This window comes from Talpa occidentalis, unplaced genomic scaffold (genome assembly GCF_014898055.3).
Source record: "Talpa occidentalis isolate TD23 unplaced genomic scaffold, MPIMG_talOcc4v2.1 talOcc4.16, whole genome shotgun sequence".
In the NCBI taxonomy this organism is placed as follows: Eukaryota; Metazoa; Chordata; class Mammalia; order Eulipotyphla; family Talpidae; genus Talpa; species Talpa occidentalis.
The window spans coordinates 81,094,758-81,166,846 of NW_023601653.1; the positions used below are offsets into that span (position 1 = coordinate 81,094,758).

The 72,089-nt window shown below is 41.1% G+C and overlaps 8 protein-coding genes across 8 annotated transcripts; all 8 read right to left on the reverse strand.

Moving 5' to 3' along the window:
• Nucleotides 1-1,686: 1,686 nt before the first annotated feature.
• Nucleotides 1,687-2,622, reverse strand: LOC119248476 (olfactory receptor 6C2-like). Its single transcript, XM_037515430.1, has one exon. It carries the CDS (start codon nucleotides 2,620-2,622, stop codon nucleotides 1,687-1,689), a length of 936 nt encoding a protein of 311 aa, XP_037371327.1.
• Nucleotides 2,623-9,514: 6,892 nt separating this feature from the next.
• Nucleotides 9,515-10,450, reverse strand: LOC119248477 (olfactory receptor 6C2-like). Its single transcript, XM_037515431.2, has one exon. It carries the CDS (start codon nucleotides 10,448-10,450, stop codon nucleotides 9,515-9,517), a length of 936 nt encoding a protein of 311 aa, XP_037371328.2.
• Nucleotides 10,451-17,627: 7,177 nt separating this feature from the next.
• LOC119247098 (olfactory receptor 6C2-like) lies at nucleotides 17,628-18,539 on the reverse strand. The gene has a single exon (XM_037513314.1). It carries the CDS (start codon nucleotides 18,537-18,539, stop codon nucleotides 17,628-17,630), a length of 912 nt encoding a protein of 303 aa, XP_037369211.1.
• Nucleotides 18,540-27,047: 8,508 nt separating this feature from the next.
• On the reverse strand, nucleotides 27,048-27,983 carry LOC119248478 (olfactory receptor 6C2-like). The gene has a single exon (XM_037515432.1). It carries the CDS (start codon nucleotides 27,981-27,983, stop codon nucleotides 27,048-27,050), a length of 936 nt encoding a protein of 311 aa, XP_037371329.1.
• Nucleotides 27,984-36,370: 8,387 nt separating this feature from the next.
• Nucleotides 36,371-37,306, reverse strand: LOC119248479 (olfactory receptor 6C2-like). The gene has a single exon (XM_037515433.2). It carries the CDS (start codon nucleotides 37,304-37,306, stop codon nucleotides 36,371-36,373), a length of 936 nt encoding a protein of 311 aa, XP_037371330.2.
• A 6,901-nt stretch (nucleotides 37,307-44,207) lies between these two features.
• Nucleotides 44,208-45,143, reverse strand: LOC119248480 (olfactory receptor 6C2-like). The gene has a single exon (XM_037515434.2). It carries the CDS (start codon nucleotides 45,141-45,143, stop codon nucleotides 44,208-44,210), a length of 936 nt encoding a protein of 311 aa, XP_037371331.2.
• A 10,220-nt stretch (nucleotides 45,144-55,363) lies between these two features.
• Nucleotides 55,364-56,299, reverse strand: LOC119248481 (olfactory receptor 6C2-like). The gene has a single exon (XM_037515436.2). The coding sequence runs from the start codon at nucleotides 56,297-56,299 to the stop codon at nucleotides 55,364-55,366; it is 936 nt and encodes a 311-aa protein (XP_037371333.2).
• Nucleotides 56,300-63,491: 7,192 nt separating this feature from the next.
• LOC119248482 (olfactory receptor 6C2-like) lies at nucleotides 63,492-64,427 on the reverse strand. Its single transcript, XM_037515437.2, has one exon. The coding sequence runs from the start codon at nucleotides 64,425-64,427 to the stop codon at nucleotides 63,492-63,494; it is 936 nt and encodes a 311-aa protein (XP_037371334.2).
• Nucleotides 64,428-72,089: the final 7,662 nt, after the last annotated feature.

Genomic DNA, 72,089 nt, shown 5'->3' on the forward strand with positions numbered 1-72,089 from the left:
CCCTTGTGGTGCTGGGTTGAGCGCTGGGCTGTGAAGCTGCCTGCAGCCTCTGCAGTGCCGGTTTGATCCAGGCCACCGGGCACGCAGTGCCAGGTCCCACATGGCACGCAGAATTCTCCCACCACCCGCTGCTCCCCTCAGCAGTGTACTTTGTCAGTCTGCCTGTTCTCTTTCCCTATCTGGCTCTGGTGAATTCTCTCACCCTCCCACGCTTCTGACTGTACCCAGTGCTTGAATAAATAAATAAATAAATAAATAAATAAATAAATAAATAAATAAATAAATAAATCGTCAAAAAAAAAATTGAGTCAGAGAGCCAGCAAAGGTTAAAGGGCAAAGGAAATAAGCTACATTATCTGATTGGGAAAGTAATAAAGATGTGCAGTTGTCTCTAAGCCATCACAACCGCAAATCCAAACACGCCCTCAAGAGTAAATGCAGACATTTACAATCAGTTTAACCTTCCACATTTTCACCCTTTCCAGATCCCAGTCCCTCTGGTCCTCACTGTTTCATCATAATTTGATATCTTGAAATCAATTACTTTGGGTTTACCAGGTTTCGCTAGGTCTATTCAGAAGAATTATTCAGAAATCTGTCGATTACCACAAAAGACTAATTGATTACATTTTTATTTAGCAACAGTTTTTGCATATATGTAACAAATAGAAATTAGAAGAGGTAACAGTATTATTATTATTATTATTCTATGAAAACCATACATTTATGTGAGACATCAATAAGGTAGGGTTGGAGTTGAAGGCAGCTTTAGATTTCCTAAAACTCTTATGCTTATGCCCTTGGAAAGAAAGCCCATTGATAGAGGCTATGTTGCAGGGAGGGGAAAAGCAGCGACATGGAAAGAATAGAAACAACACTACAAATAAAGACCAGTGCATATTTGAGAAAATTAAAAAGCGTTGATTGAATGTAGGTTAGGAAGACATAGAAATTTTTCTTAAGATTTATTTATTCATTCATAAAATAACTGGGGTACAGACCAGGAGTGTGGGACTGGGCGGAAGGAGGTTTCACTAGAGACAGAGTGGGGAACAGAACAGGCAAATCAACTGAACTACACTGCTGAGGAGAGCAGTGGGCAAGTCAGGAGAGTTCTGCTGCACCATATGGGTAGCTCCATGGCTTGGGAACCAATTCATGCTGCAGAAGCTGCAGATCGCTTCATAGGTTGTATCGTACCCCTTGCACCAGCAGGGAGGCCCCAAGACATAGAAATTATTTTTTAAGATTTATTTACTAATTTATACAGGTAATGGGTACAGTCAGAAGCTGGAAGGGTGAGAGAATACACCAGAGCCAGAACAGGGAGCAGAACAGGCAGACTGATGAAGTACACTGCTGAGGGAAGTAGCGGGCGCAGGAGGAGAGGACTACACATATGTGAGACCCTCGCTGGCGACTGGGATTGAACAGGCATTGCAGAGTCTGAGGGCAGCTTCAAGCCCAGTGCTCAACCACTGCACCACCAGGGAGGACCGACATAGAAATTTTAATAGAGAAACATCAGTCTGCATAATACTGGCTCTGGTAGGGGTCTTTCTCAAACTTTCTTCCCAATTCTATTGCTCCTCAGTATTATGAGAATAAACAATCTCCTAGCTAAATATCTATCCAAAAGATGATAACTTATTTTTTCTTTAACTTAAATTCCAATTTGATAATACATTACTTCTTGGAAAGAAATGCAAGTCTTCTGAGGGTGTCATGGAAAGACTGCTTTACTTGATTATTTCTCAGGGAGTAAATGAAGGGATTCATTGAGGGGGCAACAGATACCATCAGCAGAGAAACTGCCTTATTAATGGCCACTTCATCCTTAGCTGAGGGTTTGATATACATAAACATGCAGCTGCCATAGGAGATGGAGACCACGATCATGTGGGAAGAACAGGTAGAAAAGGCTTTTTTCCTTTGCTGCATGGAAGGCAACCTCAGGATCATCCTAATGATGTATACATAGGACAGACCCACACAGAACAGGGTCAATATGAGGGTCAACACAGCACTGACTATAACCAGCTGCTCTATCAGCCATGTATCTGAACAGGAATTCTTCAGTATAGGGGAAGCATCACAGCCAAAATGCTCAATAACATTGTGACAGAATTCCAGATGGAGGGCCAGGCTGAGGGGTGGGAGGACGATCAGGAAGCCACACACCCAGCAGCAGACTATGAGAATCCTGCAGACCCTGCTGTTCATGATGGTCAAGTAATGCAGGGGCTTGCAGATGGCCACGTAGCGGTCGTACGACATCACCGCCAACAGGAAAAACTCTGTGGCTCCAAACAGGACAATAAAAAAGATTTGGGTAAAGCAGGCTTTGATGGTCATAGTCTTGTCCCCACTTGCTATCATGTACAGGTAGACAGGGACACAGGTAGTAGTGAATGAGACTTCCAAGAAAGAGAAATTTTGCAGAAAGAAGTACATAGCAGTTTTTAAATGCGCATCCACGAAGACGAGAACAATGATGGTCAGGTTCCCCATCACGCTCAACACGTATGTGATAAACAGAAAGACAAAAACCAAAATCTCTAGCTGTGGGTCACTGGTCAACCCCAGGATGATGAATGTTGTTATTGCTGAATGGTTTCTCATCACTGCTTTCATACTCTTGCCCAATCTTCACAGAAATGCCACAGAAAATGCATCTGAGGAGCAATGTCAAAATATGACAGAATCAGACAGTCTCTCCCTGCACCAAGCAAATCCAGTCACACACATGTCTTTCCTTAACTAGATGCACTGGGATGTGATGGGGTAATTCCCTCAACACCACTGAGATGTGCTGCAGGGATACTAAGTTTATGGACTGTTTCTCTTGAAAATTACTGCTACTGAAATTGTTACAACATGCCAAGATCTCCAGATTCACAGCACCATTTCCAATTCATTGTTTTCAAATTCATAATTTGGTTGAGAATCCAATTCAGCAGGAGTGATACATTTTGATTTATACTTTACAAGCTATATCTTAATGACAAAAATTCTCAGGTGTTTTTAGTACTTTTCTTTTTTTTTTTTTTTTATAGCTATTTTTTTTTTTTTAATAGAGGCATGCTTTATTTATTTGTTTGCTGGTTTGTTTGTTTGTTTTGTTTATACATGCACTGGGTACAGTCAGAAGTGCGGGAAGGTGAGAGAATTCACCAGAGCCAGAGCGGGGAGCAGAGCAGGCAGAGGGACCGAAGTACACTGCTGAGGGGAGCAGCGGGCGGCAGGAGAGGTCTGCACGCCATGTGGGACCCTCCTCCGGTGGCCGGGGAGCAGCCGGGGATCGAACCGGTGCCGCAGAGGCCGCGGGCAGTTTCGCAACCCAGCGCTCAACCGCTGCGCCACCGGGGAGGCCCCAGTTTTTAGTACTTTTCAAATAGATTTTTTTTCACAGTATAGGATGTCTCTCCTCAGGTCGGTCACCAGATTTTCCCACCACCAAGTGGCCCATAGTCTCCACCACACTCTATCAAACTTCCTACCCACATCTTCTTACTTGCCCCCTCACCTCCCCAGTTACAATACTTCTGTACTCAAAAGCAAACTCCTAAAATTCTTTTTTTCCTACTATGGTATTTCATGGAATGGATATAACTGGAGGATGGTGGTTATGCCTTCCCAGACTCTCCAGATAGCTCACCTAGTAAACAGACATTATTTAGTTCATATATAAAGGCCAAGTTACATTTTTCCCAAAAAGTCATTTGATAGCCATTTTGTCTGACTTTCTGTACATTTCTGTATTATTTCTTGTTTTCTATTTCCATCCTCCGCAGAAAACTTTGATGCACAATTCAGTTAATCTCATTTGTAGACCACGATTGAAAGGTATAAATAGCTGACGGACATGCAGACATAACATGGTTCCTTCTTATGACCACAAAAGTGGAATCTGTGTTTCAGCAAAGCAGAGTTAAGAGTACATGGACCTTGGAAGTGTTTGTCTAGAATCAATGATATCTCTGTCAAGTACAAGGTGAATGACCTGGACCAAGTCCCTTCATCTCTGTGTTCCCAGCTACCTGTTCTGTAAAATGGCATTAATGGGAATAGGACACTGCAGGGCTGCCAGGAGGTTTCAATGAAATAAACCATGTAACATGCTTATGATAACACTTACCACACATTAATATCATGCACATTTTTGTTTATAAATCTTCTTATTTCTGAAGCCAATCTCTTGTCATCTCAAGGAGGCTCTTAAAGCTACAGAAAGTATCTCACTCCCGACACCCCCACTCTGTCTTTCTTGCATAGCCAATGTCTTCCACATTTCCGGATCCATCAGAAAACATTCTCTGGTGTTTCCTTTAATAAAAATAATGGATAAACATACTATTAAGAAATGACACATCTACAAGCATACCCTTTACATAGTCTGACCTTAGAAGGACATGAATCTATGTATTCAAAAATAAAAGGTCATATCCACCAAGCAGATAATTGACCTCTTTGGACACAATTTCTACCTGCTCAGTTTATCTTCACAGTGATGTGAACACTAATACCCAACAACCTGGTAACTCAGAGTCTAAGCAATAGCAACACAGTAGTTGCCCTGAAATAACCTACTGAATGACATTCGTATATTCAACTCTTTGCTGTCTTTATTCAGTGATCCGGCCGCCAGTGCCCACACAGAGCTACTAGCGACATGGATATTGGCCACTTGAGATTGGCTGGTCCATATTGAGATGTGCAATACTCTGAAATAAAGTTCATTTTCAAGACTTGGAAGACAATTACATAATGAAGTTACCACCTACAATTTCATACTGAAAACATGTTCAAGTATATGTTAGTATTTTGTATCCATGGATTTAAATAAAATATTCTATGAAAATTAAGCTCACCTATTTCTTTTTAACATTTCTGTGCAAGATCACAGGTTTTTGAAACTGCAAAAAATTTACACTATATTCTATGGGGCCATACCATACTCTTCTAGTTCTTCAAGATCTTTAGTATAAGCAAATAAAAAGAAGGATCTTCTCACAAGACAAATTAGATTCTTTTCTGACTTTGACTCTGCTTTAATATACCCACAACTGTCTGTGATGTAATTATATGAGCTGTGAGATGAGAAAGTGAAGACCTTTGTCTTTGTGAGGTGAGTAGTAGCAGCTGCCCCAGTGCAGAGGCACTGCAGGACTCCACCAGTTACAGACCATGATAGGAAAATGGACTTTAACCCGGCTCTGTGGACAAAAAGCTTGCAAGTAGGTGATGCTGATACTGAAAGAGGGGGATTTAGAAAATGGAATGTTTCCTATTGGTTATTGAGAGAGATGGGATATTAGTAGACAGATGATAAATAAATGAGAGAGGGGGTAGATAAAGGGAGAGAACAGTAGAGAGACAGATTAGTAAGGTTTTATCTTTATGTCCATCAAACCACTACATGGGATTGTATCAATTCTATAATGACAAAATTAGTTCTGCCACATCAATTAACAAATAAGTTTGTGTGCCTATAAATAATCTGAAAGTGACTGACTCTCAATGAGCTATCAAATACAAACAATATTAAAATTTACAATTCATATGTTTCACTGGAATAAAACATAATCACAAATACCTTCTCTATAAATTACATATTAAAACATGCTTGAATTAAAAACATTCCAGTGCTTACCTTCAATATTGTTTCACCTGGAAACCATGACTCAAATGACCTTAGAGAACCTACAGTGAAAAAAAACATCTAAAAGCAAGATCATCTGAAAGCATTTCCAGCCCCTTATCCCTAGAACATATACTCATCACATACATATACCTACATGGCTTCTGAATTTAGAAGAAACGCCAATCTAATTGAAATTAGGAAATAGATCGATGGACTCTGGGTAGCTGAAAGGAAGACAAAATTTCAGAGGACAAGGAGTGGTTAAGAAGCTTCTCTGACTCTGTGAAAGAGTGTTCTGGTTTTCTCTGGGCAGAACCTCCGTGACTCTGTTTCCCTTATCTGCAAAGGTGTGAAGACAAGTGACTAAAAAAGTCCTTGGAGGCAGTGATTCAAAAGTGTCCAATTAACTTAAAATGTAATTGAGCTTGCAAAAAGAAAAAAATCACCAGGGCAGGCACCCATAGGGGCAATGTCCTGGGAGAGAAAAAGATGCAATGATAGCAAATTTTACAAGCGTAGGAAATAAGATTACAAAAATAAATCAGATATCCATACTTCCTTACTAGTGTTTACACTGGTTGTGCAATTCAACAAGGACAGCCTTTTTATTGATGGTACACACATACTTAAATTTAATATAGAAAAATTAATACACAAAATAGTGTAAACATGGGGGTGAAAATCATAGAAACTGTAACATCCAGAAGTAAACATTATTATTGTTGTTTGGTTTCAGATATCGCTGAGAGTAATAAGTATGTCCTCTACTGACCATGATCAGCTTGCTATGAAGGTGCCCCTGAGGAACAGGCAAAGAGAAGAGGTCACAGGACACGGCGTGGGGTGCAAGAAGCATATTTATGTGTGTACATGACTCTCATTCACATCACACTCTTTGAAAATACAACATATTTTACTGGGGCTCAAACTGTCTTTGATTCACTTTTATATCTAAATTGTGGAAAGGGTTGAATTAGTGGGCACTTTTTGAAATATACTATCCATGCAGACATACAGAAGGAAAATGCAAAATTCCATAGCTTGAAGATTTTTTTTTAGATTTTTTTTAATTATTTATACCACAGCTGGGGTACAGGGCAGAGGGTGAGAGGATTCTCCAGAGACAGAGTGGGGAGCAGAACAGGCAGATGGACCAAAGACACTGGTGAGGGGAGCAGCGGGGGAGAAAGGAGAGGTTTGCTGAGCCATGTGGGTATCTCCCTGGCGGCCAGGAATTGAACCCACGCTGCAGAGGCTGCGGACAGCTTCACAGCTCTGTGCTCAACCCGCTGCACCACTGGGGAGGCCCGGCTGGAAGATTTTTCATTCACCTCATGACACCACTTCAGGCGTCAATTCTCTCAAATGTCCAATAACTGTCCTTAGCCTTCCTGCACCAGCAAGAGTCCTGGTGCCCTTGTCACCCACTGACCAGGCAAAGCACTATGCCTGTACTCTATATTTTTAATATCTGTGTTTGCAGCATATCACAAATTTTAGTGGATTAAATCATTTTCATCACTCGCAGTCCTAGGAAAGGATGGAGGTAAAGGGTTTTTCTCACATACGTCTCCTTAGTTACAACCGTTGGGAACGGGACCTGGAGGCGCATGAAGACCAACTCAACTAAGGTCCAGAATGTTCCCAGTCAGGCATCCCCCAGGGAGAGGCTAGGTGAGCCTCTCCACACAGCCGCTCTGCAAAACTACTTCAGCTTCCTCACTGCAAGGCGATCTCGGGGTGTTTGAGTTCTCATGGGACTCCTGGATTCCTCAGGAACATTGTTCCAAAAGAGAAGGTGGAAGGTACAAAACCCTCATGATCTATCTCTGAATTCATAACTTCAACTGCCACTTTTTTTTTTCATTTTAAGATTTATTTATTTGTTTGTTTGTTTATACAAGCACTGGGTACAGTCAGAAGCACGGGAGGGTGAGACAATTCACCAGAGCCAGAGCGGGGAGCAGAGCAGGCAGAAGGACCAAAGTACACTGCTGAGGGGAGCAGGGGGTGGCAGGAGAGGTCTGCGCGCCATGTGGGACCCTCCTCCCGTGGCCGGGGAGCAGCCGGGGATCGAACTGGCGCTGCAGAGGCCGTGGGCAGCTTCGCAACACAGCACTCAACCGCTGCGCCACCGGGGAGGCCCTCTTAGGCCATTTCTTGACTGGATTGTTATTTTTTTGTTGTTGAGTCCTGTGATTTCTTTGTATATCTTTGTGATCAGTCCCTTATCAGTTGACTGCAGTGCAAAGATTTTTTCCCAATCATTGGGGTGTCTCTCTGTTTAGGTTAATGTCTCTTGGGCTGTGCAGAAGCTTTTCAGTTTGATGTAATCCCAGGTGTTTATCTTTTCCTTGACTTTCTTTGCTTTGGGTGAGAAGTCATCAAAGATGTTATTGCGATGTCTTCTTGTACTGTTTTACCTATATTTTTTTCTATACATGGTTTCAGGTCTTATGTCCAGTTCTTTTATCCATTTTGAGTGGATTTTTGTGCACGGTGAAAGGTAGTGGTCTAGTTTCATTTTTTGGCATGTGGTGGTCCAGATTTCCCAGCACTATTTATTGAACAAACTATCCATGTCCCATTGCATATTCTTTGCTCCCCTGTCAAAGATCAGTTGTCCATATAAGCATGGCTTTACTTCTGTTCTCTCTATTCGGTTCCATTGGTCTGTGTGTCTGTTTTTGTTCCAACGCCAAACTGTTTGAATTATTTTGGCTTTGTAGTATAGCTTGAAGTTTGGAAGTGTGATACCTCCTTTCTCCTTTGTTTTTATCCATAGGGCTTTGGCTATTGGTGGGTTTTTGTGGTTCCATATGAATTTCATCAGTATTTGCTCTATTTCTTTGAAGAATGTCATTGAGATTTTTATTGGAATAGCATTGAATCTGTATATTGCTTTTGGTGGGTGGCCATTTTCATAATGTTAATTCTTCCAATCCATGAGCAGGGGATGTCTTTCCATTTCTTTGTGTCTTCTTCTATTGCTTTTATCAGTGTTTTATAATTTTCTTTGTATATGTCTTTCACCTCTTTTGTTATGTTTATTCCCACGTATTTGATATTTTTTGTTTCCATTATAAAAGGGATGGTTTTCTTGATTTCTTCTTCAGATTGATTGTGTATAGGAAGGCTACTGATTTTTGCGTGTTGATTTTGTATCCTGCTATTTTACTGAACTGGTTGATTATTTTGAATAGTTTTTCTGTGGAGATTTTAGGGTTCTCTATGTATCTAATCATATCCTCTTCAAATAGTGATAGTTTTACTTCTTCTTTCCCTGTCTGGATTTCTTGTATGTCTTTCTCTTGTCTTATTGCCGTGGCTAGGACATCCAGTATTATTTGAAGAGCAGTGGTGAGAGAGGACATCCGTGTCTTCCTCCTGACCATAAAGGAAAGGCCTTCAGCTTTTTGCCATTAAGAACAATATTGGCAGTGGGTTTGCTGTATATGGCTTTTATCATGTTAAGTTATGATCCTTCTATCCTGAGAATTTCAAGGGTCTTCATCATAAATGGCTGTCAGACTTTGTCAAATGCTTTCTCAGCATCTATTGATATGATCATATGGTTTTTATTTTTCTTTTTGGTGATGTGTTGTATTACACTGATCGATTTTCCTATGTTGAACCATCCTTGTGGCCCTGGGATGAATTCCACTTGATCGTGGTGTATTATCCCTTTGATGTATTGTTGGATTCTGTTGGCAAGGATTTTGTTGAGGATGTTTGCATCAGTGTTCCCAACTTTCTTCCCAATACTATTGCTCCTCAATATTATGAGAATAAACAGTCTCCTAGCTAAATATCTATCCAAAAGATGATAACTTATTTTTTCTTTAACTTAAATTCCAATTTGATAATCTATTACTTCTTTGAAAAACATGCAAGTCTTCTGAGGGTATCACGGAAAGACTGCTTTACTTGTTCATTTCTCAGGGAGTAAATGAAGGGATTCATTGAGGGGGCAACAGATACAATCAGCAGAGAAACTGCCTTATTAATGGCCACTTCATCCTTAGCTGAGGGTTTGATATACATAAAAATGCAGCTGCCATAGGAGATGGAGACCACGATCATGTGGGAAGAACAGGTAGAAAAGGCTTTTTTCCTTTGCTGCATGGAAGGCAACCTCAGGATCATCCTAATGATGTATACATAGGACAGACCCACACAGAACAGGGTCATTATGAAGGTCAACACAGCACTGACTATAACCAGCTGCTCTATCAACCATGTATCTGAACAGGAATTCTTCAGTATAGGGGAAGCATCGCAGCCAAAATGGTCAATAACATTGTGACAGAATTCCAGATGGAGGGCCAGGCTAAGGGGTGGGAGGACAATCAGGAAGCCACACACCCAGCAGCAGAATAAGAGATTCCTGCAGACTCTGTTGTTCATGATGGTCACGTAATGCAGAGGTTTGCAGATGGCCACATAGCGGTCGTATGACATTACGGCCAACAGGAAAAACTCTGTGGCTCCAAACAGGACAACAAAAAAGACTTGGGTAAAGCAGGCTTTGATGGTCATGGCCTTGTCCCCACTTGATATCATGTACAGGTAGACAGGGACACAGGTAGTAGTGAATGAGACTTCCAAGAAAGAGAAATTTTGCAGAAAGAAGTACATAGCGGTTTTTAAATGCGCATCCACGAAGACGAGAACAATGATGGTCAGGTTCCCCATCACGCTCAACATGTATGTGATAAACAGAAAGACAAAAACCAAAATCTCTAGCTGTGGGTCACTGGTAAACCCCAGGATGATGAACGTTGTTATTGCTGAATGGTTTCTCATCACTGCTTTCATACTCTTGCCCAATCTTCACAGAAATGCCACAGAAAATGCATCTGAGGACCAATGTCAAAATATGGCAGAATCAGACAGTCTCTCTCTACACCAAGAAATCAAGTCACACACATGTCTTTCCTTAACTAGATGCACTAGGATGTGATGGGGTAATTCCCTCAACATCATTGAGGTGTACTGCAGGGATACTAAGGTCATGGACAGTTTCTCTTGAAAATTACTGCTACTGAAATTGTTATGACACGCCAGGTTCTCCAGATTTACAGCACCATTTCCAGTTTATTGTTTTAATCTCCATAATTTGGTTGAGAATCCAATTCAGTAGGAGTGATACATTTTGATTTATATTTTATGGGCCAGTCTCTGCATTACAAAAATTCTCAGGTGTTTTTAGTATTTTTCAAATAGATTTTTTTTCACGTATAGGATGTCTCTCCTCAGGTTGATCACCAAAGTTTCCCACCACCAAGTTGCCCACAGTCTCCACCACACTCCATCAAACTTCCTCCCCACATCTTCTTACTTGCCCCCTCACCTCCCCAGTTACAATACTTCTGTACTCAAAAGCTCAATACTATAATTCTTTTGCTCCTATTATGGTATTTCATGGAATGCATATAACTGGAGGATGGTGGTTATGCCCTCCCACACTCTCCAGATAGCTCACCTAGTAAACAGATATTGTTTAGTTCATACATAAAGGCCAAGTTACATTTTTCCCAACAAGTCATTTGATAGTCCTTTTGCCTGACTTTCTAAAGTTTCTGTATTACTTCTTGTTTTCTATTTCCATCCTCCGCAGAAAACTTTGATGCACAATTCAGTTAATCTCATTTGTAGACCACGATTGAAAGGTATAAATAGCTGACGGACATGCAGACATAACATGGTTCCTTCTTATGACCACAAAAGTGGAATCTGTGTTTCAGCAAAGCAGAGCTAAGTGTACATGGACCTTGGAAGTGTTTGTCTAGAATCAATGATATCTCTGTCAAGTACAAGGTGAATGACCTGGATCAAGTCCCTCAGTCTCTCTGTGTTCCCAGCTTCCCGTTCTGTAAAATGGCATTAAGGGAATAGGACACTGCAGGGTTGCCAGGAGGTTTCAATGAAATAAACCATGTAACATGCTTTTGATAACACTTACCACACATTAATATCATGCACATTTTTGTTTATAAATCTTCTTATTTCTGAAGCCAATCTCTTGTCATCTCAAGGAGGCCCTTAACTCTACGAAAGTATCTCACCCACGACATCCCCAACTGTCTTTCTTGCATAGCGAATGTCTTCCACATTTCCGGATCCATCAGAAAACATTCTCTGGTGTTTCCTTTAATAAAAATAATGGATAAACATACTATTAAGAAATGACACATCTACAAGCATACCCTTTACATAGTCTGACCTTAGAAGGACATGAATCTATGTATTCAAAAATAAAAGGTCATATCCACCAAGCAGATAATTGACCTCTCTGGACACAATTTCTATCTTCAAAATGAGTGAACACTAATACCCAAGTGCCTGGTAACTCAGAGTCTAAGCAATAGCAACACAACAGTTGCTCTTAAAGTAACCTACTGAATGGCATTCATATATTCAACTCTTTGCTGTCTTTATTCAGTGATCCGGCTGCCAGCGCCCACACAGAGCTACTAGCGACATGGATATTGGCCACTTGAGATTGGCTGGTCCATATTGAGATGCGTAATACTCTGAAATACACTTCATTTTCAAGACTTGGAAAACAATTACATAATGAAGTTACCACCTACATTTTCATACTGAAAACATGTTCAAGTATATGTTAGTATTTCGCATCCATGAATTTAAATAAAATATTCTATGAAAATTAAGCTCACCTATTTCTTTTTACCATTTCTGTGCAAGATCACAGGTTTCTGAAACTGCAAAAAATTTACACTGTATTTCTATGGGCCCTACTATTCTAGGTCTTCAAGCTCTTTAATATAAGGAAATAAAAAGAAGGATCTTCTCACAAGACAAATTAGATTCTTTTCTGACTTTGACTCTGCTTTAATATACCCGTAAATGTCTGTGATGTAATTATATAATCTGTGAGATGAGAAAGTGAAGACCTTTGTCTTTGTGAGGTGAGTAGTAGCAGCTGCCCCAGTGCAAAGGCACTGCAGGACTCTGCCAATTTAGAGACAACATGATAGGAAAAGGGACATTAACCCCCTCTGTGGACAAAAAGTTTGCAAGCAGGTGCTGCTGATACTGAAAGAGGGGGATTTAAAAAATGGAATGTTTCCTACTGGTCATTGAGAGACATGGGATATTACTAGACAGATAATAAATAAATGAGAGAGAGGGTAGATAAAGGGAGAGAACAGTAGAGAGACAGATTAGTAAGGTTTTATCTTTGTGTCCATCAAACCACTCTACATGAGATGGTACCAATTCTATAATGACAAAATAGTTCTGCCAAATAGGTTTGTGTGCCTATAAATAATCTGAAAGTGACTGACTCTCAATGAACTATCAAAAACAAACAATATTAAAATTTACAATTCATGTTTCACTGGAATAAAACATAATCACAAATACCTTCTCTATAAATTACATATTAAAACATACATGGCTTAAAAACATTCCAGTGCTTACCTTCAATATTGTTTCACCTGGAAACCATGACTCAAATGACCTTAGAGAACCTACAGTGAAAAAACACATCTAAAAGCAAGATCATCTGAAAGCATTTCCAGCCCCTTATCCCTAGAACATATAGTCATCACATACATATACCTACATGGCTTCTGAATTTAGAAGAAACGCCAATCTACTTGAAAATTAGGAAATAGATCCATGTACTCTGGGTAGCTGAAAGGAAGATAAAATTTCAGAGGACAAGGAGTGGTTAAGAAGCTTCTCTGACTCTGTGAAAGAGTGTTCTGGTTTTCTCTGGGCAGAACGCCCGTGACTCTGTTTCCCTTATCTGCAAAGGTGTGAAGACAAGTGACTAAAAATTCCTTGGAGGCAGTGATTCAAAAGTGTCTAATTAACTTAAAATGTAATTGAGCTTGCAAAAAAAAAAATCACCAGGGCAGTCACCCATAGGGGCAATGTCCTGGGAGAGAAAAAGATGCAATGATAGCAAATTTTACAAGCATAGGAAATAAGGTTATAAAAATAAATCAGATATCCATTCTTCCTTTCTAGTGTTTACACTGGTTGTGCAATTCAACAAGGACAGCATTCCTGTTTATGGTACACACATACTTACATTTAATATAGAAAAATTAATACACAAAATAGTGTAAATGTGGGGGAGAAAATCATAGAAACTATAACATCCAGAAGTAAACATTATTGTTGTTGTTTGGTTTCGATATCGCTGAGAGTAATAAGTATGTCCTCTACTGACCATGATCAGCTTGCTATGAAGGTGCCCCTGAGGAACAGGCAAAGAGAAAAGGTCACAGGACACGGCGTGGGGTGCAAGAATCGTATTTATGTATGTACACGACTCTCATTCACATCACACTCTTTGAAAATAAAATATATTTTTACTGGGGTTCAAGCTATCTTTGATTCACTTTTATATCTAATTGTGGAAAGGGTTATATTAGTGGGCACTTTTTGAAATATACTATCCATGCAGACATACAGAAGGAAAAATGCAAAATTCCATAGCTTGAAGATTTTTTTTTTTTTAGATTTTTTTATTATTATTTATACCACAGCTGGGGTACAGGCCAGAGGTGCAGGAGGGTGAAAGGATTCTCCAGAGACAGAGTGGGGAACAGAATAGGCAGATGGACCAAAGACATTGCTGAGGGGAGCAGCAGGGGAGACAGGAGAGGTCTGCTGTGCCATGTAGGAATCTCCCTGGCCGGCCGGGAATCGAACCAACACTGCAGAGGCTGCGGACAGCTTCACAGCTCTGAGCACAACCCGCTGCACCACTGGGGAGGCCCAGCTGGAGGATTTTTCATTCACCTCATGGCACCTCTTCAGGCGTCATGTCTCCCAAATGTCCAATAACTGTCCTTAGCCTTCCTACACCAGCAAGAGTTCCTGGTGCCCTTGTCACCCACTGCCCAGGCAAAGCACTATGCCTGTACTCTATATTTTTAATATCTGTTTTTGCAGCATATCACACATTTTAGTGGATTAAATCATTTTCATCACTCGCAGTCCTAGGAAAGGATGGAGGTACAGGGCTTTTCTCACACACGTCTCCTTAGTTACAGCCGTTGGGAATGGACCTGGAGGCGCGTGAAGACTCAACTCAACTAAGGTCCAGAACGTTCCCAGTCAGGCATCCCCCAGGGAGAGTCTAGGTGAGCCGGGGCTGGCCAGGTGTCTCTCTCCACACAGCCGCTCTGCAAAACTACTTCGGCTTCCTCACTGCAGGCGATCTCAGGGTGTTTGAGTTCTCATGTGACTCCTGGATTCCTCCAGAACATTGTTCCAAAAGAGAAGGTGGAAGGTACAAAACCCTCATGATCTGTCTCTGATTCCATAACTTCAACTGCCACTTTTTTTTTTTTTTTTTGCTTTTCAGATTTACAATTGTTTTAGTTCCAGCTTATTTTTTATTATTTTTTACATTGACTTTTTTACTTTTTACATCATTGTTCATTTTTAAGCAATATTTGCTTCCCCCACCCCCTCAGGTGCAGTCCCCACAGAGTTTCCTTCCCCAAGGCCCCTGGGCACCATCACCTCAGTCCCCCGGGCTCCTCCCTCCCTCCCTCTGCTCCCTCTCCTGCTCCTCCCCTGCAGGATGTCTCTGGTTTATAATTGTCCGTTTTTGCTTTGTGTGTGTTTTGTACTGTTATTGTTTTTTCACACTGATGTCTTATTGGGTTTCCCTATATTCCTGCTAGCAGTGAAACCATCCGATATTTTTCTTTTTCCTTCTGACTTGCTTCACTGAGCATAATTCCTTCTAGCTCCATCCACTTGCTGTGAATGGCAAGAGTTTATCTTTTGTGAATAATATTCCACTGTGTATATGTGCCACATCTTCTTGATCCAGTCATTATTTTTGGGCATGTGGGTTGTTTCCAGGTTTTACCTATTGTAAATACTGCTGCAATAAACATAGGGGTACAGGTGTTCTTTTAAATCAACGTTAGTGAGCCTCCCTGGTGGCGCAGCGGTTGAGCGCTGGGTTGCGAAGCTGCCCGCGGCCTCTGCAGCGCCGGTTCGATCCCCGGCTGCTCCCCGGCCACCAGAGGAGGGTCCCACATGGCGCGCAGACCTCTCCTGACTAGCCCGCTGCTCCCCTCAGCAGTGTACTTCGGTCCTTCTGCCTGCTCTGCTCCCCGCTCTGGCTCTGGTGAATTCTCTCACCCTCCCGCGCTTCTGACTGTACCCAGTGCTTGTATAAATAAATAAATCTTTTTTAAAAAGAGAGATTAAATATATATATATATATATTATAAATCAATGTTTGTGCCCTTTGTGTAGGTCCCTAGTAGTGGAATTGCTGGGTCCTATGGTAGCTCCATGTGTAGTAGACTGAGGAACCTCCAGACAGCTTTCCATGGTGGTTGGACCAGTTGCACTCCCCCCAGCAATGTAGGAGATGACCCGGGGCTGACCAGGTGTCGCTGCTCAGCGACACCACAGCCTCGCCAACATTTGTTGTTGCTTGTTTTTTTGGTATGTGCCATTCTTACTGGTGTAAGGTGGTATCTCAGTGTGGTTTTAATTTGCATTTCCCTGATTATCAGGGATGTTGTTTGCTTTTGGTATTTGTATAATGTTGCGTTTCTGCCAAATTTTTTTTTAAGATTTATTTATTTATTTTAAAGCACCGGGGTACAGGACAGATGTACAGGAGGGTGAGAGGATTCACCAGAGACAGAGCGGGGAACAGAACAGGCAGAAGGACCAAAGTACACTGCTCAGGGGAGCAGGGGATGGCAGGAGAGGTCTGCGCGCCATGTGGGACCCTTGCCAGCTGGCCAGGATCAAACTGCACTGCAGAGACTGCGGACACCTTTACAGTGCGGCACTCAACCACCTGCGCCACCAGGGGAGGCCCTCTGCCACATTTTAATAGTGAAGATTGACTCAGAGAGCCAGCAAAGGTTAAAGGGCAACGCAAATAAGCTACATTATCTGATTGGGAAAGTAATAAAGATGTGTAGTTGTCTCTAAGACATCTCAACTGGGAATCTGAACACGCCCTCAAGAGTGAATGCAGATATTTACAATCAGTTTAACCTTCCACATTTTCACCCTTTCCAGATCCCAGTCTCTCTGGTCCTCACTGTTTCATCATAATTTGATATCTTTAAATCAGTTACTTTGGGTTTACCAGGTTTTGCTAGGTCTATTTGGAAGAATTATTCAGAAATGTATCAATTACCACAAAAGACTATTTGATTACATTTTTATTTAACCACACTTTTTACATATATATAATAAATACAGATTACAAGAGGTAAACAGTATTATTATTATTATTATTCTGTGAAAACCATACATTTCCTGTGAGACATCAATGAGGTAGGGTTGGAGTTGAAAGCAGCTTTAGATTTCCCAAAAATCAGTGTGCTTATGCTCTTGGAAAGAAAGCACATTGAAAGAGGCTATGTTGCAGGGAGGCAAAAAGCAGTGACATGGACAGAAGAGAAACAACACTACAAATAATGACCAGTGCTTATTTGCGAAAATTAAAAAGCGTTGATTGACTGTAGGTTAGGAAGACATACAAATTTTTCTTTAAGATTCATTTATTTTTGCATACAAGAATTGGGGTACAGGCCAGAGGTGCAGAGGGGCAGGGGGGCTGAGAGGATTCACCAAAGACAGAGTGGGGAACAGAACAGGCAAATTGACTGAAATATCCTGCTGAGGGGAGCAGAGGGTGAGACAGGAGAGGTCTGCTGCGCCATGTGGGTAGCTCCATGGCTGGGGATCGACTCTTGCTGCAGTGGCTGCGGATCGCTTCATAGGTTGTGTTTTACCTCTTGCGCCACCAGGGAGGCCCCAAGACATAGAAATTTTAACAGAGAAACATCAATCTGCATAATACTGGCTCTGGCAGGGGTCTTTCTCAGACTTTCTTCCCAATTCTATTGTTCCTCAATATTATGAAAAAACAGTCTCCTGGCTAAATAGCTATATGAAAGATGATAATTTATTTTTTCTTTCACTTAAATTCCAATTTCATAATTCATTACTTCTTTGAAAGAAATGCAAGTCTTCTGAGGGTGTCATGGAAAGACTGCTTTACTTGTTTGTTTCTCAGGGAGTAAATGAAGGGATTCATTGAGGGGGCAGCAGATACCATCAGCAGAGAAACTGCCTTATTAATGGCCACTTCATCCTTAGCTGAGGGTTTGATATACATAAAAATACCACTGCCATACATCATGGAGACCACGATCATGTGGGAAGAACAGGTAGAAAAGGCTTTTTTCTTTTGCTGCACTGAAGGCAACCTCAGGATCATCCTAATGATGTATATGTAGGACAGAACCACACACAGCAGGGTTGGCATGAAAGTCAACACAGCACAGACGATAACTAACTGCTCTATCAACCACGTATCTGAACAGGAATTCTTCAGTATAGGGGAAGCATCACAGGCAAAATGGTCAATAACAGAGTGACAGAATTCCAGATGGAGAGCCAGGCTGAGGGGTGGGGTGATAATCAGGAAGCCACACACCCAGCAGCAGAATAAGAGATTCCTGCAGACTCTGCTGTTCATGATGGTCACATAATGCAGGGGCTTGCAGATGGCCACGTAGCGGTCATACGACATGGCTGCCAGGAGAAAAAACTCTGTGGCTCCAAACAGGACATCAAAAAAGATTTGGGTAAAGCAGGCTTTGATGGTCATGGTCTTGTCCCCACTTGATATCATGTACAGGTAGACAGGGACACAGGTAGTAGTGAATGAGACTTCCAAGAAAGAGAAATTTTGCAGAAAGAAGTACATAGCGGTTTTTAAATGCGCATCCACGAAGACGAGAACAATGATGGTCAGGTTCCCCATCACGCTCAACACGTATGTGATAAACAGAAAGACAAAAGCCAAAATCTCTTGCTGTGGGTCACTGGTCAACCCCAGGATGATGAACATTGTTATTGCTGAATGGTTTCTCATCACTGCTTTCATACTCTTGCCCAATCTTCACAGAAATGCCACAGAAAATGCATCTGAGGAGCAATGTCAAAATATGACAGAATCAGACAGTCTCTCCCTGCACCAAGCAAATCCAGTCACACACATGTCTTTCCTTAACTAGATGCACTGGGATGTGATGGGGTAATTCCCTCAACACCATTGAGATGTACTGCAGGGATACTAATGTTATGGACAGTTTTTCTTGAAAATTACTGCTACTGAAATTGTTATAACAGGGCAGGATCTCCAGATTCACAGCACCATTTCCAATTCATTGTTTTCAACTTCCTTAATTTGGTCGAGAATCCAATTCAATAGGAATGATCCCTTTTCATCTATACTTTATGGGTTAGCCTCTTAATTACAAAACATCTCAGGGGTCTTTAGTGTTTTTTAAATAGGTTTTTTTTTCACAGTATAGGATGTCTCTTCTCAGGTTGGTCACCAGAGTTTCCCACCACCAAGTGGCCCACAGTCTCCACCACACTCCATCAAACTTCCTCCCCAACTTTTCTTACTCACCCCCTCACCTCCCCAGTTACAATACTTCTGAATTCAAAAACTCAATCCTAAAATTCCTTTGCTCCTATTATGGTACTTCACAGAATACATATATCGGGAAGATGGTGGTTATGCCCTCCCAGACTCTCCATATACCTCACCTAGTAAACAGACATTATTTAGTTCCTATATAAAGGCCAAGAGAATTTTTCAAAAAAGTCATTTGATAGCCCTTTTGTCTGACTTTCTCTAAGTTTCTATATTAGTTTCTTATTTTCTATTTCCAACCTCAGCAGAAAGCTTTGATGCACAATTAAGTTAATCTCATTTGTAGACCAGGAAGGAAACGTATAAATAGCTGATGGACATGCAGACATGACATGGTTCCCTTTTTATGACCGCAGAAGTGGTATTTGTGTCTCAGGAGAGCAGAGTTAAGTGTACATGGACCTTGGAAATGCTTGTCTAGAATCAATGATATCTCTGTCAAGTACAAGCTGAATGACCTGGAGCAAGTCCCTTCATCTGTCTGTGCTCCCAGCTTCCTGTTCTGTAAAATGGGATTAATGGGAATAGGACACTGCAGGGCTGCCAGGAGGTTTCAATGAAATAAGCTATGTAACATGCTTATGATAACACTTACCACACACTAATATCATACACATATTGGTTATAAATCTTTTTATTTTCTGAAGCCAATCTCTTGTCATCTCAAGAGGCTCTTAACTCTACAGAAAGTACCTCACCCTCCACCCCCCCACTCTGTCTTTCTTGCATAGACAATGTCTTCCACATTTCCAGATCCACCCGAAAACATTCTCTGGTATTTCCCACTAATAAATAAAGGATAAACATACTATTAAGAAATGACACATCTACCTTTACATAGGTCTGACTTTAGAAGGACATGAATCTATGTATTCTGAAATAAAAGGTCATATCCATCAAGCAGATAATTGACCTCTATGGACACAATTTCTACCTGCTCAGATTATCTTCAAAGTGACATGAACACTAATACCCAAGTACCTGGTAACTCAGAGTCTGAGCAATAGCAACACAGGAGTTGCCCTGAAGTAACCTAATGAATGACATTCATATATTCAACTCTTTGTTGTCTTTATTCAATGATCCAGCCGCCAGTGTCCACACAGAGCTACTAGCTACATGGATATTGGCCACTTGAGATTGCCGGGTCCATATTGAGATGTGTAATACTCTAAAATATACATCATTTCAAGACTTGGAAGACAATTACATAAGGAAGTTACCACCTATAATATTATACTGAAAACTTGCTAAAGTATATATTAATATTTTGCATCTATGAAGTTAAATAAAATATTCCATGTAAATTAAGCTCACCTGTTTCTTTTTACCATTTCTGTGCAAGATCACAGGTTTTGAAACTGCAAAAAATTTACACTATATTTCTATGGGGCCACACTTTTCTAGGTCTTCAAGTTCTGTAATATAAGCAAATAAAAAGAAGGATCTTCTCACAAGACAAATTAGCTTCTTTTCTGACTTTGACTCTGCTTTAATATACCCACAAATGTCTGTGATGTAATTATATGAGCCGTGAGATGAGAAAGTGAGGAACTTTGTCTTTGTGAGGTGAGTAGTAGTAGCTGCCCCAGCCTCTGCAGCCCCAGTTCGATCACTGGTTGCTCCCCGGCCTCCAGAGGAGGGTCCCACATGGCGCGCAGACCTCTCCTGCCGCCCGCTGCTCCCCTCAGCAGTGTACTTTGGTCCTTCTGCCTGCTCTGCTCCCTGCTCTGACTCTGGTGAATTCTCTCACCCTCCTGTGCTTCTGACTGTACCCAGTGCTTGTATAAATAAATAAATCTTAAATAAAAAATAAAAATAAATAAATAAATAATAAAGACGCAATAAATCTCTAAAAAAAAAAAAATAATAATCTGAAATTAACTGACTCTCGATGAACTAGGAAAAACAAACAATATTAAAATTTACAATTCATATGTTTCACTGGAATAAAACATAACCAGAAATACCTTCTCTATAAATTACATATTAAAACATACATGACTTAAAAACATTCCAGTGCTTACCTTCAATATTGTTTCACTTGGAAACCATAACGCAAATGACCTTAGAGAACCTCACTGTGAAAAACACATCTAAAAGCAAGATCATCTGAAAGCATTTCCAGCCCCTTATCCCCAGAACATATACTCATCACATACATATACCTACATGGCTTCTGAATTTAGAAGAAACGCCAATCTAATTGAAATTAGGAAATAGATCCATGGCCTCTGGGTAGCTGAAAGGAAGACAAAATTTCAGAGGACAAGGAGTGGTCCAGAAGCTTCTCTGACTCTGTGAAAGAGTGTTCTGGTTTTCTCTGGGCAGAACGCCCGTGACTCTGTTTCCCTTATCTGCAAAGGTGTGAAGACAAGTGACTAAAAAAGTCCCTGGAGGCAGTGATTCAAAAGTGTCCAATTAACTTAAAATGTAATTGAGCTTGCAAAAAAAAAAATCACCAGGGCAGGCACCCGTAGAGACAATGTCCTGGAAGAGAAAAAGATGCAATGATAGCAAATTTAGTCCAAGCTAGGAAGAAAGATTACAAAAATAAATCAGATATCCATTCCTCCTTACTAGTGTTTACACTGGTTGTGCAATTCAAAGAGGACAGCCTTCTTGTTTACGGTACACACATACTTACAGTTAATGTAGAAAAGTTTTAATATACAAAATAGTGTAAACATGGGGGAGAAAATCATAGAAACTGTAACATCCAGAAGTAAACATTATTGCTGTTGTTTGGTTTCAGATATCACTGAGAGTAATAGTATGTCCTCTACTGACCATGATCAGCTTGCTATGAAGGTGCCCCTGAGGAACAGGCAAAGAGAAGAGGTCACAGGACATGGCGTGGGGTGCAAGAAGCGTATTTATGTGTGTACACGTCTCATTCACCTCACACTCTTTGAAAATACAGCATATTTTTACCGGGGCTCAAGCTGTCTTTGATTCACTTTTATATCTAATTGTGGAAAGGGTTAAATTAGTGGGCACTTTTTGAAATATACTATCCATGCAGACATACAGAAGGAAAAATGCAAATTCCATAGCTTGAAGATTTTTTTTAATTTTTTTTATTACTTATACAACAGCTGGGGCACAGGCCAGAGGGTGAGAGGATTCTCCAGAGACAGAGTGGGGAGCAGAACAGGCAGATGGACCAAAGACACTGGTGAGGGGAGCAGCAGGGGAGAAAGGAGAGGTCTGCTGGGCCATGTGGGTATCTCCCTGGCGGCCAGGAATTGAACCCGCACTGCAGAGGCTGCGGACAGCTTCACAGCTCTGCGCTCAACCCGCTGCACCACTGGGGAGGCCCAGCTAGAGGATTTTTCATTCACCTCATGACACCACTTCAGGCGTCAGGTCTCTCAAATGTCCAATAACTGTCCTTAGCCTTCCTCACCAGCAAGAGTCCTGGTGTCCTTGTCACCCACTGCCCAGGCAAAGCACTGTCGCTGTACCCTATATTTTTAATATCTGTGTTTGCAGTATATCACACATTTTAGTGGATTAAATCATTTTCATCACTCACAGTCCTAGGAAAGGATGGAGGTACAGGGCTTTTCTCACACACGTCTCCTTAGTTACAGCCGTTGGGAATGGACCTGGAGGCGCGTGAAGACTCAACTCAACTAAGGTCCAGAACGTTCCCAGTCAGGCATCCCCCAGGGAGAGGCTAGGTGAGCCGGGGCTGGCCAGGTGTCTCTCTCCACACAGCCGCTCTGCAAAACTACTTCGGCTTCCTCACTGCAGGCGATCTCGGGGTGTTTGAGTTCTCATGTGACTCCTGGATTCCCCGGAACATTGTTCCAAAAGAGAAGGTGGAAGGTACAAAACCCTCCTGATCTGTCTCGATTTCGCAACTTCAACTGCCACTTTTTTTTTTTTTGCTTTTCAGATTTACAATTATTTTAGTTCCAGCTTATTTTTTATTATTTTTTACATTGACTTTTTTATTTTTTACATCATTGTTCATTTTTAAACAATATTTGCTTCCCCCACCCCCTCAGGTGCAGTCCCCACAGAGTTTCCTTCCCCAAGGCCCCCGTGCACCATCACCTCAGTCCCCCGGGCTCCTCCCTCCCTCCCTCTGCTCCCTCTCCTGCTCCTCCCCTGCAGGATGTCTCTGATTTATAATTGTCCGTTTTTGCTTTGTTGTGTTTTATACTGTTATTTTTTTACACTGATGTCTTATTGGGTTCCCCTATATTCCTGCTATAAGTGAAATCATTCGATATTTTTCTTTTTCCTTCTGACTTATTTCACTGAGCATAATTCCTTCTAGCTCCATCCACGTTGCTGCAAATGGCATGAGTTTATCTTTTTTGATTGCTAAGTAATATTCTATTGTGTATATGTGCCACATCTTCTTGATCCAGTCATCTATCTCTGGGCATGTGGGTTGTTTCCAGGTTTTAACTATTGTAAATAGTGCTGCAATAAACATAGGGGTACAAGTGTTCTTTTAAATCAATGTTTGTGCCCTTTGGGTAGGTCCCTAGGAGTGGAATTGCTGGGCCCTATGGTAGCTCCAGTTCAGCAGACTGAGGTACCTCCAGGCAGATTTCCATAGTGGTTGCACAAGTTTGCACTCCCCCAAGCAATGCAGGAGAGTTCCTTTTTCACCACCTCCTCGCCAACATTTGTTGTCCCTTGTTTTTTTTAATTGTGCTGTTCTCACTGGGTTCTCACTGGTATAAGGTGGTATCTCAGTGTGGTTTTAATTTGCATTTCCTTGATTATTAGGGATGTTGAACATTTTTTCATATGTATGTTGGCCATTTGCATTTTCTCCTGGAGAATTGTCTTAATTTCTTAGGCCATTTCTTGACTGGATTGTTATTTTGTTTTTGTTGAGTCCTGTAAGTTTTTTGTATATCTTTGTGATCAGTCCCTTATCAGTTGACTGCAGTACAATGATTTTTTCCCAATCATGGGGTGTCTCTCAATTTAGGTTAATGTTTCTTGTGCTGTGCAGAAGCTTCTCAGTTTGATGTAATCCCAGGTGTTTATCTTTTCCTTGACTTTCTTTGCTTTGGGTGAGGAGTCTTTAAAGATGTTATTGCGATGTCTTCTTGTACTGTTTTACCTATATTTTCTTCTATATATTTTATGGTTTCAGGTCTTATGTCCAGTTCTTTTATCCATTTTGAGTGGATTTTTGTGCACGGTGAAAGGTAGTGGTCTAGTTTCATTTTTTGGCATGTGGTGGTCCAGATTTCCCAGCACTATTTATTGAACAAACTGTCCATGTTCCATTGCATATTCATTGCTCCTTTGTCAAAGATCAGTTATCCATATAAGTGTGGCTTTATTTCTGGGCTCTCTATTTGGTTCCATTGGTCTGTATGTCTGTTTTTGTTTCAACACCAAACTGTTTTCATTATATTGGCTTTGTAGTATAACTTGAAGTTTGGAAGTGTGACACCTCCTTTTTCCTTTGTTTTCATCCATAGGGCTTTGGCTATTGGTGGGTTTTTGTGGTTCCATATGAATTTCATCAGTATTTGCTCTATTTCTTTGAAGAATGTCATTGAGATTTTTATTGGAATAGGGTTGAATCTGTATATTGCTTTTGGTGAGTGGCCATTTTCATGTTAATTCTTCCAATCCATGAGCAGGGGATGTCTTTCTTTTTCTTTGTGTCTTCTTCTATTGCTTTTAACAGTGTTATATAATTTTCTTTGTATAGGTCTTTCACTCTTTTGTTATGTTTATTCCCAAGTATTTGATATTTTTTGTTTCCATTATAAAAGGGATGGTTTTCTTGATTTCTTCTTCAGATTGATTGTGTATAGGAAGGCTACTGATTTTTACGTATTGATTTTGTTTCCTGCTACTTTACTGAACTGGTTGATTATTTTGAACAGTTTTTCTGTGGAGTTTTTAGGGTTCTCTATGATTATTATCTTACCTTCTGCAAATAGTGATAGTTCTACTCCTTCTTTCCCTATCTGGATTCCTTGTATGTCTTTCTCTTGTCTTATTGCCCTGGCTAGGACCTCCAGTATTATATTGAAGAGCAGTGGTGAGAGAGGACATCCGTGTCTTGTTCCTGACCATAAAGGAAAAGCCTTCAGCTTTTTGCCATTAAGAACAATATTGGCGGTGGATTTGCTATATATGGCTTTTATCATGTTAAGTTATGATCCTTCTATCCTGAGAATTTCAAGGGTCTTCATCATAAATGGCTGTCAGACTTTGTCAAATGCTTTCTCATCGTCTATTGATATCATCATATGGTTTTTATTTTTCTTTTTGTTGATGTGTTGGATTACGCTGATCGATTTTCCTATGTTGAACCATCCTTGTGCCCCTGGGATGAATTCCACTTGATCGTGGTGTATTATCCCTTTGATGTATTGTTGGATTCTGTTGGCAAGGATTTTGTTGAGGATTTTTGCATCAGTGTTCATTAGGGAGATTGGCCTGTATTTTTCTTTTTTTTTTTCTGGCTTTGTTTGGTTTTGGTATTAATGTAATGCTGCATTTCTGCCACATTTTTTTTTAAGATTTATTTATTTATTTTACAAGAACCAGGGTACAGGCCAGATGCGCGGGAGGGTGAGAGGATACACCAAAGACAGAGCTGGGAACAGAACAGGCAGACTGACAAAATACGCTGCTGAGGAGAGCAGCGGGTGAGACAGGAGAGGTCTGCTACGCCATGTGGGACACACGCCAGCTGGCCGGGATCGAACCCACGCTGCAGAGACTGTGGACACATTTGCAGTGCGTTGCTCAACCGCCTGCGCCACCAGGGGAGGCCCTCTGCCACATTTTAATAGTGAAAATTGAGTCAGAGAGCCAGCAAAGGTTAAAGGGCGACGCAAATAAGCTACATTATCTCATTGGGAAAGTAATAAAGATATGCAGTTGTTTCTAATCCATCACAACCAGGAATCCGAACACGCCCTCAAGAGCAAATGCAGACTTTTACAATCAGTTTTACCTTCCACATTTTTACCCTTTCCACATCCTAGTCCCTCTGGTCCTCACTGTTTCATCATAATTTGATATCTTTAAATCAGTTACTTTGGGTTTACCAGGTTTTGCTAGGTCTATTTGGAAGAATTATTCAGAAATCTATCAATTACCACATACTATTTGATGACATTTTTATTTAGCCACACTTTTTGCATATGTATAATAAATACAGATCACAAGAGGTAAACAGTATTACTATTATTATTCTGTAAAAACCATACATTTCCTGTGAGACATCAATAAGGTAGGGAAGGAGATGAAGGCAGCTTTAGATTTCCCAAAAATCAGTGTGCTTATGCTCTTGGAACGAAAGCACATTGAAAGAGGCTATGCTTCAGGGAGGGGAAAAGCAGTGACATGGACAGAATAGAAACAACACTACAAATAATGACCAGTGCTTATTTGAGAAAATTAAAAAGCGTTGATTGACTGTAGGTTAGGAAGACAGAGAAATTTTTCTTTAAGATTTGTTTATTTATGCACACAAAAACTGGGGTACAGGCCAGAGATGCCGGGGGTGGGGGGCGGTGAGAGGATTCACCAAAGAAAGAGCGGGGAACAGAATAGGTAGATAGACGGAAATACACTGCTGAGGGGAGCAGTGGGCGAGACAGGAGAGGTCTGCTGCATCATATGGGTAACTCCATGGCTGGGGATTGAACTCATGCTGCAGTGGCTGCGGATCGCTTCATAGGTTGTGTCTTACCCCTTGCGCCACCAGGGAGGCCCCAAGACATAGAAATTTTAATAGAGTAACATCAATCTGCATAATACTAGCTCTGGCAGGGGTCTTTCTCAAACTGTCTTCCCAATTCTATTGCTCCTCAATATTATGAGAATAAACAGTTTCCTGGCTAAATATCTATCCAAAAGATGATAACTTTTTTTTTTCTTTAACTTAAATTCCAATTTGATAATCCATTACTTCTTGGAAAGAAATGCAAGTCTTCGGAGGGTATCACGGAAAGACTGCTTTACTTGTTTATTTCTCAGGGAATATATGAAGGGATTCATTAAGGGAGCAACAGATATAGTCAGCAGAGAAACTGCCTTATTAATGGCCACTTCATCCTTAGCTGAGGGTTTGATATACATAAACATGCAGCTGCCATAGGAGATGGAGACCACGATCATGTGGGAAGAACAGGTGGAAAAGGCTTTTTTTCTTTGCTGCAGGGAAGGCAACCTCAGGATCATCCTAGTGATGTAAACATAGGACAGGCCCACACAGAACAGGGTTGTTATGAGGTTTAACACAGCACTGACTATAACCAGCTGCTCTATCAACCACGTATCTGAACAGGAATTCTTCAGTATAGGGGAAGCATCACAGAAAAAATGGTCAATGACAAAGCCACAAAATTCCAGATGGAGGGCCAGGCTGAGGGGTGGGAGGACGATCAGGAAGCCACACACCCAGCAGCAGACTATGAGAATCCTGCAGACCCTGCTGTTCATGATGGTCACATAATGCAGGGGCTTGCAGATGGCCACGTAGCGGTCATACGACATCACGGCCAACAGGAAAAACTCTGTGGCTCCAAACAGGACGACAAAAAAGAGTTGGGAAAAGCAGGCTTTGATGGTCATGGTCTTGTCCCCACTTGCTATCATGTACAGGTAGACAGGGACACAGGCACTAGTGAATGAGACTTCCAAGAAAGAGAAATTTTGCAGAAAGAAGTACATAGCGGTTTTTAAATGCGCATCCACGAAGACGAGAACAATGATGGTCAGGTTCCCCATCACGCTCAACACGTATGTGATAAACAGAAAGACAAAAGCCAAAATATCTAGCTGTGGGTCACTGGTCAACCCCAGGATGATGAATGTTGTTATTGCTGAATGGTTTCTCATCACTGCTTTCATACTCTTGCCCAATCACAGAAATGCCATAGAAAATGCATCTGAGGAGCAATGTCAAAATATGACAGAATCAGACAGTCTCTCCCTACACCAAGAAATCAAGTCACACACATGTCTTTCCTTAACTAGATGCACTGGGATGTGATGGGGTAATTCCCTCAACACCACTGAGATGTGCTGCAGGGATACTAAGTTTATGGACAGTTTCTCTTGAAAATTACTGCTACTGAAATTGTTATAACATAGCAGGATCTTCAGATTCACAGCACCATTTCCAAATCACTGTTTTCAAATTCATACTTCGGTTGTGAATTCCTATTGGACAGGAGTGAGTCCTTTGGCTCTATACTTTCCAGATCGTAGTCTCTTAATTAAAAAAATGTTTGGGGGTCTTTTCTGGTATTTTTTTTCTTTTTTGGTATTTTTTTTAAATATCTTTGTTTATTTTTTCACAATATAGGATGTCTCCCCTCAAATCAGTCACCAGAGTTTTCTCACCACCAAGTTGCCCAGAGTCTCTGCCACAATCCACCAGGTTCCCTCTCCACCTGTTCTTACTCTCCCCTCTACCTCCAAAGTCACAAAAGTTTTGTACTCAAAAGCTCAATCCTATCATTCCTTTGCTCCTATTATGGTTCTTCATACAGTGCATGTGAATGGAGGACGGTGGATATGTCTCATCAGACTCTCCAGATAGCTCCTTCCCCAGTGACCTAGACTTTATTTCATATATAAAGGCCAAGTTACATGTTTCAAAAAGAAAGAAGCCTTTGATCGCCCTTTCGTCTGGCTCTCTTTAGCTCCTCTATTATTCCCCTATTTCCTATCTCTGTCCTCAGCAGACAGCCTTGATGCAGGATTAATTGAATCCCATTTGTAAACCACGGTTTAGGAAGTACCAGTAGTTGGAGGACATTCAGACACACTGTGGTTTTCCTTTATGATGGTAACAGAAATATAATCCATGTTTCAGTCATGGAGAGTTAAGGGTACATGGAACTTAGAATTATTTGTCTGGAAACAAATCACACCTCTGTCATGTACAAGCAAATCCTTTCATCACTCTGGGCTCCCAATTTCCTGTTCTGTAAAATGGGGTTCACAGAAATACTACGTTGCAAGGTTGCCAGGAAGTTCAAATGAAATAAACTATGTAGCATACTTATTACACTTACCACATGTTAATATTATACACATATTTGCTATGATTTTTCTTATTTTCTGAAGCCAGTCTCTTCTCATCTCAAGGAGGCTCCTAACTCTGCAGAAAGTATCTCACCCTCCACACGCTCACTCTGTCTTTCTTGCATAGGCAAGGTCTCCCACGTTTCTAGACCGAGTCCATCAGGAAACATTCTCTGGTGTTTCCCTTTAATAAAAAAAGGATAAACACTATTAAGAAATAACACATCTACAAGTATACCCTTTACATAGGTCTGACTTTAGAAGGACATGAATCTATGTATTCTGAAATAAAAGGTCATATCCACCAAGCAGATAATTGACTCCTTGACACAATTTCTACCTGCTCAGTTTATCTTCAAAGTGATGTGAACACTGATACCCAAGTACCTGGGAACTCTCGGGGTCTGCACAATAGCAACACAATAGCTGTTCTTCAAATAACCTAATGAATGACATTCAGGTATTCAACTCTTTGCTGTCTTCATTTAGTGATGCAGCTGCCAGTGCCCACAGAGCACTGCTAGGGACATGGATATTGGCCACTTGAGATGCAGCTGGTCCATATTGAAATGTGGAATACTCTGAAATACACTTCATTTTCAAGACTTGGGAGACAATTACATAATGAAGTTATCACCTATAATTTCATACTGAAAACATGTTCTAGTATATGTTAGTATTTTGCATCTATGGAGTTAAATATTCTATTAAGATCCTCTGTTTCTTTTCACCATTTCTGTGCAAGATCACAGATTTCTGAAACTGCAAATGCATTTACACTATATTTCTATGGGACCATACTCTTCTAGGTCTTGAAGCTCTTTAATATAAGGAAATACAAAGCCAGCTGGAATTGAAATATGAAGGCAGTTTCTTGAGGGTGTTACCCTCCCAACATCTTCCAGATTGCCCCGGGCCTAATTAAAGTGCATCTTAAAGAGTCAAACCTGACTCTGCTTTATCGGCATTCAGTGTGACAGGTGGACGGAACTCCAGTCTCCCGATTAAATATTGAAAGAGACAGAATATTTGCCGATAGCAATTGTGATAGATGGGACGTAAGTAGATAGACACTTAATAGATGAGAGGAATAGACTGAATAAAGGAGGGAAGGAAAGATAGATTAGTGAAGTTTTATCTTTGTGTTAATCAAACCTCTCTACATGGGGTTGCAACAACTTAATAATCAACAAAATTAGTTCTCCCACATTTTGGATCTATAAATAGGCTTGTGTGCTCTATAAATGATCTGAGAAGTGACTGACTCTCAATAAACCATCAAAACAAACAACATTAAAATCGAGAAATCATGTTTCACTGGAATAAAACAATCACAAATACCTTCTCCATAAATGACATATAAAAACATACCTGACTAGGAAACATTCTAGTGCTTACCTCTAATAGTCTCTATTGTGTCACCTGGAAACCATACTCAAAGGACCTTACAAATGGACCTCACAGTGAACAAAACCCTCTAAAAGCAAGATCATCTAAGAGCATTTCCAACCCCTAACCCCTGAGAACGCATACTCATCACATGTACACATAAATGGCCTCTGAATTTAGAAGAAATACCAAACTTATTTCAAATTAATATGTCCATATAAAATCACTGCCAGCTGAGACTCATTGCATTATATCACACACTCTCCCAAGCTTAATATTAGAATATAACAAAAACAAAATTCATTTGAGTGTCCACAAGTTTCACAATGATAGCAGTATTTTTGCGATTTGCATGACTCTAAGGATCTCCAGAAATACCTAATAATTGTTTAGGCTAATTGAAGGCATTTGTGTATTTTTGAAATAATACACCAAGAATCATTACACATGGCTGGAATTAAGCTTAATGAACTAGACATACATAATGCAATTTAAAAAAAAAAAGAAATATATCCATGTACTCTGGGTAGCTGAAAGGAAAACAAAAGTTCAGAGGGCAGGAGTAGTGAAGAAGCTTCTCTGACTCTGCAAAAGTGGGTGTTCTGATTTTCTCTGCGCAGACTTTTTACACTCCTAACTGTTTCCCTTATTTGCAACAGGTGTGCAGAAGACAACAGAATAGAAAAGTCCTTGGAGCCATTGATTCAAAAGTCTCTAATGAACTTAAAATGTAATTTAGTTTGCCAAAAAAAAAAAAAAATGCAAAGCAAGCCCCAACAGGGACAATGTCTTCAGAGAGAAAAAGATGCAATGATAGCAACAAATTTAGCCCACAATGGGGACTACACCTGAGGGGGGTGGGGAAGCAAACATTGTTTGAAAATGAACAATGATGTAAAAACTATATAAACAAAAGATTTAGTCCAAGTGTAAAAAATAAGATTTCAAAAATAATTCAGTAATCCATTCTTAATAACTAGTTCACACATTGTTTATGCAATGCAATGAGTAAGAAGTTAGTCTTCTTGTTTAAATTACAATAATTATTACAGAAAATTTTAATACATAAAAATAGATGTGAAAATGGGGGGGAAATCATAGAAATTATATCATCCAGAAATAAACAATATTATTTTGTTGTTTGGCCTTTCAAATATTGCTGATATTTGCAGTTTATTAGGAAGACAACCTCAGGAACATAGATGATAGGACAAATTATAGGTGTACTAAGCACAGAGTTTCTTTGCCTTCTGCCAACATAACCAGCACCTCTGTGTGTTCACCAACCTACAAAAATTAAAATTTTACCCCTAAATATCTCCAAATCACTCCCATTTTGATTACATCCAGGGCATCACCAACCTTTCACTTCTCATGGTGAGACATCTTGGAATTATCGCTGACCCTTCCCTGCATCACCCACCTCTATTGTCTCTACCTTCAAAATCCCTCTCAGATGTATTCTGTTATGGGGTCACCCCGATATAAAACGGGTTGCCTGGCTGTGGGTCCTCACCCACGAGCTTAAAAAGGACTTAATACTCCACTGCAGGCACACACAAAAGGTTAATAAAAGGTTTATTTACAAGGGAAAAGGAAATAAGGAAAATGTACAACTCAGGGAGAAAATAGGGAAATAAAGTCTTTAATGCATCCTACCCGATCCGCCGACCTGGAAACCCAAAGGCACTCACAGAGCTGGCCAGATGCTGCGAGCTGGCGGGGAGCCAAAATGGGGGACCCCTCCAAAGCCCACGTGTCTGCCTTTATACCAACCTGGCTGCTCAACCCCACCCTCAGGTCCCAGCCACCTTCCCTTGGGTGGTGATGGGATGTGGAGTTCCCAGTGTCTTTGGCTTTGGCCTGTGGTGGGGGTGGAGTCCACAAAGCCTGTATGGAATTAGCTTTAGCACATCCTTTTCCCCCTAACATACCTACTTGTCACTAGCTCATGTCAAATACAATGACTATCAGACTTCAAGAAAGTCCAACATGGTTTGCCCCCCTACAGTCATTGCTTGGGGAGAGCCCTCCCACATTGACTCTGGGCTCAGCCATGTGGCTCACTGCCAACAATGTGCCCATGATGTTGTTTTTGGAATTGTTGGGGTCAGAGAGTGGGGTCCTTGGGTTCAATCTGGGAAATGTTTCCCCAACTCTCCCCTGTCACCAACACCGGTGAGTTCCCAGGCAAGTTTCTCCATGACACAGAGACGACAGTCATATCCAAAAGGGCAGGTTTATTGTAAACGGGAGAGAAGAATGAAGGACACTTGCACAGACACAAGCAGGCGGAAAGGGCTTCTGGAAAGGGGCAGGTTTGCTAAGAGAGAGGCCTGCATGGTCACTGTCAGGCAGCCTGAGGAGCTGCCTCTGGTGAGGGGGTCAGTGAAGAGAAGCCCAGACAGGGTACAGGTCACGGGAAGGAAGGAAGGCTGCTGCCCTGCAGAGGACAGAGAGATGGTGAAAAGGAAGCACCTGCACAGGCCCAGGTGGGCAGAGGACTGCATACCTGTGCCACTGCAGTGATTGCACTGATAGGGACCTATTCTCTGTGGGAGGGGCTCACACCTTCCTGGAGTGGTTTGTTTGCTGTTGACTTAATAAACTATGTAGAATTTGAAAGGGCCCAGATTTCTACAATGACCCCCAATCTCCATCTCCATATCTTCACCTTCAGGTCTGCACTGCTGACACCCCCTACAGCATCTGATGCCTGCTGGGATCTGTGCTTTGTGATCTGGGCATTGGCCCTGACAGATCTTAGTTCCTAAAGCTGGTTAATGGCTCTGAATCCCTTCTACCTCCACCTCCAGCTCTTGGCTTGTGAGCCAGGTTTCTGGTCTTGGGGTGCCTCCTCCAGTTTCTGTCCTTATCCTTCACCAACACTAACAGCCATAATGCAAGCAGGAACTCAAAAAACCCTTGAAACCTTCTGACCACCCTGTGAACAAGCCTCGGCAAGCGCACTATGTAAAACACAAGGTCTTCTCTCTCCCAAAACCTTTGCAGTAAATTTGCTCATGTTCTCTCTCACCCTCACCCCAAAACAGAACTGCCCGCCCGACCACCAGTCAACTGAGAAAGTGTGAACAGGGCAGTCAAAGACCAAGAGAAGAACCACTCCAGTGAGCCCAGCCCAATTTCCAACCCACAGTATCAGTAACTTAATAAACGTGGTTATTTTAAGCAATTAAATGTTGAAAGTGGTTTATTACTCAATAAAAATTAACCAGTACACCAACAAAAGGTCAGCACATAATAGAACACAGCTATGTCCTCTTAAGGACCCAGGATTAAGAACTGAGGTTGGGGCCTCCCTTAATTCCTGCCCAAGGAATTAAGTCTCAGCACTATGAAGCTGTCCGCAGCCACTGCAGCACGAGTTCTATCTCAGGCCAGGGAGCTACCCACGTGGCACTGCAGACCTCTCCTGTTTTCCCACTGCTCCCCTCAGCAGGGTATTTCAGTAGGTCTCCTGTTCTGCTCCCAACTCTGTCTCTGGTGAGTCCTCTCACCCCCCACACCTCTGGCCTAACCCCAGTCCTTGTATGCATAAATAAATAAAACAAATCTTTTAAAAAATAAAACAATTTCACTTCCATGAATTTCATTTTCTCTAAACAAAAAAAAAAAAGATTTTCAAATTAACTTGTAAAAGTTGTGCTGAAAATTAGCAATACTAGGTAAAATGTCAGGCACTTAAAAAACTGAAAACCATCCTTCTTAATCAAATGACAGGCCCTGCCTGATTTATATATGTAGACTCTATCATTCAAATCAAACTCTGAAAACACAACATATTGTTACTGGGGCTCAAATTATCTTTCATTCACTTTTGATATCTAAATTGTGGAAAGGGTTCAGTTCTTAGTGAGCACTTTTTAAAATATACTATCCCATGTAGACATATTGAAAAAAACACAAATTCCATAGCTTGAAGATTCTTCATTCACCTCATGGCACCATTTAAGGTGTCTCTCAGATGTCCAAGATGGCATCTCAAAAACATTCAGAGAGGCAGCTAAGACTATAGGGTAAAGGAAAGAAGCTACTGATGTGAGTGGGAAAGTAAGCAAGGATGTGCAAGTGTCTAATCCAGCACATCCATGAAGCTGAAAATGCCCTCAAAAGCAAACACAGATGTTTATATACAATCAGTTTATTCTTCCACATTTCCACCATTTCCAGAATGCCCGTCCCTTGGGTCCACAGTGAATCGGTCACAATATGAAATCTTCAATCAATTATTTTGGTGTGTTACCTGATTTTGCTAGTACTTTTTTCAAAAAATTATAAACAAAAAGGCTATCAATGTCACGAAAGACTATTGGATTACATTGTCATTTATGTCAACATTTTTGCATCTATTTTAGTAAATTCACATACAAGAGGTGAAGAACATTATTATTCTGTGCAAATACACAAGATGGGGTTGAAATTGAAGGCAGATTCATATTCCCTGAAAGCTCTGTGTGCTCATACTCTTGAAAAAGACAGCCCATTGAAAGAGGCTCTGTTGCTTCTGCACAGAAAAAGAGACAATAACCAAAACAAAGAGAAACCCCACCAACTGGGAGAACATTTTTGCACACAACACTAATGATAAAGGACTGATCACAAAAATCTACAAAGAGCTGATGAGACTCAACAAAAACAAAGAAAATAATCCTGTCAAAAAATGGGCAGAAGAGCTAAAAAGAAACTTCTCCAAAGAGGAAATGCAAATGCCCAACAGACATATGAAAAAATGTTCAACATCGCTTGTAATTAGGGAAATGCAAATCAAAACTACCATGAGATACCATCTTACACCAGTGAGAATGGCACATATTAAAAAAACTAGCAACAACAAATGTTGGCGAGGGTGTGGAGAAAAAGGAACTCTTCTGCACTGTTGGTGGGAGTGCAAACTGGTCCAACCACTATGGAGAGCTGTGTGGAGATTTCTGGACCTACTAAATATAGAGCTTCCATATGATCCAGCAATTCCACTCCTAGGTATTTACCCAAAGGACACAGAAACATCCATTCCAAAGAGCACCTGCACCACTATGTTTATAGCAGCACTATTTACAATAGCTAAGCTTTGGAAACAGCCCAAATGCCCAAAAATAGATGACTGGATCAAGAAGATGTGGCACATATACACCATGGAATATTACTCAGCATTCAAAAAAGATAAACACATGTAATTTGCAGCAACATGGATGGCGCTGGAAGGGATCATGCTCAGCGAAATAAGCCAGAAAGATAAAGAAAAATACTGGATGGTCTCACTCATAGCAGGAATCTAGAAAACCTAAATAAGGGACCAGGAAAAAGAATAACTATAAGAAAGTGAAAATCAAAATCAACAAACAACTATGAACCAGAGACACTCTATGGGGGTTAGGGGGCGGGGAAAGGAGGGCTTGGGGTCAAAATAAGGGGTTTGTAATTGTAGGGGAATATAAAAATAAAATTTAAATAATAATTTAAAAAAAAAGAAAGAGACTCTATTGCAAGCAGGGGAAAGCACTGACATGGACAGAATAGAGGCAACACTAGGAATTAACGGGTAGTTCACATTTGAGAACCCTAAAGAGAGTTGATGTAAATGGAGGTGACAAAGACATAGAAGTTTCAGAAAAATTGAGAAACATTAATTTGCATAATATTGGCTCCCCATGATTCTTCCTCAGACTTTGTTTCCAACTCTGTTGGCATCAATACTATGAGAATACACAACTCTCCTGGATAATTATCTATCCATAAGCTGATTGACAACTTATTTTTAGTTTTATTTTAAATTTCCATTTCTACTATTTCTTGGAAAGAAATGCAAGTCTTTTGAGGGTATCACAGAAAGACTGCTTTACTTGTTTATTTCTCAGGGAGTAAATGAAGGGATTCATTGAGGGGGCAACAGATACAATAAGCAGAGACACTGCCTTATTAATGGCCACTTCATCCTTAGCTGAGGGTTTGATATACATAAAAATGCAGCTGCCATACATCATGGAGACCACGATCATGTGGGAAGAACAGGTAGAAAAGGCTTTTTTCCTTTGCTGCACGGAAGGCAACCTCAGGATCATCCTAATGATGTACACATAGGACAGACCCACACAGAACAGGGTCGTTATGAGGGTCAACACAGCACTGACTATAACCAGCTGCTCTATCAACCACGTATCTGAACAGGAATTCTTCAGTATAGGGGAAGCATCGCAGAAAAAATGGTCGATAACAAAGCCACAGAATTCCAGATGGAGGGCCAAGCTGAGGGGTGGGAGGACGATCAGGAAGCCACACACCCAGCAGCAGACTGTGAGATTCCTGCAAACCCTGCTGTTCATGATGGTCACGTAATGCAGGGGCTTGCAGATGGCCACGTAGCGGTCATACGACATGGCTGCCAGGAGAAAAAACTCTGTGGCTCCAAACAGGACAATAAAAAAGATTTGGGTAAAGCAGGCTTTGATGGTCATGGTCTTGTCCCCACTTGCTATCATGTACAGGTAGACAGGGACACAGGCGCTAGTGAATGAGACTTCCAAGAAAGAGAAATTTTGCAGAAAGAAGTACATAGCGGTTTTTAAATGCGCATCCACGAAGACGAGAACAATGATGGTCAGGTTCCCCATCACGCTCAACACGTATGTGATAAACAGAAAGACAAAAACCATAATCTCTAGCTGTGGGTCACTGGTCAACCCCAGGATGATGAACGTTGTTATTGCTGAATGGTTTCTCATCACTGCTTTCATACTCTTGCCCAATCTTCACAGAAATGCCACAGAAAATGCATCTGAGGAGCAATGTCAAAATATGACAGAATCAAACAGTCTCTCCCTGCACCAAGCAAATCCAGTCACACACATGTCTTTCCTTAACTAGATGCACTGGGATGTGATGGGGTAATTCCCTCAACACCACTGAGATGTGCTGCAGGGATACTAAGTTTATGGACAGTTTCTCTTGAAAATTACTGCTACTGAAATTGTTATAACATGGCAGGATCTTCAGATTCACAGCACCATTCCAATTCATTGTTTTCAAATTCATACTTTGGTTAAAAATCTAATTCCATCAGAGTGATCCCTTTTGAGCTATAATTTACAGGTCATAGTTTCTTAATTGCAAAATATTTGGGGGCCTTTTTTGGTATTTTTTTAATATTCTTCATGTATATATTGTACATATCATGCATATATCATATATATATTTTACTATCCTTCATGTATATATCCTTCATTCTATATTAGTCACAATATAGAATGTCTCCCCTCAGGTCGGTCACCATAACTGTCCCACCACCAAGTTGCCCACAGTCTCCACCACACTCCACCTCGCTCCCTCCCCACCTGTTCTTACTCTCCCCCTCTACCTCCTCAGTTACAAAAGTTTTGTACTCAAAAGCTCAATCCTAAAATTCCTTTGCTCCTATTATGGTACCTCATAGAATGCATATAACTGGAGGATGGTGGTTATGCCCTCCCAGACTCTCCAGATACCTCCCCCAGGACCCAGACTTTATTTATTTCATATTATTAAAGGCCAACTTGCATTTTTCCAATAAAAGTCATTTGATAGCCCTTTTGTCTGACTCTAAGTTTCTATATTATTCCCTTATTTTCTATCTCTGTCCTCAGCAGAGAACTTTGATGCACAATTAAGTTAATCTCATTTGTAGGCCATGGGTAAAATGTGTAAATAGCTGACGGACATGCAGACATACCATGGTTCCCTCTTTATGACCACAGAAGTAGAATCCATGTGTCAGTAAAGCTCTATATTACTGTGGGACCATACACTTCCAGGTCCTCAAGCCCTTTAATGCAAGGAAATAAAAAGAAGGCTCTTCTCACAAGACAACTTAGCTTGTTTTCTAACTGAGTTTCACACTGTTTAATATACCCTCAAATGTCTATGAAGTAAGTGTATGCGCAGTGAGATGAGAAAACGAAGGTCTCTGTTTTTGTCTTTGTGAGGTGAGTAGTAGCAGCTGCCCCCAGTGCAGAGTCACTGCAGGACTCTGCCAGTTACAGACACCATGATTTAAAAAAAAAAGGGGGGGCGGGGCGGGGAGACATTAACCTGCTCTGTGGACAGAAAGTTTGCAAGTAGGTGATGCTGATACTGAAAGAGGGGAAATATTTTAGAAAATGGAATGTTTGCTATTGGTCATTGAGATAGATGGGCTATTAGATGACAACTAAATGAGAGAGGGGGTAGATTAAGGGAGAGAAGGAATGGTAGAGAAATTATTAAGGTTTTATCTTTGTGGCAATCAAACCACTGTACATGGGATGCACCAATTTTATGAGCAACAAAATTAGTTCTGCAACATTTTCAACAGGTTTGTGTGCTCTATAAATAAGCTGAAAGTGACTGACTCTCAATAGACATCAAAAACAAATATTAAAATTTATAATTCATGTTTCATGGGAATAAAACATAATCACAAATACCTTTTCTATAAATTATGTACTGAAACATATCTGACTTGAAAACATTCCAGTGCTTACCTTTAATAACCTCTGTTGTTTCACGTGGAAACCATAACTCAAATGACCTTAGGGAAACTTACCCTGAACAAAAGAGCTAAAAGCAGCATCATCTTAAATCATTCCCAGCCCCTTACTCCTGAGAACACATATTCGTCACATATGTATGTGATGGCTTCTAAGTTTAGAAGAAATATTAATCTAATTTAAAATTAGGAAACACTTCCATGTACTCTGATTAGCTGAAAGGAAGATAAAATTTCAGAGGGCAGGAGTAGTTAAGAAGTTTCTCTGACTCTGCAAAAGAGGGTGTTCTCCTTTTCTCTGGGCAGATTTTCACACTCAAGACCTTGTTTCCCTTATTTGCAACAGGTGTGCAAAAGACAAGTGACTAAAAAAGTCCTTCGAGGCACTGATTCAAAAGTCTCTAATGAACTTAAAATATAATTTAGCTTGCAAAAAGAAAAAAAAAAAACAACAACACCGGGGCAAGAACCAATGGGGACAATGTCCTGAGAGAGAAAAAGATGCAGTGACAGCAAATTTAGTCCAAGTGTGGAAAAATAAGAATTCAAAATTAAATCAGAAATCCATTCTTACTTACTAGTGTATACACTGTTTATGCAATGCAATGAATAAGAGGATAACCTTCTTCTTTACGGTACACAAAGTTATATTTAATTTAGAAAATTTAATACACAAAAATAATGTTGGGCCTCCCTGGTGGCCGCCCTTAAATTTTAAAAAAAAATAATAAAAAATGCTCGTTCAAAAGAGATAGATGCACCCCCATGAGAAATGGAGCAAAATAAACCCATAACAATTGATAGGAATTGAAAATAAGAATAGAATAGAATAGAATAGAATAGAATAGAATAGAATAGAATAGAATAGAATAGAATAGAATAGAATAGAATAGAATAGAATAGAATAGAATAGAATAGAATAGAATAGAAGTTCTGCTTCAGAATAGAATAGATTCAACTTTTTATTTGTTTGTCAAGTACATGTTAAAATTTTGTAATATTTTCTTCAAAAAAAGAGTTCAGATCATTGGTTCTTGGGAAGGGGGGGGTCAGGAGACACTACAAAGGGGCACTAATGGGGGTGATGGGTGTGTTCATTCAATTGGCGGTGGTGATAATTACATGGGTGTATAGATGTCAAAATGCTTCAAATTATATATACACTGTGATATGTACTTTATAATATAGCAATTCATTGTACCTCAGTGAATTTGCGTGGTCAATACAGCCACTTCGTCCACTATAATTAATGGAAAACAAAGCATATGTCATCATGAAATTTCAGAACACCCTGAGAATAGACTAGCTCCTGGATTTCCAGAGAGAATGCAAGAGAACAAAAATCAAATTACATTGGCTATCTCAGGAGCAGCACTCGCTTGCAATCTTGCTTCATGATGCTTAAAGACATTGGTCAGTGCCTTCAAAATCAGAAAGAGGGGGGCCTCCCTGGTAGCGCAAGGGATTAAGCACCACACTATGAAGCAACCTGCAGCACGATTTCGATCCCTGGCCAGCCAGGAAGCAACCCACAGGGCGCAGCAGACCTCTCCTGTCTCGCCTGCTGCTCCCCTCAGCACTGTACTCGGTCAATCCACCTGTTCTGTTCCCCACTCTTTCTCTTGTGAATTCTCTCACTCCCCACACCTCTGGCCTGTACCCCAGCTCTTGTATGCATAAATAAATCTTTTTTAAAAATCAGAAAGACACTGTTTTCCATGTAGAATACTATTTCTGACTAAACGTTTCGGAGAACTTTAGAAATGCAAAGTCTCAAAAATGTATATCCTCTCAGGTACTATTAGAGATCTTCTACTTCAATAAAATGAGGTTATAAGCTGTGGATAAGAAAGATGTGAACTGAAGCAGTACACAGGACACACGAGCACTGCACAGGACGTCTGAGAGTAACTGTAGACGCAGCCTGGAGACTAACCAGCACAACAGGGGCAGAAAGAAAGTTCTTAGGGGGAAGGATCCAGGAAAAAGGACACAGAATAGGTCACTGGCAGATCTGATTGAACTATGAAATATATATATATATATAAATATATATATACGAGTATAAAAAATCATGCAAATGGAATATCATGACAATGTCTGAGAAATCCAAGAAATGTAATTGTAGTGTTCCATTCAAGTTTACAGTAATCAGTTTGTACATGGCCGTAATAAAATGAATGCCTCATTTAACATGAAAGAGTGATCTATCTCAATGGGTGGTTTGTGTATTTGCAGATGACGGGGAGTAAGGATAGCCCTGTGTGAGAGAGTAAAATACTCCACTGTCATCAACAGAGGCCCACAGATAATAAATAAAATTATTAAATAAAGTGTGGTACTAGCCCGTTATTTATAAACATTAAGGCAATAACTAAAATACCAGCTAAAGACTTTCTAATTTTGCATGAGTTAGGAAAAGGTTTTTTTTTTAAGTACAACTATTTTTGCTTTCAATTCTATTTGATTTTTCAATTCTCTTAATTTGTCATATTTGCAAATGATCGGGTGTCTCCTTGATTGCAAGTCATTTTCCTTGTTGATGTACATTTCTTTGGTATAGTTTTATAGTAAATTCTTCACAAGAGTGAAAATGAGAAATATTTCTGGGACACATACTACATTGTACGTACTAACCTACACTCTTACCAATTATGATTCTATTTCATGGGCATTATGATCCCCACTGTACAGAACAGAAATGTGTGAGATTGAGAAAGACTGTTTCTTGCGTCATTCACAATGGAGTTGATGGTTGTGTTGCGTTGGGTCAAATCACAATCTGAGCTCCATCACTGCTGTGAGAATTATATGAAATGATGTATGGGGAAAACATTTGTAAGATAGTGTAAGCAATATTTTGTTCCTAATTCTGGCATTTTGTTTCCAAGACTAACACTGGTTTTACTGGTGCTTTCTTCCTACTGAGAAATAGGTGAGGAGAACGTGTCTTTGGACAACCAGGGGTGACCCCTCCACCCCCCCAGGTGTGCCTATGTATCCTGACAATTTCTTCACTGCCTTCAACTGGAAAATTGTGATTTCTCAGAGGTGACTCTCAGGCCAAGATGGGTGGCCCGCCCAATCTGGCCACTCCACTTCTGTTCTCCATTTCATTTCTGCATGTACGCACCAAAGAATGAAAATTACTGCTTCCTGTCTCCACCCAGTGTCTATAACTGGCTAATTTCACCAGACTAGTGATGTAAGAATATACCCAATCCAGGCACAGAAAATTAAGTTTCTCTAGTTACAAATCAAGATTATTCTTCATTGTTATTCACATAGAGTTTAAACAACACAATGAGTGAGAAGATAGCCTTGTGGCCTAAAACTACATGCGTAATACATCTTTAATATAAAAAAATTCAAAAGTAAATAATAAAGCTGACAAACTCAAACAACTTAGACATCTGGAAGTTAACATTGTTTTGGTACTTTTCCTTCCAAATGTCCATATTGTATACATACATGTAATTTAAGTATAATATTACATGCAACATTGTTTCTTACTTTTTTACAGAAAATATATGCCAAACACCTTTCTTGTACTTTTTAATATAAAATTATTTATTGGCCAATATTCACTAGTATTTACAATAAAGGAAACAATATACAGTTAACATTCTGATTACTACAGAATGACTGTTTTTCCTGGCTTCTGTTGATCCAGTAACCAAAATACTAACAAGATTGAGCCTACATATAAGGAATGAATTGGGGTAAAGAAAAAACACGCAGACAAAGAGTTTAGGTTAACAAAGTTTGTTCACCTATTTTCCAGCAGGCCCAAAATTGCCAACACTGCTTACCATTCCTTAGGTTTCCATGAACAGTCTTAGAAGTCCCATGAATCATGGGCATTCAGTCAATGTAGCCCAGGGATTTCAATGTCTTACAAAGGAATGGTTCACTAGAAGAAACCATTAAATATCCGCTTAACGAAGTCTTGCTTGCCCAATTATAACACATCAGGATTTGTTTAGTTTTCTCATTTGGGTGGGAAAGTTGTTGGTAGAGATAAAATTTCCTTTCAGAGTTTATGGAAATAGAATGCAACTATATGATGGTAGATATAAAACATGGGATCTGATAAAGCTGTTCTTTAAATATCCAATTTAGGGCCTCCCTGGTGGTGCAGCGGTTGAGCGCTGGGTTGCGAAGCTGCCCGCAGCCTCTGAAGCACCGGTTCGATCCCCGACTGCTCCCAGGCCACGGGAGGAGGGTCCCTCATGGCAAGCAGACCTCTCCTGCCGCCCGCTGCTCCCCTCAGCAGTGTACTTCGGTCCACTGCCTGCTCTGCTCCCCATTCTGGCTCTGGTGAATTCTCTCACCCACCCGCGCTTCTGACTGTACCCAGTGCTTGTATAAATAAATAAATAAATCTTTAAAAAATAAAAAAAAAATTAAAAATTTAACAAAAAATTATACCATGGAGCTGAAAACGCCCTCAAGAGCAAACGCAGATATTTATATACAATCAGTTTATTCTCCACATTTCCACCATTGCGGGAATCCCAGTCCCTTGGGTCCACAGTGAATTGGTCACAATATGAAATCTTTAATCAATTATTTTGATGTGTTACCTGATTTTGCTAGTACTTTTTTCAAAAATTATTCACAAAAAGGCTATCAATGTCACTAAAGACTATTGGATTACATTGTCATTTATGTCAACATTTTTGCATCTATTTTAATAAATTCACATACAAGAGGTGAAGAATATTATTATTCTGTGCAAACACACAAGATGGGGTTGAAATTGAAGGCAGATTCATATTTCCTGAAAGCTCCGTGTGCTCATACTCTTGAAAATGAAAGCCCATTGAAAGAGGCTCTGTTACAAGCAGGGGACAGAGTAGAGGCAACACTAGGAATAATGGGTAGGGCACATTTAAAAACCCTAAAGAGAGTTAATGTAAATGGAGGTGACAATGACATAGAAGTTTCCAGAAAGCTGAGAAACATCAATTTGCATAATACTGGCTCCCTCAAGTTTCTCCCTCAGACTTTCTTCCCAACTCTGTTGGCATCAATATTATGAGAATACACAACTCTCCTGGATAATCATCTATCCATAGCTGACAATTTATTCTTTGTTTTATTTTAAATTTCCATTTCTACTATTTCTTGGAAAGAAATGCAAGTCTTTTAAGGATATCACGGAAAGACTGCTTTACTTGTTTATTTCTCAGGGAATATATGAAGGGATTCATTAAGGGAGCAACAGATATAATCAGCAGAGAAACTGCCTTATTAATGGCCACTTCGTCCTTAGCTGAGGGTTTGATATACATAAAAACGCAGCTGCCATACGAGATGGAGACCACGATCATGTGGGAAGAACAGGTAGAAAAGGCTTTTTTCCTTTGCTGCATAGAAGGCAACCTCAGGATCATCCTAATGATGTACACATAGGACAGACCCACACAGAACAGGGTCATTATGAGGGTCAACACAGCACTGACTATAATCAGTTGCTCTATCAACCATGTATCTGAACAGGAATTCTTCAGTATGGGAGAAGCATCACAGTAATAATCTTCAATAAGAGAGTCACAGAATTTCAGCTGGAGTACCAGGGTGAAGGGTGGGAGGACGATCAGGAAGCCACACACCCAGCAGCAGAATATAAGAATCCTGCATACCCTGCTGTTCATGATGGTCACGTAATGCAGGGGCTTGCAGATGGCCACGTAGCGGTCGTACGACATCACCGCCAGCAGGAAAAACTCTGTGGCTCCAAACAGGACAACAAAAAAGAGTTGGGTAAAGCAGGCCTTGATGGTGACGATCTTGACCCCACTTGCTATCATGTACAGGTAGACAGGGACACAGGCACTAGTGAATGAGACTTCCAAGAAAGAGAAATTTTGCAGAAAGAAGTACATAGCAGTTTTTAAATGCGCATCCACGAAGACGAGAACAATGATGGTCAGGTTCCCCATCACACTCAACACGTATGTGATAAACAGAAAGACAAAAACCAAAATCTCTAGCTGTGGGTCACTGGTCAACCCCAGGATGATGAACGTTGTTATTGCTGAATGGTTTCTCATCACTGCTTTCATACTCTTGCCCAATCTCCAGAAATGTCACAGAAAATGCATCTGAGGAGCAATGTCAAAATATGACAGAATCAGACAGTCTCTCCCTACACCAAGAAATCAAGTCACACACATGTCTTTCCTTAACTAGATGCACTGGGATGTGATGGGGTAATTCCCTCAACACCACTGAGATGTGCTGCAGGGATACTAAGTTTATGGACAGTTTCCCTTGAAAATTACTGCTACTGAAATTGTTACAACATGCCAGGATCTCCAGATTCACAGCACCATTTCCAATTCATTGTTTTCAAATTCATACTTCGGTTGTGAATTCCTATTGGACAGGAGTGAGTCCTTTGGCTCTATACTTTCCAGATCGTAGTCTCTTAATTAAAAAAATGTTTGGGGGTCTTTTCTGGTATTTTTTTTCTTTTTTGGTATTTTTTTTAAATATCTTTGTTTATTTTTTCACAATATAGGATGTCTCCCCTCAAATCAGTCACCAGAGTTTTCTCACCACCAAGTTGCCCAGAGTCTCTGCCACAATCCACCAGGTTCCCTCTCCACCTGTTCTTACTCTCCCCTCTACCTCCAAAGTCACAAAAGTTTTGTACTCAAAAGCTCAATCCTATCATTCCTTTGCTCCTATTATGGTTCTTCATACAGTGCATGTGAATGGAGGACGGTGGATATGTCTCATCAGACTCTCCAGATAGCTCCTTCCCCAGTGACCTCGACTTTATTTCATATATAAAGGCCAAGTTAATGTTTCAAAAAGAAAGAAGCCTTTGATTGCCCTTTCGTCTGGCTCTCTTTAGCTCCTCTATTATTCCCCTATTTCCTATCTCCGTCCTCAGGAGACAGCCTTGATGCAGGATTAATTAATCTCATTTGTAAACCATGGTTTAGAAAGTACCAGTAGTTGGAGGACATTCAGACACACTGTGGTTTTCCTTTATGATGGTCACAGAAATATAATCCGTGTTTCAGTCATGGAGAGTTAAGGGTACATGGAACTTAGAATTATTTGTCTGGAAACAAATCATACCTCTGTCGTGTACAAGCAAATCCTTTAATCTTCTGGGCTCCCAGCTTCCTGTTCTGTAAAATGGGGTTCACAGAAATACTACGTTGCAAGGTTGCCAGGAAGTTCAAATGAAATAAACTATGTAGCATACTTATTACACTTACCACATGTTAATATTATACACATATTTGCTATGATTTTTCTTATTTATGAAGCCAGTCTCTTCTCATCTCAAGGAGGCTCCTAACTCTGCAGAAAGTACCTCACCCTCCACACGCTCACTCTGTCTTTCTTGCATAGGCAAGGTCTCCCACGTTTCTAGACCGAGTCCATCAGAAAACATTCTCTGGTGTTTCCCTTTAATAAAAGGATAAACATGCTATTAGGAAGTGACTCATCTACCAGTATATCCTTTCATAGGTTTGACTTAGAAACACATGAATCTATGCATTCAAAAATGAAAGGGCATATCCACCAAGCAGATAATTGACCACTTGACACAATTTCTACCTGCTCAATTTATCTTCAAAGTGATGTGAACACTAATATCCAAGTACCTGGTACCTTGGGGTCTGCGCAATAGCAACACAATAGTTGTTCTTCAAAAAACCTAATGAATGACATTCAGGTATTCAACTCTTTGCTGTCTTCATTCAGTGATGCAGCCGCCAGTGCCCACAGAGCACTGCTAGGGAGATGGATATTGGCCACTTGAGATGCAGCTGGTCCATACTGAAATGTGGAATACTCTGAAATACACTTCATTTTCAAGACTTGGGAGACAATTACATAGTGAAGTTATCACCTATAATTTCATACTGAAAACATGTTGAAGTATATGTTAGTATTTTGCATCTATGGAGTTAAATATTCTATTAAGATCCCCTGTTTCTTTTTACCATTTCTGTGCAAGATCACAGATTTCTGAAACTGCAAATGCATTTACACTATATTTCTATGGGACCATACTCTTCTAGGTCTTGAAGCTCTTTAATATAAGGAAATACAAAGCCAGCTGGAATTGAAATATGAAGGCAGTTTCTTGAGGGTGTTACCCTCCCAACATCTTCCAGATTGCCCCGGGCCTAATTAAAGTGCATTAAAGAGTCAAACCTGACTCTGCTTTATCGGCATTCAGTATGACAGGTGGACTGAACTCCAGTCTCCCGATTAAATATTGAAAGAGAGAGAATATTTGCCGATAGCAACTGTGATAGATGGGACGTAAGTAGATAGACACTTAATAGATGAGAGGAATAGACAGAAAAAAGGAGGGAAGGAAAGATAGATTAGTGAAGTTTTATCTTTGTGTTAATCAAACCTCTCCACATGGGGTTGCAACAACTTAATAATCAACAAAATTAGTTCTCCCACATTTTGGATCTATAAATAGGCTTGTGTGCTCTATAAATAATCTGAGAAGTGACTGACTCTCAATAAACCATCAAAACAAACAACATTAAAATGAGAATTCATGTTTCACTGGAATAAAACAATCACAAATACCTTCTCTATAAATGACATAAAAACATCCCGACTAGGAAACATTCTAGTGCTTACCTCTAATAGTCTCTATTGTGTCACCTGGAAACCATACTCAAAGGACCTTACAAACTGACCTCACAGTGAACAAAACCCTCTAAAAGCAAGATCATCTAAGAGCATTTCCAACCCCTAACCCCTGAGAACGCATACTCATCACATGTACACATAAATGGCCTCTGAATTTAGAAGAAATACCAATCTTATGTAAAATTAATATGTCCATATAAAATCACTGCCAGCTGAGACTCATTGCTTTATATCACACACTCTCCCAAGCTTAATATTAGAATATAACAAAAACAAAATTCATTTGAGTGTCCACAAGTTTCACAATGATAGCAGTGTTTTTGTGATTTGCATGACTCTAAGGATCTCCAGAAATACCTAATAATTGTTCATGCTAATTGCAAGCATTTGTGTATTTTTGAAATAATACACCAAGAATCATTACACATGGCTGGAATTAAGCTTAATGAACTAGACATACTTAATGCAATTAAAAAAAAAGAAATATATCCATGTACTCTGGGTAGCTGAAAGGAAGACAAAAGTTCAGAGGGCAGGAGTAGTGAAGAAGCTTCTCTGACTCTGCAAAAGTGGGTGTTCTGATTTTCTCTGCGCAGACTTTTTACACTCCTAACTGTTTCCCTTATTTGCAACAGGTGTGCAGAAGACAACAGAATAGAAAAGTCCTTGGAGCCATTGATCCAAAAGTCTCTAATGAACTTAAAATGTAATTTAGTTTGCCAAAAAAAAAAAAAAAATGCAAAGCAAGCCCCAACAGGGACAATGTCCTCAGAGAGAAAAAGATGCAATGATAGCAACAAATTTAGCCCACAATGGGGACTACACCTGAGGGGGGCGGGGAAGCAAATATTGTTTGAAAATGAACAATGATGTAAAAACTATATAAACAAAAGATTTAGTCCAAGTGTAAAAAATAAGATTTCAAAAATAATTCAGTAATCCATTCTTAATAACTAGTTCACACATTGTTTATGCAATGCAATGAGTAAGAAGTTAGTCTTCTTGCTTAAATTACAGAATTTAATTTATTACAGAAAAAAATTTTTTTTAGCCTATCCTTTGCCTGTGGTGTATTTGTTTACTTTTAGCAAAGATCAGTTGACCATAAATGTGTAGATGGGTTTATTTCTGAGCTCTCCCTTCTATATGAGCTCTACATTCTGTATGTGTTTTCTATTCTGTTTTATATTTCAGTGTTCTGTATGTGTTTTCTGTCAGTACTATGGTGTTTTTGTTACTGTAGCTTTGTAATATATTTTGAAGTCAGGAAGTATGACATCTCCAGTTTTGTTCTTCCTTATCAAAATTGCTTTGACTATTTTGGATCTTTTGTCTCCATAAGAATTTTAGGATTTTCTTTTGATTTCTATAAAAATGTCATTGAGATTTTTTTTTTGTTGTTCACTGATATTTATTTAATAGATTTATTTTTTTTTTAAATAATAAGTTTTATTTTTATATTCCCCCATACAATTGCAAACGCCCCATTCTGACCCCAATCCTTCCCCTCCCGCCCCCCACCCCCCAAAAAGTGTCTCTGGTTCATAGTTTTTTGTTGATTTTGATTTTCACTTTCTTATATTCATTTTCCTGGTCCCTTATTTAAGTTTTCTAGATTCCTGCTATGAGTGAGACCATCCGGTATTTTTCTTTATCTTTCTGGCTTATTTCGCTGAGCATGATCCCTTCCAGCGCCATCCATGTTGCTGCAAATTGCATGTGTTTATCTTTTTTGAATGCTGAGTAATATTCCATGGTATATATGTACCACATCTTCTTGATCCAGTGATCTATTTTTGGGCATTTGGGTTGTTTCCAAAGCTTAGCTATTGTAAACAGTGCTGCTATAAACATAGGGGTGCAGGTGCTCTTTGGAATGGATGTTTCTGTGTCCTTTGGGTAAATACCTAGGAGTGGAATTGCTGGATCCTATGGAAGCTCTATGTTTAGTAGGTCCAGAAATCTCCACACAGCTCTCCATAGTGGTTGGACCAGTTTGCACTCCCACCAGCAGTGCAGAAGAGTTCCTTTTTCTCCACACCCTCGCCAACATTTGTTGTTGCTAGTTTTTTTAATATGTGCCATTCTCACTGGTGTGAGATGGTATCTCATGGTAGTTTTGATTTGCATTTCCCTGATTACAAGGGATGTTGAACATTTTTTCATATGTCTGTTGGCCATTTGCATTTCCTCTTCAGAGAAGTTTCTTTTTAGCTCTTCTGCCCATTTTTTGACTGGATTATTTTCTTTGTTGTTGCTGAGTCTCATCAGCTCTTTGCAGATTTTTGTGATCAGTCCTTTATCATTAGTGTTGGGTGAAAAAATGTTCTCCCAGTTGGTGGGGTTTCTCTTTGTTTTTGTTATTGTCTCTTTTGCTGTGCAGAAGCTCTTTAATTTGATGTAGTCCCAGCTGTTTATCTTTGCCTTCACTATCACTGCTTTGGGTGATGTGTCTGTAAAGATGTCTTTGATGTGCAAATCCCGTAGTGTTTCGCCTATATTTCCTTCTATGTATTTATGGTTTCAGGTCTTATGTCTAGTTCTTTAATCCATTTTGAGTTGATTTTTGTGTATGGTGTGAGGTAGTGGTCAAGCTTCATTCTTTTGCATGTAGCGACCCAGTTTTCCCAGCACCATTTATTGAACAAACTTTCTTTGCTCCAATGCATAGTCTTTGCTCCTTTGTCAAAGATTAGTTGACCATAAATCTGTGGGTTTATTTCTGGATTTTCTATTCGATTCCATTGGTCTGTGTGTCTGTTCTTGTTCCAATACCATGCAGTTTTGATGATTATGGCTTTGTAGTATAGTTTGAAGTCTGGGAGTGTGATGCCTCCATTTCCTTCTTTTTTTTTCAGGAGAGCTTTGGCTATTCGGGGTTTTTGGTGATTCCATATGAATTTCATCAATAATTGTTCTATTTCTTTGAAGAATGCCATTGAGATTTTGATTGGAATAGCATTGAATCTGTTTATTGCTTTTGGAAGGATGGCCATTTTAATAATGTTTATTCTTCCAATCCATGAGCAGGGGATGTCTTTCCATTTCTTTGTGTCTTCTTCTATTTCTTTTAACAGTGTTTTATAGTTTTCTTTGTATAGGTCCTTTACCTCTTTTGTTAGATTTATTCCCAAATATTTGATTTTTTTTGTTTCAATAATAAAAGGGATGGTTTTTTTGATTTCTTCTTCTTCAGATTTATTGTTTGTGTATAGAAAGGCTACTGACTTTTGCGTGTTGATTTTGTATCCTGCCACTTTACTGAATTGATTGATGAGTTGAATTAGTTTTTCTATTACAGAAAATTTTAATACATATAAATAGATATGAAAATGGGGAGAAAAATCAAGAAATTATATCATCCAGAAATAAACAATATTATTTTGTTGTTTGGCCTTTCAAATATTGCTGATATTTGCAGTTTATTAGGAAGGCAACCTCAGGAACATAGATGATAGGACAAATTATAGGTGTACTAAGCACAGAGTTTCTTTGCCTTCTGCCAACATAACCAGCACCTCTGTGTATTCACCAACCTGGAAAAATTAAAATTTATACCCCTAAATATCTCCAAATCACTCCCATTTTGATTACATTCAAAGCATCACCAACCTTTCACTCCTCATGGTGAGACATCTTGGAATTATCGCTGACCCTTCCCTGCATCACCCACCTCTATTGTCTCTACCTTCAAAATCCCTCTCAGATGTATTCTGTTATGGGGCAACCCCGATATAAAACGGGTTGCCTGGCTGTGGATCCTCACCCATGAGCTTAAAAGGGATTTAATACTCCACTGCAGGCACACAAAAGGTTAATTAAAGGTTTATTTACAAGGGAAAGGGAATTGAGAAAATGTACAACTCAGGGAGAAAATAGGGAAATAAAGTCTTTAATGCGTCCTTCCCAATCCGCCGACCTGGAAACCCAAAGGCACTCTCAGAGCTGGCCGGACGCTGGGAGCTGGTGGAGAGCCAAAATGGGGGACCCCCCGCCCAAGCCCACAAGTCTGGCTTTATATCAACCTGGCTGCTCAACCCCACCCTCAGGTCCCAGCCACCTTCCCTTGGGTGGTGATGGGATTTGGAGTTCCCAGTGTCTTTGGCTTTGGCCTGTGGTGGGGGTGGAGTCCACAAAGCCTGTATGGAATTAGCTTTAGCACATCCTTTTCCCCCTAACATACCTACTTGTCACTAGCTCATGTCAAATACAATGACTATCAGACTTCAAGAAAGTCCAACATGGTTTGCCCCCCTACAGTCATTGCTTGGGTAGAGCCCTCCCACATTGACTCTGGGCTCAGCCATGTGGCTCACTGCCAACAATGTGCCCATGATGTTGTTTTTGGAATTGTTGGGGTCAGAGAGTGGGGTCCTTGGGTTCAATCTGGGAAATGTTTCCCCAACTCTCCCCTGTCACCAACACCGGTGAGTTCCCAGGCAAGTTTCTCCATGACACAGAGACGACAGTCATATCCAAAAGGGCAGGTTTATTGTAAACAGGAGAGAAGAATGAAGGACACTTGTACAGACACAAGCAGGCAGAAAGGGCTTCCGGAAAGGGGCAGGTTTGCTAAGAGAAAGGCCTGCATGGTCACTGTCAGGCAGCCTGAGGAGCTGCCTCTGGTGAGGGGGTCAGTGAAGAGAAGCCCAGACAGGGTACAGGTCACGGGAAGGCAGGAAGGCTGCTGCCCTGCCAAGGACAGAGAGTTGGTGAAAAGGAAGCACCTGCACAGGCCCAGGTGGGCAGAGGACTGCATACCTGTGCCACTGCAGAGACTGTACTGATAGGGGCATGTTCTCTGTGGGAGGGGCTCATGCCTTCCTGGAGTGGTTTGTTTGTTGTTGACTTTGAATAAACTATGTAGAATTTGAAAGGGCCCAGATTTCTACAATGACCCCCAATCTCCATATCTTTCTTCAACTTCAGGTCTGCACTGTTGACACCCCCTACAGCATCTGATGCCTGCTGGGATCTGTGCTTTGTGATCTGGGCATTGGCCCTAAGGGATCTTAGTTCCTAAAGCTGGTTAATGGCTCTGAATCCCTTCTACCTCCACCTCCAGCTCTTGGCTTGTGAGCCAGGTTTCTGGTCTTGGGGTGCCTCCTCCAGTTTCTGTCCTTATCCTTCACCAACACTAACAGCCATAATGCAAGCAGGAACTCAAAAAACCCTTGAAACCTTCTGACCACCATGTGAACAAGCCTCGGCAAGCGCACTATGTAAAACACAAGGTCTTCTCTCTCCCAAAACCTTTACAGTAAATTTGCTCATGTTCTCTCTCACCCTCACCCCAGAACAGAACTGCCCGCCTGACCACCACTCAACTGAGAAAGTGTGAACAAGGCAGTCAAAGACCAAGAGAAGAACCACTCCAGTGAGCCCAGCCCAGTTTCCAACCCACAGTATCAGGAACTTAGTAAACGTGGTTATTTTAATCAATTAAATGTTGAAAGTGGTTTATTACTCAATAAGAAATAACCAGTACACCAACAAAAGGTCAGCACATAATAGAACACAGCTATGTCCTCTTAAGGACCCAGGATTAAGACTGAGGTGTGGGGCCTCCCTGGTAGCCCAAGGAATTAAGTCTCAGCACTATGAAGCTGTCCGCAGCCACTGCAGCACGAGTTCTATCTCAGGCCAGGGAGCTACCCACGTGGCACTGCAGACCTCTCCTGTTTCCCCACTGCTCCCCTCAGCAGAGTATTTCAGTAGATCCTCCTGTTCTGCTCCCAACTCTGTCTCTGGTGAGTCCTCTCACACCCCACAACTCTGGCCCAACCCCAGTATGCATAATATAAATAAAATAAATCTTTTAAAAAATAAAACAATTTCATTTCCATGAATTTCATTTTCTCTAAACAAAAAAAAAAAAGATTTTCAAATTAACTTGTAAAAGTTGTGCTGAAAATTAGCAATAATATGTAAAATGTCAGGCACTTAAAAAACTGAAAACCATCCTTCTTAATCAAATGACAGGGCCTGCCTGATTTATATATGTAGACTCTATCATTCAAATCAAACTCTGAAAATACAACATATTGTTACTGGGGCTCAAATTATCTTTCATTCACTTTTGATATCTAAACTGTGGAAAGGGTTAAGTTTTTAGTGAGCACCTTTTAAAATATACTATCCATGCAGACATAGCGAAAAAAACACAAAATTCCATAGCTTGAAGATTCTTCATTCACCTCATGGCACCATTTAAGGTGTCATGTCTCTCAGATGTCCAAGATGGCGTCTCAAAAACATTCAGAGAGGCAGCTAAGACTATAGGGTAAAGGAAAGAAGCTACTGATGTGAGTGGGAAAGTAAGCAAGGACGTGCAAGTGTCTAATCCATTACATCCATGAAGCTGAAAATGCCCTCAAAAGCAAACACAGATGTTTATATACAATCAGTTTATTCTTCCACATTTCCACCATTTCCAGAATGCCCGTCCCTCGGGTCCACAGTGAATCGGTCACAATATGAAATCTTCAATCAATTATTTTGGTGTGTTACCTGATTTTGCTAGTACTTTTTTCAAAAAATTATAAACAAAAAAGCTATCAATGTCACAAAAGACTATTGGATTACATTTTCATTTATGTCAACTATTTTTGCAAATTTTTTTAAGATTTATTTATTCATACAAAAACCAGGGTCCAGGCCAGAGGTGCAGGAGGGTGAGAGGATTCACCAGAGACAGAGCAGGAAACAGAACAAGCAGACTGACTGAAATACACTGCTGAGGGAGCAGAGGGTGAGGCAGGAGAGGTCTGCTGCACCATGTGGGTTTCTCTTCTGCCAGCTGGGATAGAACCTGCACTGCCGAGGCTGTGGCCAGCGCCACAGTGCAGAGCTCAACCACCTGTGACACCAAGGAGGCCCTTTTTGCAAATATTTAATAAACTCAGATACAAGAGGTGAAGAATATTGTTATTCTGTGCAAATACACAAGATGGGGTTGAAATTGAAGGCAGATACATAGTCCCTGAAAGCTCTGTGTGCTCATACTCTTGAAAAAGACAGCCCATTGAAAGAGGCTCTGTTGCAAGCAGGGGAAACCACTGACATGGACAGAGTAGAGGCAACACTAGGAATAATGGGTAGGGCACATTTAAGAACCCTAAAGAGGGCCTCCCCGGTGGCGCAGCGGTTGAGCGCTGGGTTGCGAAGCTGCCCGCAGCCTCTGCAGCGCCGGTTCGATTCCCAGCTGCTCCCCGGCCACCAGAGGAGGGTCCCACATGGCACGCAGACCTCTCCTGCCGCCCGCTGCTCCCCTCAGCAGTGTACTTCGGTCCTTCTGCCTGCTCTGCTCCCCGCTCTGGCTCTGGAGAATCCTCTCACCCTCCCGCGCTTCTGACTGTACCCAATGCTTGTATAAATAAATAAATAAATCTTTAAAAAAAAAAAAAAAAAAAAAAAAAAACCCTAAAGAGAGTTGATGTAAATGGAGGTGACAAAGACATTGAAGTTTCCACAGAGCTGAGAAACATCAATTTGCAAAATACTGGCTTCCTCAGACTTTCTTCCCAATGCTGTTGGCATCAATATTATGAGAATACACAACTCTCCTGAATAATTATCTATCCATTAGCTGACAACTTATTCTTTGTTTTATTTTAAATTTCCATTTCTACTATTTCTTGGAAAGAAATGCAAGTCTTTTGAGGGTATCATGGAAAGACTGCTTTACTTGTTTATTTCTCAGGGAGTAAATGAAGGGATTCATTAAGGGAGCAACAGATATAGTCAGCAGAGAAACTGCCTTATTAATGGTCACTTCGTCCTTAGCTGAGGGTTTGATATACATAAAAATGCAGCTGCCATACGAGATGGAGACCACGATCATGTGGGAAGAACAGGTAGAAAAGGCTTTTTTCCTTTGCTGCATGGAAGGCAACCTCAGGATCATCCTAATGATGTACACATAGGACAGGCCCACACAGAACAGGGTCATTATGAGGGTCAACACAGCACTGACAATAACCAGCTGCTCTATCAACCACGTGTCTGAACAGGAATTCTTCAGTAAGGGGGAAGCATCACAGTAATAATCTTCAATAGTAGAGCCACAGAATTCCAGAAAGAGAGCCAGAATGAGGGGTGGGAGGACGATCAGGAAGCCACACACCCAGCAGCAGACTATGAGAATCCTACAGACCCTGCTGTTCATGATGGTCACATAATGCAGGGGCTTGCAGATGGCCACATAGCGGTCATATGACATCACGGCCAACAGGAAAAACTCTGTGGCTCCAAACAGGACAACAAAAAAGACTTGGGTAAAGCAGGCTTTGATGGTTATGGTCTTGTCCCCACTTGCTATCATGTACAGGTAGACAGGGACACAGGCACTAGTGAATGAGACTTCCAAGAAAGAGAAATTTTGCAGAAAGAAGTACATAGCGGTTTTTAAATGTGCATCCACGAAGACGAGAACAATGATGGTCAGGTTCCCCATCACGCTCAACACGTATGTGATAAACAGAAAGACAAAAGCCAAAATCTCTAGCTGTGGGTCACTGGTCAACCCCAGGATGATGAACGTTGTTATTGCTGAATGGTTTCTCATCACTGCTTTCATACTCTTGCCCAATCTTCACAGAAATGCCACAGAAAATGCATCTGAGGAGCAATGTCAAAATATGGCAGAATCAGACAGTCTCTCCCTGCACCAAGCAAATCCAGTCACACACATGTCTTTCCTTAACTAGATGCACTGGGATGTGATGGGGTAATTCCCTCAACACCACTGAGATGTGCTGCAGGGATACTAAGTTTATGGACAGTTTTCTTGAAAATTACTGCTACTGAAACTGTGACAACATGCCAGGATCTCCAGATTCACAGCACCATTTCCAAATCACTGTTTTCAAATTCATACTTTGGTTGTGAATTCCTACTGGACAGGAGTGAGTCCTTTGGCTCTGTACTTTCCAGATCATAGTCTCTTAATTACAAAATGTTGGGGAGCCTTTTCTGTTATTTTTTTAAATATCCTTATATTTTCACAGTATAGGATGTCTCCCCTCAAGTCCGTCACCAGAGTTGTCTCACCACCAAGTTGCCCAGAGTCTCCACCACACTCCACCACGCTCCCTCCACACCTGATCCTACTCTGCACTCTTCCTCCACAGTCACAAAAGTTTTGTACTCAAAAGCTCAATCCTAAAATTCCTTTGCTCCTATTATGGTGCTTCATACAATGCATGTGAATGGAGGACGGTGGTTATGTCTCATCAGACTCTCCAGATAGCTCCCTCCCCAGTGACCTAGACTTTATTTCATATATAAAGGCCAAGTTACATGTTTCAAAAAGAAAGAAGCCTTTGATCGCCCTTTTGTCTGGCTCTCTTTAGTTCCTCCATTATTCCCGTTTCCTATCTCTGTCCTCAGCAGACAGCCTTGATGCAGGATTAATTGAATCTCATTTGTAAACCATGGGTTAAAAAATAAAAATAGTGGAGGACATTCAGACACACTGCAGCTTTCCTTTGATCATAATCAAAGAAGTATAATCCATGTTTCAGTCATGGAGAGTTAAGTGTAAGTGTACATGGAACTTGGATGTGTTTGTCTGGAATCAATCATACCTCTGTCATGTACAAGCAAATCCTTTAATCTCTCTGGGCTCCCAGTTTCCTGTTCTGTAAAATGGGGTTCACAGAAATACTACGTTGCAAGGTTGCCAGGAAGTTCAAATGAAATAAACTATGTAGCATACTTATTACACTTACCACATGTTAATATTATACACAATTTGCTATGATTTTTCTTATTTATGAAGCCAGTCTCTTCTCATCTCAAGGAGGCTCCTAACTCTGCAGAAAGTACCTCACCCTCCACACGCTCACTCTGTCTTTCTTGCATAGGCAAGGTCTCCCACGTTTCTAGACCGAGTCCATCAGAAAACATTCTCTGGTATTTCCCTTTAATAAAAGGATAAACATGCTATTAGGAAGTGACTCATCTACCAGTATATCCTTTCATAGGTTTGACTTAGAAACACATGAATCTGTGTATTCAAAAATGAAAGATCATAACCACCAAGCAGATAATTGACCCCTTGACACAATTTCTGCCTGCTCAGTTTATCTTCAAAGTGATGTGAACACTAATATCCAAGTACCTGGGAACTCTCGGGGTCTGCACAATAGCAACACAATAGCTGTTCTTCAAAAAACCTAATGAATGACATTCAGGTATTCAACTCTTTGCTGTCTTCATTCAGTGATGTAGCCGCCAGTGCCCACACAGTGCTACTAGGGACATGGATATTGGCCACTTGAGATGCAGCTGGTCCATATTGAGATGTGTAAAACTCTGAAATACACTTCATTTTCAAGACTTGGGAGACAATTACATAATGAAGTTATCACCTATAATTTCATACTAAAAACATGTTGAAGTATATGTTAGTATTTTGCATCTATGGAGTTAAATATTCTATTAAGATCCCCTGTTTCTTTTTACCATTTCTGTGCAAGATCACAGATTTCTGAAACTGCAAATGCATTTACACTATATTTCTATGGGACCATACTCTTCTAGGTCTTGAAGCTCTTTAATATAAGGAAATACAAAGCCAGCTGGAATTGAAATATGAAGGCACTTTCTTGAGGGTGTTACCCTCCCAACATCTTCCAGATTGCCCCGGGCCTAATTAAAGTGCATCTTAAAGAGTCAAACCTGACTCTGCTTTATCGGCATTCAGTGTGACAGGTGGACTGAACTTCAGTCTCCCGATTAAATATTGAAAGAGAGAGATTATTTGCCAATAGCAACTGTGATAGATGGGACGTAAGTAGATAGACACTAAATAGATGAGAGGAATAGACAGAAAAAAGGAGGGAAGGAAAGATAGATTAGTGAAGTTTTATCTTTGTGTTAATCAAACCTCTCCACATGGGGTTGCAACAACTTAATAATCAACAAAATTAGTTCTCCCACATTTTGGATCTATAAATAGGCTTGTGTGCTCTATAAATAATCTGAGAAGTGACTGACTCTCAATAAACCATCAAAATAAACAACATTAAAATGAGAATTCATGTTTCACTGGAATAAAACAATCACAAATACCTTCTCTATAAATGACATAAAAACATCCCGACTAGGAAACATTCTAGTGCTTACCTCTAATAGTCTCTATTGTGTCACCTGGAAACCATACTCAAAGGACCTTACAAACGGACCTCACAGTGAACAAAACCCTCTAAAAGCAAGATCATCTAAGAGCATTTCCAACCCCTAACCCCTGAGAACATATACTCATCACATGTACACATAAATGGCCTCTGAATTTAGAAGAAATACCAATCTTATGTAAAATTAATATGTCCATATAAAACCACTGCCAACTGACACTCATTGCATTATAATCACACACTCTCCCAAGCTTAATATTAGAATATAACAAAAACAAAATTCATTTGAGTGTCCACAAGTTTCACAATGATAGCAGTATTTTTGCGATTTGCATGACTCTAAAGATCTCCAAAAATACCTAATAATTGTTTAGGCTAATTGAAGGCATTTGTGTATTTTCAGAATAATACACCAAGAATTATTACACATGGCTGGAATTAAGCTTAATGAACTAGACATACTTAATGCAATTTAAAAAAAAAAAGAAATATATCCATGTACTCTGGGTAGCTGAAAGGAAGACAAAATTTCAGAGGGCAGGAGTAGTGAAGAAGCTTCTCTGACTCTGCAAAAGTGGGTGTTCTGATTTTCTCTGCGCAGACTTTTTACACTCCTAACGTTTCCCTTATTTGCAACAGACAACAGAATAAAAAAGTCCTTGGAGCCATTGATCCAAAAGTCTCTAATGAACTTAAAATGTAATTTAGTTTGCCAAAAAAAAAAAAAATGCAAAGCAAGCCCCAACAGGGACAATGTCCTCAGAGAGAAAAAGATGCAATGATAGCAACAAATTTAGCCCACAATGGGGACTACACCTGAGGGGGGTGGGGAAGCAAACATTGTTTGAAAATGAACAATGATGTAAAAACTATAATAACAAAAGATTTAGTCCAACTGTAAAAAATAAGATTTCAAAAATAAATCAGTAATCCATTCTTAATAACTAGTTCACACATTGTTTATGCAATGCAATGAGTAAGAAGTTAGGCTTCTGGTTTAAATTACAATAATTTTTATTACAGAAAATTTTAATACATAAAAATAGATGTGAAAATGGGGAGAAAAATCAAAAAATTATATCATCCAGAAATAAACAATATTATTAGTTGTTTGGACTTTCAAATATTGCTGATATTTGCAGTTTATTATGAAGGATACCTCAGGAACATAGATGAAAGGACAAATTATAGGTGTACTAAGCACAGAGTTTCTTTGCCTTCTACCCACAAACCTAGCACCTCTATGTTTTCACCAACCTAGAAAAATTAAAATTTATACCCCTAAATATCTCCAAACCACTCCCATTTTGATTACATCCAGGGCATCACCAACCTTTCACTCTTCATGGGGAGACATCTTGGAATTATTGCTGACCCTTCCCTGCATCACCCACCTCTATTGTCTCTATCTTCAAAATCCCTCTCAGATGTATTCTGCCTACTTGTCACAAAGTTCATGTCAAATAGGAAATTTCTCCATGACACAGAGACGACAGTCATATCCAAAAGGGCAGGTTTATTGTAAACGGGAGAGAATGAAGGACACTTGCACAGACACAAGCAGGCAGAAAGGGCTTCCAGAAAGGGGCAGGTTTGCTAAGAGAGAGGCCTGCATGGTCACTGTCAGGCAGCCTGAGGAGCTGCCTCTGGTGAGGGGTCAGTGAAGAGAAGCCCAGACAGGGTACAGGTCACAGGAAGGCAGGAAGGCTGCTGCCCTGCGGAGGGACAGAGAGTTGGTGAAAAGGAAGCACCTGCACAGGCCCAGGTGGGCAGAGGACTGCATACCTGTGCCACTGCAGAGATTGCACTGATAGGGAGGGGCTGTTCTCTGTGGGAGGGGCTCACGCCTTCCTGGAGTGGTTTGTTTGCTGTTAACTTTGAATAAACTATGTAGAATTTGAAAGGGCCCAGATTTCTACAATGACCCTCCATCTCCATATCTTCACCTTCAGGTCTGCACTGCTGACACCCCCTACAGCATCTGATGCCTGCTGGGATCTGTGCTTTGTGATCTGGGCATTGGCCCTGAGGGATCTTAGTTCCTAAAGCTGGTTAATGGCTCTGAATCCCTTCTACCTCCACCTCCAGCTCTTGGCTTGTGAGCCAGGTTTCTGGTCTTGGGGTGCCTCCTCCAGTTTCTGTCCTTATCCTTCACCAACACTAACAGCCATAATGCAAGCAGGAACTCAAAAAACCCTTGAAACCTTCTGACCACCCTGTGAACAAGCCTCGGCAAGCGCACTATGTAAAACACAAGGTCTTCTCTCTCCCAAAACCTTTACAGTAAATTTGCTCATGTTCTCTCTCACCCTCACCCCAAAACAGAACTGCCCGCCCGACCACCACTCAACTGAGAAAGTGTGAACAAGGCAGTCAAAGACCAAGAGAAGAACCACTCCAGTGAGCCCAGCCCAGTTTCCAACCCACAGTATCAGGAACTTAGTAAACGTGGTTATTTTAATCAATTAAATGTTGAAAGTGGTTTATTACTCAATAAGAAATAACCAGTACACCAACAAAAGGTCAGCACATAATAGAACACAGCTATGTCCTCTTAGGGACCCAGGATTAAGACTGAGGTGTGGGGCCTCCCTGGTAGCCCAAGGGATTAAGTCTCAGCACTATGAAGCTGTCCGCAGCCACTGCAGCACGAGTTCTATCTCAGGCCAGGGAGCTACCCACGTGGCACTGCAGACCTCTCCTGTTTCCCCACTGCTCCCCTCAGCAGAGTATTTCAGTAGATCTGCCTGTTCTGCTCCCAACTCTGTCTCTGGTGAGTCCTCTCACACCCCAAACCTCTGGCCTAACCCCAGTTCTTGTATGCATAAATCTTTAAAAAAATAAAGCAATTTCACTTCCATGAATTTCATTTTCTCTAAACAAAAAAAAAAAAAAGATTTTGAAATTGACTTGAAAGTTGTGTTGAGTACTAGCAATACTATGTAAAATGTCAGGCACTTAAAAAACTGAAAACTATCCTTCTTCATCAAATTACAGTCACTGCTTTATTTATATGTAGACTATCATTCAAATCAGACTCTAAAAATACAACATATTGTTACTGGGGCTCAAATTATCTCTCATTCACTTTTTTTTTTAAAGAGGCATGTATTATTTATTTATTAATTATTTGTTTTTTTGTTTGTTTATACAAGCACTGGGTACAGTCAGAAGCGCAAAAGGGTGAGAGCATTCACCAGAGCCAGAGCAGGGAGCAGAGCAGGCAGAAGAGGTCTGCTTGCCATGCGGGACCCTCCTCCGGTGGCTGGGGAGCAGCCGGGGATCGAACCGGCGCTGCAGAGGCCGCGGGCAGCTTCGCAACCCAGCGCTCAACCGCTGCGCCACCGGGGAGGCCCTCTCATTCACTTTTTATACCTAAATTGTGGAAAGGGTTAAGTTTTTAGTGAGCACTTTTTAAAATATACTATCCATGTAGACATAGCTAAAAAAACACAAAATTCCATACCTTGAAGATTCTTCATTCACCTCATGGCACCATTTAAGGTGTCATGTCTCTCAGATGTCCAAGATGGCGTCTCAAAAACATTCAGAGAGGCAGCTAAGACTATAGGGTAAAGGAAAGAAGCTACTGATGTGAGTGGGAAAGTAAGCAAGGACGTGCAAGTGTCTAATCCAGCACATCCATGAAGCTGAAAATGTCCTCAAGAGCAAACACAGATGTTTATATACAATCAGTTTATTCTTCCACATTTCCACCATTTCCAGAATCCCCGTCCCTCAGGTCCACAGTGAATCGGTCACAATATGAAATCTTCAATCAATTATTTTGGTGTGTTACCTGATTTTGCTAGTACTTTTTTCAAAAAATTATAAACAAAAAAGCTATCAATGTCACAAAAGACTATTGGATTACATTTTCATTTATGTCAACTATTTTTGCAAATTTTTTTTAAGATTTATTTATTCATACAAAAACCAGGGTCCAGGCCAGAGGTGCAGGAGGGTGAGAGGATTCACCAGAGACAGAGCAGGAAACAGAACAAGCAGACTGACTGAAATACACTGCTGAGGGAGCAGAGGGTGAGGCAGGAGAGGTCTGCTGCACCATGTGGGTTTCTCTTCTGCCAGCTGGGATAGAACATGCACTGCAGAGGCTGTGGCCAGCGCCACAGTGCAGAGCTCAACCCCCTGTGACACCAAGGAGGCCCTTTTTTGCAAATATTTTAACAAACTCAGATACAAGAGGTGAAGAATATTGTTATTCTGTGCAAATACACAAGATGGGGTTGAAATTGAAGGCAGATTCATATTCCCTGAAAGCTCTGTGTGCTCATACTCTTGAAAAAGACAGCCCATTGAAAGAGGCTCTGTTGCAAGCAGGGGAAAGCACTGACATGGACAGAGTAGAGGCAACACTAGGAATAATGGGTAGGGCACATTTAAGAACCCTAAAGAGAGTTGATGTAAATGGAGGTGACAAAGACATTGAAGTTTCCACAGAGCTGAGAAACATCAATTTGCAAAATACTGGCTCCCTCAGACTTTCTTCCCAACTCTGTTGGCATCAATATTATGAGAATACACAACTCTCCTGGATAATTATCTATCCATAAGCTGACAACCTATTTTTTGTTTTATTTTAAATTTCCATTTCTACTATTTCTTGGAAAGAAATGCAAGTCTTTTGAGGGTATCACGGAAAGACTGCTTTACTTGTTTATTTCTCAGGGAGTAAATGAAGGGATTCATTAAGGGAGCAACAGATACAGTCAGCAGAGAAACTGCCTTATTAATGGCCACTTCGTCCTTAGCTGAGGGTTTGATATACATAAAAATGCAGCTGCCATACGAGATGGAGACCACGATCATGTGGGAAGAACAGGTAGAAAAGGCTTTTTTCCTTTGCTTCATGGAAGGCAACCTCAGGATCATCCTAATGATGTACACATAGGACAGACCCACACACAATAGGGTCATTATGAAGGTCAATACAGCACTGACTATAACCAGCTGCTCTATCAACCACGTGTCTGAACAGGAATTCTTCAGTAAGGGGGAAGCATCACAGTAATAATCTTCAATAGTAGAGCCACAGAATTCCAGAAAGAGAGCCAGAATGAGGGGTGGGAGGACGATCAGGAAGCCACACACCCAGCAGCAGACTATGAGAATCCTGCAGACTCTGCTGTTCATGATGGTCACATAATGCAGGGGCTTGCAGATGGCCACGTAGCGGTCATATGACATCACGGCCAACAGGAAAAACTCTGTGGCTCCAAACAGGACGACAAAAAAGATCTGGGTAAAGCAGGCTTTGATGGTCATGGTCTTGTCCCCACTTGCTATCATGTACAGGTAGACAGGGACACAGGCACTAGTGAATGAGACTTCCAAGAAAGAGAAATTTTGCAGAAAGAAGTACATAGCAGTTTTTAAATGCGCATCCACGAAGACGAGAACAATGATGGTCAGGTTCCCCATCACGCTCAACACGTATGTGATAAACAGAAAGACAAAAACCAAAATCTCTAGCTGTGGGTCACTGGTCAACCCCAGGATGATGAACGTTGTTATTGCTGAATGGTTTCTCATCACTGCTTTCATACTCTTGCCCAATCTTCACAGAAATGCCACAGAAAATGCATCTGAGGAGCAATGTCAAAATATGACAGAATCAGACAGTCTCTCCCTACACCAAGCAAATCCAGTCACACACATGTCTTTCCTTAACTAGATGCACTGGGATGTGATGGGGTAATTCCCTCAACACCACTGAGATGTGCTGCAGGGATACTAAGTTTATGGACAGTTTCCTTGAAAATTACTGCTACTGAAACTGTGACAACATGCCGGGATCTCCAGATTCACAGCACCATTTCCAATTCATTGTTTTCAAATTCATACTTTGGTTGTGAATTCCTACTGGACAGGAGTGAGTCCTTTGGCTCTATGCTTTCCAGATCATAGTCTCTTAATTACAAAATGTTGGGGAGACTTTTCTGTTATTTTTTTAAATATCCTTATATTTTCACAGTATAAGATGTCTCCCCTCAAGTCCGTCACCAGAGTTGTCTCACCACCAAGTTGCCCAGAGTCTCCACCACACTCCACCACACTCCCTCCACACCTTTTCTTACTCTCCCCTCTTCCTCCACAGTCACAAAAGTTTTGTATTCAAAGCTCAATCCTAAAATTCCTTTGCTCCTATTATGGTGCTTCATACAGTGCATGTGAATGGAGGAAGGTGGTTATGTCTCATCAGACTCTCCAGATAGCTCCCTGCCCAGTGACCTAGACTTTATTTCATATATAAAGGCCAAGTTACATGTTTCAAAAAGAAAGAAGCCTTTGATCACCCTTTCGTCTGGCTCTGTTTAGCTCCTCTATTATTCCCCTATTTCCTATCTCCGTCCTCAGCAGTCAGCCTTGATGCAGGATTAATTGAATCTCATTTGTAAACCATGGGTTAGAAAGTACCAATAGTTGGAGGACATTCAGACACACTGTGGTTTTCCTTTATGATGGTCACAGAAATATAATCCATGTTTCAGTCATGGAGAGTTAAGTGTACATGGAACTTAGAAGTATTTGTCTGGAAACAAATCATACCTCTGTCATGTACAAGCAAATCCTTTAATCTTCTGGGCTCCCAGTTTCCTGTTCTGTAAAATGGGGTTCAAAGAATACTACGTTGCAAGGTTGCCAGGAAGTTCAAATGAAATAAACTATGTAGCATACTTATTACACTTACCACATGTTAATATTATACACATATTTGCTATGATTTTTCTTATTTATGAAGCCAGTCTCTTCTCATCTCAAGGAGGCTCCTAACTCTGCAGAAAGTACCTCACCCTCCACACGCTCACTCTGTCTTTCTTGCATAGGCAAGGTCTCCCACGTTTCTAGATCGAGTCCATCAGAAAACATTATTAAAGGGTGTTTCCCTTTAATAAATGGATAAACATGCTATTAAGAATTGACACATCTGCCAGTATACCCTTTACATAGGTTTGACCTTAGGACATGAATCTATCAGTTCAAAAATTAAAGGTCATATCCACCAAGCAGATAATTGACCTCTTGACACAGTTTCCACCTGCTCAATTTATCTTCAAAGTGATGTGAACACTGATACCCAAGTACCTGGTAACTCTCAGGGTCTGCACAATAGCAACACAATAGCTGTTCTTCAAATAACCTAATGAATGACATTCAGGTATTCAACTCTTTGCTGTTTTTATTCAGTGATCCAGCCAGCAGTGCCCACACAGAGCTACTAGCGACATGGATATTGGCCACTTGAGATGCGGCTGGTCCATATTGAGATGTGTAATACTCTGAAATACACTTCATTTTCAAGACTTGGAAGACAATTACATGATGAAGTCATCACCTATAATTTCATACTGAAAACATGTTCAAGTATATGTTAGTATTTTGCATCTATGGAGTTAAATAAAATATTCTATTAAAATTAAGATCACCTGTTTCCTTTTATTATTTCTGTGCAAGATCACAGATTTCTGAAACTGCAAATGCCTTTACACTATATTTCTACGGGATCAAACTCTTCTAGGTCTTGAAGCTCTTTAATATAAGGAAATAAAAAGCCAGCTGGAAATGAAATGCGAAGGCGGTTTCTTGAAGGTGTTAACCTCTCAACATCTTCCAGATTGCTGGCTGCCTGATTCCAGAGCACCTTAAAGAGTCAATTCCTGTCTCTGCTTTATTGGCATTGAGTGGTGAGAGCTGGAATGAACTCCAGTCTCCCGATTATAACACTGGAACAGGGAGAATATTTTCAGAAAATATGTTTGCCAATGGTAATTGAGAGAGCTGGTATATAAGTAGATAAGATACTTAATAGACAATGAGAGGGATTGTTGTTTCGGGCAACACCACACTGATAAAGAAACGGGAGTCTTGGTGCAGGCTACATAATGCAGGATGCTGCTGAAGAGCAAGATCCTGGCCTTTTTATTGAAAGAAGGATTAGACAGCATCCGTGGTGAGGGGAAGGAGGAAAAAAAGGAAAAGGGAAGAAAGTAGCTAGAAAATGTGCTGACATCTAGATTATCAGGGATCGTGAGTTGGCTCTCCAGGCACTTCTCATCTGCTTGATGACTCGGCATTGCCATTGAGATCAAGCCCTAGTTCTCCAGCCATGATTTCAATCTTATCCACAAGGTGTTCCACTGATCAGCTTCTGGGGTCCCTTCTTATCCGTCAAGTCCTTGGTCCCTCAGGCATTCCCGGTCCTAACTCCTAATACAAAGCCTTCCCAGCATGATCCAGCTTTGTGCTCTTGATTGATTTGAGAGGCACCTTGCAGGGTTGGGCTCCTGTACCTGGCTGACCTTGCTGAGGATTTAGAACTGTAGGTAACAAAACGGTGCCGAACAGGCGGCTTAGGATTAGCGGACCCACAGAGATAGAGAAAAGGAGGGAAGGAAAGAAAGATCAGTAAAGTTTTATCTTTGTGTTCATCAAACCACTCTCCATGGATTGCACCAATTTAATAATCAACAAAATTAGTTCTGCCACATTTTCAATCTATAAATAGGCATTGTGTGCTCTATAAATAACCAGAGAAGTGACTGACTCTCAACAAACTATCAGAACAAACAATATTAAAGTCTAGAATTCATACGTTTCACTGGAATAAAACATAATCACAAATACCTTCTCTATAAATTGCGTATTGAAACATACCTGACTTGAAAACATTCTAGTGCTTACCTTTAATAGTCTCTATTGTGCCACCTGGAAACCATAACTCAAATAACTTCACAAGTGGACCTCACAGTGAACAAAACCATCTAAAAGCAAGATCATAGATTATCTAAGAGCATTTCGAGCCCCTTATCCCTGAGAACATATACTCATCACAGGTACCTGGCTTCTGAATTTAGAAGAAATACCAATCTAATTTAAAATTAAGAAATACTTCCATGTACTCTGGGTAGCTGAAAGGAAGACAAAAGTTCAGAGGGCAGGAGTAGTGCAGAAGCTTCTCTGACTCTGCAAAAGTGGGTGTTCTGATTTTCTCTGCGCAGACTTTTTACACTCGTGACTCTACTTCCCTTATTTGCAACAGGTGTGCAGAAGACAACAGAATAAAAAAGTCCTTGGAGCCATTGATTCAAAAGTCTCTAATGAACTTAAAATGTAATTTAGTTTGCCAAAAAAAAAAAATCCAAAGCAAGCCCCAACAGGGACAATGTCCTCAGAGAGAAAAAGGTGCAATGATAGCACAAATTTAGCCCACTATGGGGACTACACCTGAGGGGGGCGGGGAAGCAAACATTGTTTAAAAATGAACAATGATGTAAAAAATGTATTAAAAAAAGAGATTAATCCAAGTGTAGAAAAATAAGATTTCAAAAATAAATCAGTAATCCATTCTTAATAACTAGTTCACACATTGTTTATGGAATGCAATGAGTAGGAGATTGGCCTAATTTAAATTACGCATAATATTTAATACAGAAAATTTTAATACATAAAAATAGATGTGAAAATGGGGGAAAACCATAGAAATTATATCATCCAGAAATAAACATTATTTTATTGTTTGGCCTTTCAAATATTGCTGATATTTGCAGTTTATTAGGAAGGCAACCACTCAGGAACATAGATGATAGGACAAGTTATGGGTATAATAAGCACAGAGTTTCTTTGCCTTCTGCCAACACACCCAGCACCTCTATGAGTTCACCAATGTAGAAAAATTAAAATTTTGTTCCTCCAAGTATCTCCAAATCACTCCCATTTACATTACATCCGGGGCATCGCCAACCTTTCCCTCTTCATGGTGAGACATCTTGGATTATCACTGACCCTTCCCTGCATCACCCACCTCCATTGTCTCTTCCCTCAAAATCCCCCTCAGATGTACTCGACCTACTTGTCACAAAGTTCGCGTCAAATACAACGACTATCAAACTACAAGAAACAGTGGAACATGTTTTGCCCCCCTACAGTCACTGCCTGGGAAGAGCCCTCCCACCAACTCTGGGCTCAGCCATGTGGCTCACTGCCAACAAAGTGCCCATGATATTGTTTTTGGAATTGTTGGGATCAGAGAGTGGGGTCCTCAGGTGCACTCTGGGAAAGGTTTCCCCAGCGCTCCCCTGTCACCAACACCGGCGAGTTCCCAGGCAAGTTTCTCCATGACAGAGACGACAGTCATACCCAAAAGGGCAGTGTAGGGGCAGGAATGGGTACAGGGCAGGCTCTCTGTGACCCGAGCCGATGGGGTAAAGGAGGGCTCCTGGATCCCTGGGTGGCTTTTGCAGGGTTTTACTAGGATTTACCAGGCACACGGCAGGCAGGGGTCTTGGGGGGCCGGGAGGCTGGCAGGCCTCCCAGCCCCCAGCAAGTCTTCACCCTACCTGGGCTCTCCGGCGTTCTCGGGTGGCCTTGTTCTCTGCTGCTCTCATGGTTCTCTGCCCTCTGCTTCTCCATTCGTTCTGCTGGCGTCCCCGTGACAACACCCTTATGAGCCCAGTCTCTCAGCCCAGGAGAAGCCCATCCTCATATGCCCACCCCCTATTCCAGGCGCCCGCCATCAGGCATGCATTCAGGACCATAGAGATCCCTCATCCATCCTAATGGCGGGAGGGCAGAAAAGCCTGATATCATTTACTTACCTGCAGGCAGGTTTATTGTAAACGGGAGAGGAGAATGCAGGACACTCGCACAGACACAAGTGGGCAGAAAGGGCTGCCCCGAAGAAAGGACAGGTGTGCTAGGAGGCTGCACAGTCACGAGTGGGCAGCCTTGGGGGACAGCATGGCCTCTGCTGCTTTGCAAAGGGAGCCAGTCACAGGCAGGACACACAGGGAACAGCTGCCCCCAGGCCAGCGCAGGAACTGCCCTGACAGGCTTCTCTTTGGGGGGGGCCCATTTCCTTGTGGAGTTGTTAACTTTTGTTAACCTAACTACTTCTACAGTGTGACTAGGTTGCTTTGCAAGGGCCAGGAATGGCCTCCAGTCTGCACCTGGTGGTGCCCTCTGTAGCCGTCTGCTGCTTGCTACAGCAGTTGGGTCCTAAGGCCCTTTCACTCCTATAGCTGATTTAACTGTATTAATCACTTCCACGCCCCACCTCCAGCTCGTGGCTAGTGTGAGCCAGGTTTCTGGTCTTAGGGTGACTCCTGTCCAGATTTTCTACTCTTAATCTCCATCATGAGGGACAGAATTTTTACCCAAATAATTTGATGTTTATTTGATCAGGTTAAGAAGGAGAACCTGGCCTCATCTACGGTCACAGGCATATAGCCAGGAAGAAGTTCTACACATGAGGCATGCCAGGCAGACGTATTTACTTTTCTTCTGGGGCATTTAGTGCCCTCCTCATAGGTAATCTGGCCCCTGAAGTAAGATTCAGATGGGGAGGTTGTCCTGATAGGTTTTGAATGTCTTATCCGAAGGATCCCCACTTGAATATTGTCTGTGTGAAGGAGTGTTGTGCAGCCACCCCCCGCCGGGCGGGTCACCATCGGTTCTGACAGCTGACAAGAGAACTTTGGAGGCCTTGGCCTCATCGGCACAGGTTTGACTAGTAGGCAGGGGAAGCAACTTGAGACCCTCACCCAGGGTGACGCCGCCTGTTTAATCCCCTCCCTCTAGGCACAGGTGAGCCCATCCTGCTCCAGGCGTCCACGGTCAGGCACGAGTGCCCCCGCCCACGCCTTCTGCTTAACGTGATTAAGACCACACAGTGACCACAGAGGCTAGTGCTGTAAAAAGCCTGATTAACTCATTCGCCCTGCACGAGGTCTTAAAGTTTTCCAGAAAACTCGGAAGCCACTGGTGTCCTCAAGTTACCACACTCTTGTTACAAGCATTTCTGGGTCTCTGTTGCCAGAGAATAAAATCCTCAGATGATGATGATCTACAAGAGAGAAATCCAGGCTGTCTAGTCTGAGTGTTTACTTCTCAGAAACTATGGAAAGTATGGAAACCCGTCAGGCAGGAGGAGGATGTATTGGTGTCACCTCTCAGCCTGTATCAGTCACAACTGAATGTATCCCTTTCCTTTCTCCAGACCCAGGAGACACACAATTTATGGGCAAGAGCAGGCAAGTGTGATTCTGGCCACAATGGGCTGTTTCATCTCGAGCTCTACAATATTCACATACTCATTCAATCTTCCACTTCACGGGGATTAGCCCGTGAAGGTCATTCCCACGTGGAGTGAGGACTGGAGTGTGGATTGAGGAGCGGGGTTAGGATGGGAATTCACGCTTCTTGAGAAGAAACGAAGCCAGGCTGAGGAAATTTAGGGAAAGGGCTCCCTCTCGTGGGACCCTCTGTTGTTACAATGGGCGACACAACACACATCAAGCTCAGCAACTGAATTCTCAGTGAAGTCACCCCTGGTCCAGAAATAATCTAAGCAAACACCCCCCTCTAGTGGGAATTTTGGTTTGATTTTGTTTAGTTTTGTTTCAGAAAATGTTGAGCCCTGAAAGGGAGCACCCACAGACGAGAGAGCTCTGCTGAGACGCAATGCCCAGAGGAGTCTTAAGCACTCTCTGTTCAAATTAAAAAGATTTAAGTCAAATCCTGAAAGAAAATAATCATAATTGACTACAACTTTGTTCTTGTCTCATGTTCCCCCCGCCCCAAGTAGGAAAAACAGTAATGGGGAGTTTTCTTCTCCTCCCTGGAGGGTAGTAAAATGTACCAGGTTTTTCCACCCTCCCACCATTAGCGTTGATGGATCCCTGCGGTCCTGAGTGCATGCCCGCTGGCGGGCACCTGGAGCGGGGTGTGGGCATGCGTAGGTGGGTGCACCTGGGCTGAGAGACTGGGCTTATAAGGGCGGCGTCACAGGGACACCAGCAGAGCAAAAGAGACCAGAAGGAGAACGAGAGCAGCACCAGCAGAGCAGCAGAGACCATGAGATCACGCCAGAGAGCCCAGAAAGAGTGAAGATTTGCTGGGAGCTGGGAGGCCTGCCAGCCTCCCGGACCCCTGGCACCCTGCCTGCTGTGTACCTGGTAAATGTAATAACACCCTGAAAAAGCCACCAAAGTCTCCAGGACTCTCCTTTACCCATCTGCCCAGATCATAGAGATCCTGCTCTGTACCTTCCTGCCGCTACACTCCCTAAATAGTAGGAGGTGTCATGGCTGTCTCTGAGGTGAGCTTGAGAGGGGATCTAAGGGGGCGAAGGGCCTCCCTGGTGGTGCAAGGGTTTAAGACACAGCCTGTGGGGCTGTCCGCAGCCACTGTTGTGTG

Coding starts and splice junctions, on each gene's coding strand:
- LOC119248476 (XM_037515430.1), bottom strand. CDS start 2,622: ATGAGAAACCATTCAGCAATAACAACATTCATCATCCTGGGGTTGACC.
- LOC119248477 (XM_037515431.2), bottom strand. CDS start 10,450: ATGAGAAACCATTCAGCAATAACAACGTTCATCATCCTGGGGTTTACC.
- LOC119247098 (XM_037513314.1), bottom strand. CDS start 18,539: ATGTTCATCATCCTGGGGTTGACCAGTGACCCACAGCAAGAGATTTTG.
- LOC119248478 (XM_037515432.1), bottom strand. CDS start 27,983: ATGAGAAACCATTCAGCAATAACAACATTCATCATCCTGGGGTTGACC.
- LOC119248479 (XM_037515433.2), bottom strand. CDS start 37,306: ATGAGAAACCATTCAGCAATAACAACGTTCATCATCCTGGGGTTGACC.
- LOC119248480 (XM_037515434.2), bottom strand. CDS start 45,143: ATGAGAAACCATTCAGCAATAACAACGTTCATCATCCTGGGGTTGACC.
- LOC119248481 (XM_037515436.2), bottom strand. CDS start 56,299: ATGAGAAACCATTCAGCAATAACAACGTTCATCATCCTGGGGTTGACC.
- LOC119248482 (XM_037515437.2), bottom strand. CDS start 64,427: ATGAGAAACCATTCAGCAATAACAACGTTCATCATCCTGGGGTTGACC.